The sequence below is a fragment of the Ptychodera flava genome, chromosome 9 (genome assembly GCF_041260155.1).
Source record: "Ptychodera flava strain L36383 chromosome 9, AS_Pfla_20210202, whole genome shotgun sequence".
Lineage (NCBI taxonomy): Eukaryota > Metazoa > Hemichordata > Enteropneusta > Ptychoderidae > Ptychodera > Ptychodera flava.
In genome coordinates this window covers 23098669-23170757 of record NC_091936.1, presented here as the reverse complement: position 1 = coordinate 23170757, position 72089 = coordinate 23098669, and the positions used below count along the sequence as shown (strand labels likewise).

General features: G+C 37.8%; 3 protein-coding genes across 3 annotated transcripts; 2 read left to right on the top strand and 1 right to left on the bottom strand.

Moving 5' to 3' along the window:
- Positions 1-39540: 39540 nt before the first annotated feature.
- Positions 39541-45004, top strand: LOC139139632 (uncharacterized). Its single transcript, XM_070708504.1, has 2 exons — positions 39541-39823; positions 42629-45004. Exon 2 carries the CDS (start codon positions 42648-42650, stop codon positions 43602-43604), a length of 957 nt encoding a protein of 318 aa, XP_070564605.1. The 5' UTR covers positions 39541-39823; positions 42629-42647; the 3' UTR covers positions 43605-45004.
- An 11576-nt stretch (positions 45005-56580) lies between these two features.
- On the bottom strand, positions 56581-64660 carry LOC139140387 (E3 ubiquitin-protein ligase ZSWIM2-like). Its single transcript, XM_070709602.1, has 9 exons — positions 64511-64660; positions 63605-63966; positions 62587-62829; positions 62161-62245; positions 60967-61094; positions 60040-60208; positions 59211-59563; positions 57891-58500; positions 56581-57426 (listed from the first exon to the last, which is right to left on the bottom strand). The coding sequence occupies exons 1-9, from the start codon at positions 64658-64660 to the stop codon at positions 57205-57207; spliced, it is 2322 nt and encodes a 773-aa protein (XP_070565703.1). The 3' UTR covers positions 56581-57204.
- A 430-nt stretch (positions 64661-65090) lies between these two features.
- LOC139140389 (protein FAM221A-like) lies at positions 65091-71806 on the top strand. Its single transcript, XM_070709605.1, has 6 exons — positions 65091-65702; positions 66040-66213; positions 67049-67239; positions 68046-68252; positions 68996-69210; positions 69873-71806. The coding sequence occupies exons 1-6, from the start codon at positions 65623-65625 to the stop codon at positions 69945-69947; spliced, it is 942 nt and encodes a 313-aa protein (XP_070565706.1). The 5' UTR covers positions 65091-65622; the 3' UTR covers positions 69948-71806.
- The last annotated feature ends 283 nt before the right edge of the window (positions 71807-72089 follow it).

The following is a 72089-nucleotide window of genomic DNA, read 5'->3' as shown; positions in this document are numbered from 1 at the left end:
TCCAAGTCATGATTTTCTAAGTCCTTTACAATATTACTTTCAAACACAGTGTCAACTATCTTGGATTGAACATTGAGTAGCTCTTTAAAATAATTAAACCACTCAAGTGAACAAATTTTCTTACTGTTACAGGAAAATGCTTTGCCAGTCTTGATTTGCTTGATAACACTCCAAAATTTACAACAATCATTTGCACTATCTGATAAAAGATTTCTCTGCTTCACTTTATACTCTTTACTTTTTGTTTTACACATTTCTGAAACTGATTACGACACTCTATGTAATTTTGTAAATCATCAACACAATTTGACATACGAAATTTATTAAGTGAATCAAATTTCCTTCTCCTACTATTATGGCATTCACTGTCCCACCAAGGTTTTGCTGTGTCCAATTCGGTTTTACCACGTAAAACGTTTACTTTCATACAAGTTCCGGCTCTCAGTAAGAGCGCATTCAAAATATTTAACGACCGTTCAATGTCTCCATGTTGGATGGCAAACTGAAAATTATTGTAACTCTGTAGAGAAACGTTGTCCCGTAAAGAATCTGTAAATACTGCTGAAAGGTCAGGTTTCCATCTGTATTTCTCCCATGAATGTAGCTCAGTTGAATTATCGTTATGCGTATTGTCATTAGCACCAACACCTTCAAAACTCATTGAACAATGGATAGCAAAATGATCTGACGCATCATTGCTGTCGACAGTAAAATCACAGATGTATTCAAATAAAGAGCTACTGACAATTATGTAATCGACAACACTTGCCCCATTATTTGTACAACAAGTGTAATTCCCATCAATATCACCCCGGAAACGACCATTTAAAAAATGTACATGCAGTTTACAACAAAATTCAACTAAAGAACGGCCAAAATTATTCACTATACAGTCTCTCGAAAACCTATTTCTGGAAAAATCATCAATTTCGTAATCAAGATTTAGTAACATGTTTTCCTCATGAGATTCGACAAAGTAGTCTGCAAGATTCCCGGTTCTAGAATTGAAATCACCCATAAAAATAAGTCTGAATCTGGAAACCTTGACTTAACTTCAACAACATAGTTTTCTAAACGAGTGATACCATTTAATTCGTCGCTATAAGTGGACGCACCTTCAGGTGGTATATATACACTTGCAAGAATAACATCATTGGGTGTGTTGAACGCTTCTTTTCTAATCAAGAGAAATAAAACATCTTCAAATTACCAGTAATTCTTTTTACAAAACGATCAAGTTCATTCAAAACGAATACACAAATGCCACCAGAGTAGCGGCCACTCTTTCGGAATCTTTGTCTTATAACAGAATAACACTTATGAGTTGGCAACCATTTCAAAAATTCATCAGTTGCCCTAGCCCAAGTTTCACAAATACTTACAATGAAAATGTTGAAAAATACTTCTTCAAAGAATAATCATGAATATGAGATTTTAACCCTCTTGCATTCCAAGCTATGATAGAGTGAGAAATTCGGTTAACATTACAATATGGTTTCTCTCTCTGAACATGTTGAATTCTCTGGGCTTGGCCACGCCCCTATAGACATACCAAATCGTTTTTGTCGTCATTATATTTGTATTTTTTCCCATCAATCACTAATTTATCATAGCTTAAATATGACAACTTGTTTTCTTTTCTTGCTTCTATCATGAATGGTATCAGTTTTTTTCGCGATCGTCGAACTGCGGGTGGAAAATCTTCCATAACGCTAAGACCAGACTCTTTCGTCAGCTCTTGTCGCGCTCTTTGTAAAATTTTCATTCGGGTCTTAAATGAAAGAAACTTGACGATGACCGGTCGGGGATCACCTGCCTTGGGTCGGAAGTCTAGACGATGTGCCCTCTCTATCTGTATTTCTCGCTTAATCTCTTCTTCTGGTATTTTAGCTTGGAAATCAAAACTTCGCGTACCGCCTCCTCGCAGTCCTCCCACGTTTCGTTACGTTGTTCTGTAATTCCTCTGAATATTAGGTTGTTTCTGCAGCTCTGCGAACGAAGTCCAACAGCTTCTCGTTCCAACCCTTCTATTCGTTCTGTCAGCTTTTTATTTTTCTCGAATAAGTTCATCCTGTGTTCTCTGTATGTTTTTCAACTGTTTTAGTCACGTTTTTCATTTCATTCTTCAACTCTTTCATATCTGCTTGAATAGCTTTCAGTATTGGTAAAACCAATTCTACGCCTTCTTCATGTTCTTCAGATTCAGGATCAACCAAATCACCTCTGCTTGTCAATGTCATTTGTCTTGTTTGTCTTGTAATGGACCCGGGTTCAGTTCTACATCCGCCGGCAAGTTGTAACAGACAAGGGACGTGCGGCATTGCCACGGAGTCCGCATTCCTGACGTTGAATATTAGCAGTGGCGAGGTGCAACGTGTACAGATTACGTAATTAGTCTTCCATCCAAATATCATGGCTTCTTCGAAAATGTCATTCAATTTTCTGCCGTTTTCTACTATCCTATCTTTTTCAACTATTATCTTACCGTTAGTTTGTAGCCAATTATGGTAGTTATCCACACCGTGTAAAACAAAGTTTGCTCCGGCAGTGACCACACCAATCACAAGAGCACAGCAAATAAGTCTGTACAACAGGTTGTTGAGCGACGACCACACTGTAAACGGCGTGTACTGGTCGAGTGTTACAACTTTCCAACTTTTTGGCTGAATAAATCTGCCTATTTGAGCTCTCCATACAACTACACTCACCGACATGACGGCAACAAACTCGATGGAACTTGATTTTCGGAAATAAAAGGGTCTTTAGAGGTATTTTGACGGAATAATTCTATCCACGGGAAGAGCGACGCAAAACCTATATATATATAATATATATAATATATTATATATATATATATATAATATAATATATATAATATATAATATTATATATATTATATATATATATATATATATATATATATATATTCACCTTTCTATTGGGCTTTCCAATCATCGTGTAGGCCTACTGTAGTGTAGTGCAGTGTACCGTAAGCATACGCAGCATTCGAAAAGAAATCTGCTGAACAGATATCTACAAATATGAAAACCAACAATGACCACCAGAGTAGTAGAGTAAGCGTGGGACAACTGGGATGAAGTAAGAATTTACCCCCATTTATTCATTTATCTACATGAAGCGAAGGAAAAATTAACCATCCATGTAACTAAAGTATAACCCTGACCTATATACGAACTCACGCATGCGCAACAGGGGTTTGGCGCAGCAGTGCATTGTCCTGAACTAAGCAGGGAAATTCCCTTCTGAGTCACACAACATGTTTAAACATGTACGGGAAATTCCGTGTGAGTCATCACCATCAAACTAGCCTATATAAAGGAGCCCCGTTGTCAGTCCGGCCGGTCGCGGAGTCTAGCTGATGTTGAACACGAAGTTCCTATCGGTGCGAACTTGTTCACCCGATAGATAAAATTTTAGTAATTTCCTCTGAACTTAAAATATGACGAAAGACCATTACTTCAAACAAAATGAGTCGTTCAGATGAATGGTACTGATATCTAAAGTGTTCACTCTTTTATCTCTACGTACAAATGTAGTTCCTAAGTCGTTCTCTATTCTATTCCCACCAACAAAACATTCAATACTCATTTCCCCTCCCCGATCTTTATCAATACTTATGATAATATCACAAGTTGTTCTGTTATCTGTTTTCATAGCGTAATATCCAACCAAATCGTCAAATTCATCTCCAGTAGCTAACTTTACACATCTAATGAGAACTGTACCATGTTGAAGTATTTTCATATTATCAGTCATCTGTTGATTTACTGTCTGTAAAGTGAGAACAGCTGCCTCATCACCGACACTTTTAGACCCAGTTTCTTTAAAGTTGTGTCCCAAAATAATCTAACTGGAACTCCGCTAGCTGTATACGAGCAATAATTCTCCCCCTCATTTATCCACCTTCTTAGTGTATTATCTGCCTTCATTATTGTATTAAGAGGACTAATTTTAAGGTGAATCGGTATACCAAGAAGTGCAATGTATGGATTCGTAGGAGTAAGCCAACTACGAAAATCTAACAATTTATATTTGTTAACATTGCTATCGAAATAAAAATAACATTGGAGTTCCCGGTGGTTCAGCAACACCACCTGCAATTTCACTACCCAATATATCTAAGATGTTACGCGGCACATTATAAGGCATGAATTTCTGACTAGCCGAATCCCATGTCAGAGCAAAAGGAGTAGAATCATTCGAAGCCTTTGTGGCGTCAATTACAGTTTCATCAATGTCTTTAAGTTCGGAAAATTCTACAGCATGTTCGTGGGGTGGCGCCGCGGCATTGGCTAAAACGAAATATTTTTCGCGGTCTTTATAACGAAGGACGTAATCCTTATTATGATTAGCAGCCATCTTAGTATTATTGTTACTTTAACATCACTCAGATCTTCAAGCTCAAGATTTTGCATACGAATTGTACCTAGACCGAAGCCACTTGGATCAGACATACTCCGTAGGGACCTATATACAGTGAAAATTAAAATAATACCTTGTAATATACACAACCATGGCTTCAGCAATAGGAATGACAGTTCTCGGTGCTGTATTAAATGCAACGGCATTCACAGGAGGAAATATTATCGGACAAAAGCTTTCGGGAATGGTGACGCTCTTATTGAAGAGAAGGTCCGACATGATAAGCATTAGAAAAATTTGAACATGATCGCAACGTCTGGTCAGAAAAAAGATTACTACAGGCTGATTGGGAAAGAGAAAATCAAGCAAAGGACGCACATGCTGCAGCTGAGTTAAGAGATACAGATGCAGAAATCCTTGAAGAAGCAGCGGCGCAAGCCAACTATGCATCAGGTCGTTCCGAAGGCGAAGCAGTTCAATTCTCAGATTATTATCAACCCAGTCCTGAGCAAAAGAAATATGAAATGATATATGCTGGAGGATTAGTCGTGGGATGGTTTATCTTCCGATAGGGTACACCGGCCCCGCTTCGGGACTACAATAATTCAATACAAAAGCTAATTGGCCAGTTATTGAAATCGATCATGTTCCCATCCTGATCTGTTATCCAGATACGCATTGAATTCATGTAATCTCCCCCTTTTCTCAATGGCATAGAAATTGCTCCGTTTTTAAATCGTAAGTAACCTTTTCACTTATTTCTCTCGTATCCCGGATGGGAAGTATTTGTAAACAGTTCGATACTTCCCCTGTATGTATCCTCCGGAGGCACCCGAACCAAATGAAACATAATTTCCAGTAACATCGACTACATCTGAATGAACTATATATTTAGTGACTGTTAAGAAATCCACTTTCTTCGGACTCAATAGTACTTTTTATAACTGGGTTGTCCTCAGGTTTATCTGAAAAACCGACGACGTTGGCGAAGCTACCTGTAGCATGAAATAGACTTTAATATCTTTAGCCAAAGTTAGATAAACATGGTTTGTCGGCAGATGTTTTTCAAAATTAATTTTTTGCTTCAACCCGATTGCTTTGTTTAACGTATCGATATTGTAGTTACCTGGACGTATTGATTTAGTCTTCTTCGGTTGGTCACCTTCTTGATATTTTATTACATTATTCGTCGATGTTATGTTATGCCATGAATTATATAGTCCGCACTCTAGCAGTCTTATCTTCGTAAACTGTGTCGTGTCAATACAAGGGTAAAAATTAACAGTAACAGGTTCACCTGTTTGGCTTTCAATCCAATGATCATCGATTGTTGTACTGTATGTATATATTACTAAGTATAAATGTTCGATGAATATTATTATTATTCCGAAGGTGCCCATTACGAAGTATAAGTTCTGCAGGAATAATATTTTTCTGTTCAAGGAGATCTTTGGTCGCAACCGCAGCAGCAGTCGCACCGCCTAATTTTGCCAATCGAGTCAAATTTGGTCGACTTGGATCGCCAACCTCTATTTTCAGAAATTTGCTGGAGATCATAAGATATCCCATCGCAAGTCCTGCGATTACAATACCATCGTACATTGTGTTTACAACTGTTTTAATATCCATGATTGCTGACTAGTATATAAATAAAAAATAAAAATAAAAATATGGGGAGTTAATCCATCTCATACAATGTAGAGGAGCTGGGTCCTCCCTCCCCCTCCCCCTCCCCTCCCGTCGGAACTGTTCTGGAGGGAGCCGCTACTGGCTCTGTTTTTTCCGCTTTCTTATTTTGGGGAGGCCGATCTGGACTCGATCGATTAACGGGACAAATATGCCGAGCACGCCCCCAATATAGCCCTAATGCAGTCAATGAAACTCCCACAATTCCTAAAACAAGATAACATTTATTATACCAGCGTGAATTATTATCACACTGTTCTTTCATTGTAGGCGGTAGGTCTGCTACCGCATCGCTCCCCCCCCCCCTCCCCCCCTCCATTGCTTTTAGTTTCTTCTCCCTGTTTTGCCTGTTCCATTCCGCTAGTCGCCTGCCCGCAGCAACTCTCCCTGGATGCTTCGTCGGTAACGTCATTTTCTCTATGTTGCGCTGTGTCGGAGGTGCCGGTGTTGGTGTTAGGATCGTCCCTGGTAAGGTCGTCCCTGGCGGAGCCGTTTGCTGAGTCGTTGAAGTTGAATCCATTTATTTCAGGTACTATATTAAACCCGATTTTTTTAAAATTTAAATGTTTACCCGTAATTAAACCGGTGGAAATTAGAGCAATCAGGGGCCCCCATGTGTACCCTATCCGTCCTGATAATCGTTTTATTTCACTGTTTAGAATAAAATCCTTTTAAGATCAGTGGCATAGTTATCTCGATCATCGATTGGAACTACCTGACTGATTGCACGGGCTCCTAGATCTATGAAACTTTGAGTGATGGTATCACTTATAAGAGAACTGTATTTCGCTTCGTACATTTTGAAGGCTTTAACCACCGTTTCATCTTTCCATTTTTCTACGTCAGCAACTGAAATCTCCTTACCAAAAATAACTTACTTTGACCACTTGCGATGACACAGAGTATTTTTTCACGTTTTGTCTCTATTATGGATTGATTATTGTCCGAAGGCGCCGAAGCCCCTTCCGTTCCGATAGGGACCGTTCCGGTAGGGCGCTGTCATATTTGCCGCTGCCGATGACTTTATTAAATTCTCCATTGTTTGCAGTATGTTATCTATTCTTAGTAAAAATAAAAAAAATTCGTTTAAACCTGAATCCGAAATAAAGTATTACATAGTCTGGAATGTTAGTACCCCTAACGTTCCGACAGGGATTCCGGGAAAATTCTCCTCCATTTAAATCTATATGTATATAGAAACACGAATAATGAGTACAGACTTATTCCCAGTTGCTTTTCAATTGAATAAGACGAGCGTACCGACAGTACAGCATGCTGATATTCCTTCCAAACCGGACGGGGAATAAAACCTATTCTCATGGACTTAGAAATATATGTAACGCCGACAGATAAATTTACTTTTCATCCACGGATTGTGTTCAAAGATAACGTAATCACTCATCGATCAGCTAAAGAAAGTAATGTCTGGCTGGGCAGCCAAAGATGAAATACTGGGACCAGCACTGAATTTCGCTGTATGGTGTAGCACTACTGGTTGTGGTATATCATTCGCCCATCTCTTTGGTTAAGGGAATTTTCCGCCCCAAATACGATCATTCTGCCGTTTCCATGTATATTTACAATACGTCGTATCCTTCACGAAATGGGCGTTGCACTTCCAGACGATACCCCCACCTTCAAAGCGGCGACAATCCGTACAATCTCGTCCAATATGAACTTCTATGTACAGAATTTGGAAATATAAGTCCAACGAAGTCCGACTTTCGTTATCGAAAAGGTCAAATAAAGGTCTTGGTTATGGATATGAATATTACACTAATCGTGGGCCCGTTGACAGCCAAAAGCGATATACAACGGTCGGGACTTTTTCCTCTCCGCCGACGGAGGCGTTTTCTATACACATACCATTTTTGGAAAGAAAAAACATGTACTGCCCGACAAGACAGACCACACTATTATTTCTTCCGAAATGATGGATCGGAGGACAATACAATAGTTTCATTCCTCTGAAGGGAGACTCGGGACTAACAAAGGCCGTCTCGCCCGCCTCAATGAAAGCCTTGAAGCCTACGTATATTGCATACTTGGCGCACAAGCAAATATTCGTAGTACCATAGTGGGTGATACTGGCAGTGCACAGCAAGTCCGAAAAGAATTCGGTGTTCTCCTCGAAGATGAAATTCGTAATACCGACAAAGTAATTATTATAGGCGATATCAAGACACAATAATGAATACTGGTGTCAAACTTGATATGGCAGTCTCACCAAATTTACTTCTCTTACCGTCTGAGATGGTCATTCTTTCGGGCCCGCAATCTCGGGTTATAATAATGAATTGCAATATGCAACTGAATCTATGTCCTTCGGGGTGAATGGTGATATAAACACGGAAGTTCGAGAAAGTGCTGTACACGAGATGGAAGGAGGGGGGGATCCTGTGAAGTGGCAAGACGAGCCCGGAGGACCACCACCACCTCACAATGACACGACTCGGATCGGTCCCTCCCCTCCCCTCCCCGGAACGGGCAGCATCTGACCAGCGTAGACCCTATTCACGAATATGGTAAAATTGGTTTGTTATCTTTAGCAATATTCATTACTATTGTAGGTACTGGAATAAAGTCACTAACTATATAGTTCATTCAGATGCTGTCGATGGACTGGGTTTCATCTAACTCGAACCAGTAACTTAAAAGAACTAGAAGAGATTCATTAATTTACAGTATATAGATCCAGAGGAAATGTCAATATACGTAACCCCACCATTCAACATGATTATAACTGGACCGACATATTCTGGCAAAACAGAATTTATGTTGGACCTCCTCACCGGTCCGTACTTAAGGAAATTCGAATATGTGATATTCATTTGCCCAACATTCATGAATAATAAAGCGTATAATAGAAGATTCATTTTCACCGATGATAATGTGTTTATATTTCCAGTCGGACTCGATGCAGTGGATGATACACTAACCTACGTGCATAAAGAATGGGCCGGCACGAACACTTTAATAATCCTCGACGACTGCGCCTCGTCCAAGATATGAAGAAGCGCAGTAACGTTTTAGTCCAACTTGGTTTCAGCGCAAGACATGACGGATTATCTGTCTGGGTTCTGACTCAACAATATACTAGTATTAGTAAACCATTTAGGGAAAACATACAGATGTTAGTACTATTTTACACACCGAACAAGATAGACAACAAAACTATTATAAAAGAATATGGAATGGAGGTGTCAGAACAGGAAGCCGTGGGCCTAATCAAGCAATTGAAAGTAGGCCATTCAGTAAACTAGTATTTCGTTTACGGAATCCGTACGACATAAATTATTCGTATAATATAGCAATTATGGAAGCTGAAGCCGAAGGCACCCCGAAGGTACTCTTAGAGAATTATATTACAACCCGAAAACTGGTTTTGGAGGTGTACAAAATTGTATGACGCAGCACGGGCCAGCGGACTCCACGTCACTAAGAAAGAGGTGCAGGAGTGGTTAAAAACTCAGCTAACTTATAATCTACATAAACCGGTACCTCGTACTCGTGGTGCCTTCCGGAGGGGGAGGCGCGTTTTTGTAACATCGATAGACTCACAGTGGCAGGCTGACCTCGTGGAATTCCCTCCCCCGTTCGCAAAAGAGAATCGTAACATTCGATACATGCTAACAGTAATCGATGTACTCAGTAAATACGCATGGGCCAGGCCGATACAGTCAAAAACGGCTGATGATACGTTACAGGCGCTACAAGACGTGATTAAGAAATCCGGGAGAAGGCCCGACAAACTTCAGACAGATGAGGGGCGGGAATTTACGAACCGAAAAATGCAGGGGTGGCTCCAGGAGGTGGGAATTCATTGGTTTCACACCTACAGTGACAAAAAAGCTAGCGTCGTTGAACGTTTTAATCGAACCTCAAGACGATGATGTGGAAATACTTACATACAGACAGACACGTGAATGGCTTTCTATTCTACCCCACCTTCTTGAGAATTACAATAACACCGTACACGGAAGTATCAAAATGAAACCCAGGGACGTAACAGAGGAGAACGATTGGCAGGCATTTTATACACTATTCGGTCCTGAGTTGGCATCCGGGGAGCCAACCCTGAATTCAAGCCGGGAGAACGGGTTCGAATTACAAAATACAAGACCACTTTCAAGAAAGGATATTTACCAAATTGGACAGAGGAGATTTTCGTAGTTTCAAAAGTTGTGTACGCAGCTGGCTTGGGAACACCACCAGTTTACAAAATAAAAGATCTGAATGGAGAGGAAATACTCGGCACTTTCTATTCTGATGAACTTCAGAGCGCCCGTGGGAGCCGAGAGCTGTACAGAGTAGAACGAATTTTGAAGACGAAAAAAATTAGAGGAAAGAAATATTATCTGATAAAATGGAAAGGTTATCCAGAAAGTTTCAATAGTTGGGAGCCGGAGGAAAATGTTATTAGAACTTCGTAAGTTCCTGTGCTGGTACTACGTAAGTACTTCGTAAGTTCCTGTCCATGGTACTTGTCAAGTACTACGTAAGTACTAACGTAAGTATTTACGAAAGTTATTCATATAAGTACCATGGAAAAAGTCTTAATTTCTTGAAAGCCGAAAGTGTCAGTTTACCACCCCACTTCCACCCCCCACCTGGCCAAGTATTTATCATGTACTGTCGTAAGTAATGTTCACTTACTGCATCTTTTTCGGCCGTATGTGGATGAGGTGGTACCCCCTCGGTTCCTGAACATATTAAGTTTGCAAGATCTTCAAAACGACTTCTCATGTTGCCATAGTCCGTTCTTTCGAGTCCCCCTTGTTCAGCTTTATCGATAAGTTCTGGTTGAAGTATAATGTACACAACTGACATAAGCCATAGACAAGTAACTTCAAAGTCCGGTGTTACAGAACCGTAGGGTTTCATAATGTCAAGTGCTCGTAGGTCAAACGAAGCATTATAAGCACACACAGATTCACAAGCGTTAAGAAGTTTGTGTAGGTTCTTTAGTGAGACTCGAGGTTGTTCTAGTTGTTCTTGACCAGGTGGGAAGTACGCTTTTTCAAGTTCCTCCTCCTTGAAACCGTCTATTAAAAATCCCTGGCTGCCGCCGCTCCATGCAATTCCAAAGTCAAAAGCTCGTGGATATTCTACTGGTCCGACTGTCTCGGTATCAATTGTTGGATTAAGTATATTCTTGAGAACGAGGGGGGTAAGAGCGTTCCGAATTACCAAACATGGAAGTCTGTAGTCGTGGCAAATTTCTAAGAAAGTCTGTTTGAACTTGTTGTGAATCTCTTCTAGTTCTTCTAAGGCGGCTATTTCGTACGACCTGGCTCGAGTCAACACATTCCGCCTGCAATAATCCCAAGGCATATCTTTGAATATGATAATGAAACTGGGTAAATGGTCAATGCTCTAGAAACAATCTTTTTTCTTCCCACTCCGTGGAAACGCCCCGGATTCGAGAAAAAGTCAGATGTTGAATTATGGAAGAGTCACAAATAATGTATTGTTCTGAAGGGAGGGGGGAGGTTTCCTCCCCTCCTCCTCCCAGCCTGACATTGTAAACTAAGCGTATGTTCTATAAACGTTCTGAAAATCGCAATCGAAACGTGGCGCCCATTATAAAAGTCGGCAATGTTGCTGGAAAAACTAGTGTCAAATTCTGGTACGTGATACGGATCCAAATTTACTGCATCGTAACTCTTACCACTTCCAGTTGGTCCATTTATGAATATGTATGACATTTTTGGGATACTATATCATAGAAATTTTTTTAAATTTTTTTTTATTAAGATATATACGATAAGACAATGACAATCCTTTCTATTTCAGATGCAATAAAAATACTTGAAACCGGAGAAAACATCAAAATTGATGATGGAGGCAAATTAGTATTGGTGAATATGTAGATCCTTTCATATACGTAGACAGTGAGCTAGAAGTAGTTTTCAACATCGGACCTAAATATGGTTCTAAAGATCCAGCTACATGTGATGGGGTGTGTGTCCGTTGGCAACCGAGTCTTCAAAAGTTTACTGATTTAATAATATTCCGTACCCTAGGTGAAAGTTTCGATGCATCTACTGCTAAAAGTTATGCTCTAAGCCTGGCCGCTCACTCCAAGAATACTACCGGATTTTACAATCCATCTAAAGTGTATCAGAAGCGAGGGAGCGGGGCGCAGCCAGTGGCGTATTTTAAATTTCAGTTTAAAAGAGGGAGAGGGAGAGGGGCTCACGATTTCGCTACATGTATTGATATGGTTCAAGAAATTGACTGCGGTTTTAAAACAGTGAGTCCGTTACTACCAGTCCGAGAAAATCCTGCTATTGTACCTCGTAATATCAGGAAAGGTAGTAAGATAGAATTCTTAGCATTTAAACCGCGCTTAAATAAACGTGCTCTTTCTTTCACTGTTGAGAGATTAATATTTTGTGCTGCGCCTAATAAACCAGAAATTCAAGATGTGGAAGAAACTAGTCGACTTAGAAAGATTAGGTGAGATATATAAACAAATAAATGCTGACAAAAATATTATAGTGGATTTTGATGACCTATCATAGAATAATTATTTTTTCATTTTAAAAATTTTTAGGATAGTATATATCATAAAGATGGCCAGTTTACATACAGCATTCAAGGGAGCAGTTTTACAAAAAAAATTTCCTGAAGTCAAGCGAGTCAAGGATATCGGGGAGCTGGTGGATATTGAAGGTATGGTTAAAGGGGCCCGAAAGATGTACTCTGTTTATACGAAATGGAAGTCAAATTATCGGATCCGAAAACTGGTAATACACAAAATCGTACATTGCCTGTTAAATTAAAAGATACATACACAAAAGATGTAAGAGGATCGGGATCGGATGTGGGCAACAATTAATAGATCGCTACGATCGTATGCTTGATACAATTGAAAATGTTGAGGGTTCTGTCTCGTTCTCGAGGAGATACTTAATTTTGAAGTAATTCTAGTAGAAGTTTTACTCGGGGCTGGCGCAGTCCAACTTCCCGGATGGTTAAAAATAAGCATTGTGTTAGCGATCTGGTGCTACCTTCGGGCAGCGAGAACTGTTTTCAATACGCCATCGTAGCAAGTTTAAAGTTGGCCGACCCCGAGTTTCGTGAAAAGAAATGTGGTCAGGTAAGGAGAAAATGGAATACGTACGCCCCATTTATGGCTGACTACTGTTGGGAAGGTATTCCCTTCCCACGCCCGCCGATCTGACTGTATTCAGGCGCTTCGAGCAGCAAAATCCAGGCATCAAACTTCAAGTATTTCAGATCTACGAAAATGATCCCGCTCCCCCGTCCGACATAACTGTGTTATATAGTGCCCCTGGCGGAGCCGAAGGTGAAGCCGATAGGAATCAAATAGCAAATATCTTACTGATAGTTGGCGAAGACGGCGGCCGTTCTCACTTCGTACCAATTACTGCGGAAAATCGCCTTCGTAATTCTCGTACTAATCGAAAGAATGAGCGCAGACGGAAGTGTATTTGTCCGGTTTGTAAAAGAGGTTTTAAGTCAACAGAAGAATTAGAAAAACATCAGGTATACTGTGGAACAGACACTGCCCAGCCAGATTTTCCTAAGGAAGTGTGTCAATTTGAAGGACATCGGAAGAAGGTTCCTTCTCCCTACGTCGTCTATGCAGATACTGAGGCAATTATTGAGAAGGGGACCGGCCGACACATTCCAATTTGTCTTTCGTATGTTATGGTGGAACGGGGCCCGGGCCGACCCACTGTTATGGTAAAAGAACATTCACAGGTCTCTCCTGTGTTACAGACTTTCTAAAGGATATGAAAGAACGGGCCGAGTATTATTCTAAATCGTATTATTGGAAATAATACCGATGAGGGATCCTTCTAATTACCGGCGCGACGGATGTGATCCAGTCTGTATTGCATGTGGAGAGCCGGCAGGATACCGAGTAGTGAAGGAGGAGGCGACCTTCTATTGCGAAGGATGCCGGCCGTCGAGAACCATTCCTATCTACTTTCACAACCTCAAGGGATACGATGGTTCTTTTATTTTGAAAGAATTACATGAAATCGACGACGGAGGGGGACCAGAGCCTAAAATTATAGCTAAGACGAGCAATGGAGGAATTATGGGTCTCTCGAAAACATTTATTTTTCACGCCTCAATTGTTGTTGCCGGAGGGAAGAGGGAGATAAAGAAACGTTTCTTTTCTATAAAGTTTATGGACAGTGCTCAGTTGATGATGGGGTCATTGGCGAAGTTGGCAAAAACTGTGCCGAGGACACGGATGGACGGCAGTACCACTTACGTACCCGGACATTCAAAGGGCGAAAGGTTTCTTCCCGTACGAATATTTAGACTCGGTTGACAGATTAGAAGAGGGTGAGCTCCCGGAGAGGGAGGAATTTTATAGCGAATTGACGGAAGAGGGGATTTCGGAGTCTGATTACGAACATGCATTAAGAGTATGGGACGAAGTTGGATGTAAGACGATTCGTGATTATATGGAATTCTATTGTGAGACTGACGTTCTACTTCTTGCAAATATATTTGAAAATTTTCGTGACACATGTTTAGAAGCATATAAGTTAGATCCGGCCCATTACATGTCAGCGCCTGGCTTGACATGGGATGCTATGTTACTTTACACGGGTAATAAATTTGGGCTCATTCAAGATGCTGAGCAGATGACTTTCGTACAACGGGGAATACGAGGAGGTATCAGCCAGTGTAATATTCATTATTTACAGACAAATCATCCGGCTTACGCTGGCCCCGCCGGCGGGAATTACGATCCGGAGAAACCGGTGACCGAAATAAAATATCTCGATGCAAACAATCTCTACGGCTGGGCAATGAGTCAGGCAATGCCTACGGGCGGACTTCATTGGATGACGATGGAAGAGTGGGAGGAATGGGAAGAAGGGGGAGCCGGCGGAGCGGGGGGCCGAGCTGGCGGAGCGTGGGGACCTGGTTCCACCTTTCCACCAAGTTTTCTAGAAGTAGACTTAGAATACCCAGCCGAATTACATGAAGAACACAGCGATTTGCCATTAGCACCGCATCACTATGAATTTCCGAGGCAGGGCGGTCGACTGATTACAAGTGTGATGGATAGAGAGTCCTATGTCTTACACTACAAGTTGCTGGAATTCTATCTTCGGATGGGAATGAGATTGAAAAAGATTTATCGGGTGCTTGCTTTCGATGAAGCTCCATGTCTCGCGAAATATATCGACTTTAACACTAAAATGAGGGCAAACGGGAAGACAGATTTTGAAAAGAATTTCTATAAGCTGATGAATAATGCAATGTTCGGTAAGACAATAGAAGATGTTCGAAAGTACAGAGACTTTAAATTTGTTTCGGACTGGAACGGCACGGATAGTGGACGTAAAAAGATTCAGAAGTATAATCCAAAGATGAAACATATAACTTTCATAACTTCCGAAGAGGATGGCGATTCCTGCGACAGTGCCCTACTGGAACTGAAAACGGATGAGCATAGATATGTAAAACCAGTTTTCATCGGCGCCGCAGTACTGGAACTTTCTAAGCTGCTTATGTATGAGACGCATTACAATTACTTTCGGGTCAAGTTCCCTGGAATACGATTAGCCTACATGGATACTGACAGTTTTGTTTACAGTGTGCCCCTCCCGGACCCGGACGTAACTTTCAATGATATAGTCCGAGAAGATGTGGAAAAGAATGGTGAGAAGTCTATATATGATACTAGTGGGATGAGCTCCGCAATAGCCCCCGATTTTCCGAAGATTAATAAAAAGGTGATAGGTAAATTTAAAGATGAGTTGAATGGTGAACCTATTCTTGATTTTGTCGGCATACGCTCGAAAGTGTATGCTTTTCGAACTCCAACTTCGGAGACGAAAAAAATAAAGGGGTGAAAGATGTTTGTGTTAGAAAACATTTAAACTTTGAAGATTATAAAGATCTATTTGAAACTGGGAAGAAGCCGGAGCCGGCACAGTTTGTACAGTTTGTACGGAAAAAGGCTGGAGAAATCCGTAGTGAAAAGCGTAGTAAAATCATGATGGCGCCAAATGATATCAAACGTGTGCAGCTATACAATCCAGACACGGGCGAATGGCTGGCAGAAACATGGCCGATAGGACGGACGACGGGTCATGGTTAATATTGTAAAGACATTAATCTACTATTTTCAATAGAGACCAGGGCATCACTGATAACATAAATGTGGGCAAATATATTGACATCGTGAGTGTCATCGCCAACCTTAATTGAGGTGTCTTTCTTCAGAATTTCAAGTTGAATTCCGTCCTTTGTGTTCATTACTTTTAAACCATTTCCATGAAACTCAATATCTTTAAAACTACGCAGATCGATAAACAGACAGAATTTATTCTTCAAATAATCGCCTCATCTATATCAATTTCACACCAATCTTTATCTTCAGCAAAATACCGTCGCACCTCTCGCCAAAATTGTCTTGGTATCATCTTCTGAGCGTACACTTTATTTGCAATGCCTTCGATTGATACAGACACAGATTCAATGGATGGGTTAAAGAAAAGTTCACTGTTCAGTTCTGTCTGATTCTGATTTTTAGTGAAGAGTATAGCGATACTCTAATGCTACGTCGTGGTACATTTATATTTTCATTGATAACCGTGTCCGATTCTTTGAATGGGATTGTTCTAAAATAATGTATATGCTCGTAAAGGTAACTTTTTCCACCGTTGTAATAACCAGCAGTTGACCTCGCGAGATCGAGGTCAGAAATTGTCTCGTATTCCATTTGAATGTTTTTTAATTTATAATTGGCTGTAACAACCTGATTACTGACAAGTAATTGGGAGGCAGGTGCAAGCGTAATTTCCCATTCGATATGACTCCCTAACGCTTTGGATATGCAACTCCATGGTCTGTCACGAGGGGTGAGTGAGACGAATAGCATATTTTGTTTTATATGTGTCGAAAAGTAACTTATCGCCCACGACGTTTTGATCTCCATCGGTCGAACCGCTTCTCAATTTTCTTAGATTTTCGTTCTGAATTCCGTACAGTGTCATGTTAGTTCTCTCCTTTTATGTTTGAAGAGATCGCGATAACATTCAATAAGGTTATATTTATTCAAATCGAAAAGTGTCTGACCCTCAAATGTGAGTTTCATACGCTCCACCAATTTTTTGCAACATTTTGTACTACTCGGTTATATTCATCTCCCGTTACTTCGAGATCAAAAACCAGGTCGAAAGTATCTGGAACTAAGAGTACTCCGCTTTCTAACTTTGGACATCGTATGATAAGTGTCTGGCCGGATCTGCCTCACTTGGATTATGAGCAATCACTGATGAGTTCTTTCTGACTTCGTTCCATTCGGTATTCGGTTGGTGAAAGTCGGTGATAATGTTCTATCGTACCCCATTTTCGTGTAATGTATATAGTAGAAGAAAAAAAGAAAATAAATCACATCTTTACATAAATATTTCCGTCTGACTGAAAGATAAATCGATTGCCTGTGTCGCGAATCAATCGAAGGACCCAATATTCTTGTAAATGTTGGACTTCCATTTCATCATTGTCAATCTCCTGAAAGACGTTTATGAATTCTAGTCGCTTAAAGAAGTTAGTCTTTTGACATTCCTTCACGAAAGCTAATATGTTATGATACAGATTATCATCCTTTAGTCGGACACCTGGATTTGCTCGAAGTATATGTCGATTTACCCGCCGGAGTTTGCACCATTCCAATTCGACAGAGAAACCAAACAGGTCTTTATTTTTAGAAAGAAACTTTGCAATATTCTTTTCACCAAACATGTTGATGCCGTAGGGAGTGTCATATATTAATACATAATTTTATTTATAATGACTAATGTTAATCCAGTTAAAAATATCCATAGCTGTTCTCCAACAAATCCAACCACCGATCCTGCTGTTTTTAATAGAAAACTGACGAGGGAGCCGATTAAACCTGGTATTGCAGCAGCACTTTTTGCGGCCAAGGTTTTTAACCATTCGCCAAATTGCTTTACAATTTCTTTCGCTTTTGTATATACTTTGGGCGGACCTGAACCAGACCCGCCAGTTCCTGCTCCTCCTCCCCCTGCTCCCCCTCCTCCTCTAGTCACAGCCAGGGCAATTGTTGATATTGTCATTCCAAGGGCAGTCAGTATTGCAGCTATTGTAATACCATTTCGTTTAAATAACTCTGTCAGCTTCAGTCTCAGTGATAATTCTGGATCAGAAATTACATCACGAAGAGACCTAGTCGTAGCCAGACTTTCACGTGCCTCACTGATCTTACCATGTTCGTATTCAATTCGATTGTCAACTTTAGCTTCTCTTGTTATGAGTTCAGCTAGTAGTTTCTTGGCTTTTTCTTTTCCTTGGGTGTGATCTTCAGGAATTTCCTTTAACTGTTTTTCAACTTCTCTTTTCTCTAGCCTTATTTTAACTTTTTCGTTGTTAAGCTCACCAAGACGCATATTCGCAATCTTTAATTCATCATTAATAGCTCTATATTCTGGGTTTAGATTGTTCCATTGTTCGATTTTATTTTCAAAAGCTTGTATTTTATCTGCATTACCAGAAGCATCTTGCCGTAACTCTGTCAGTTTATCTTTGTATATACCCATGTCTTCTGGCGTCATCTTCTCAGCCGGTATTTTATCGTTTTTCACACGACTCACATATTCAGGCTCTGCGCTTTCGACTCCACTCCATCCGTATACTTTATTTATAAATTCAGGTCCTCCTTTCCTCCCCCTTAATGTGGATTTCTCTAAAAATCTACTTCCTTTATCCATTGTAACTCTGATTTCTTTATAATACAGTTCACCACCTTCAATATTAGCATTTAAAATCAATTCAGTTCGTGCATCCGGATTAGTAATCTTATATTTGTTTAAGAGTCGTTCAGCCTCTTGCTTTGTAAGTTCTACTCTATGTCTAGTCGAAGGATCCACCTGCGGGCTATCGCGTGAGCCAGCCTGGGAAGTAACGGCTTCTGCAAAGGTATCATCATCATAGGAAAAAGTTGTTTCAGCAGTAGCATCATCATCATCATTTACATTTGTATCATTGATATCCTGGAGTGGTATATCTTCTCCTCCTTCTGCCATATTGTCTTTCTATATTACTACAATTATTTTTATCATCCATTACATATACAGTAAAAAAAATGCACATCTCAGTTGTTGAAAGCGTTGAACAATGGCCGACTATATCGAAAGAACTAGCGCTGCATATCGTCGCAGTTATAAATTAATGGGTCGAATTGATATGGCTCTTAATATTACTAAGGGAATTCTTGTAAGCTCTGCTGTAATAGCAGCAATTCCAACAGTTCCGGTACTGTTAGCCTTAACTCCTATACCTGGTGTTGTTATTGATGTAATACAAGGGAAAACGGGAGTATCAAAAAGAAGAGAGAAGTATAAACATTATTACGTTCAATATAAACAGCTGCTTACACAAATACAAGAAAAAGGTGCAACCCTTCGGAACGAGGAGGCTCCGGGGTCAGAACTTATTCAGGACATATTTCATCAGGCGCTAGAAATTCAAAAACAAGAAGGATTTAGTCCACCTCTGGAGCGATATCTACGATATTATGGATTGAATGGATATGAAAGTTAGTTCGCACCGATAGGAACTTCATGTTCAACATCAGCTAGACTACGCGACCGGCCGGACTGACAACGGGGCTCCTTTATATAGGCTAGTTGATGGTGATGACTCACACGGATTTCCCGTACATGTTTATACATGTTGTGTGACTCAGAAGGAATTTCCCTGCTTAGTTCAGGACAATGCACTGCTGCGCCAAACCCTGTTGCGCATGCGTGAGTTCGTATATAGGTCAGGGTTATACTTTAGTTACATGGATGGTTAATTTTTCCTTCGCTTCATGTAGATAAATGAATAAAATGGGTGTAAAATTCTTACTTCATCCCAGTTGTCCACGCTTACTCTACTACTCACCAGGAAATGTGTCCATGCTTGATTACTGTCAAATGTCCCTAATTACAAATATAGCATTCGGCAGTTTCACCTCTATCTGTATATACATAAACAGATAGACACAGGCGTTTAAACTGTCGCGACGGGAAGCAGGCCTGTTTTCTCCTCCGGTATACAGGCTTCGCGTAGCGACAGTTTCAGCGCCTGTGTCTATCTGTGAAAATATACAGATAGAGGTGAAACTGCCGAATGCTATATTTGTAATTAGGAACATTTGACAGTAATCAAGCTTGGAGAAATTTCCTGGTGGTCATTGTTAAGTTCTTTATTGGTTTTCATATTCGTGGATATCTGTTCGGTAGATTTCATTTTCGAATGCTGCGTACGCTTACGGTACACTGCACTACACTACATGTACAGTACACGATGATTGGCAAAGCCGATAGAATTAGAAAGGGTGAACGTTCGCGTCTGACGTCAACACAAAATTGGTCGGTCTTCGCTCTACGGGCAATCACATACACGATCCCTCAGACAGGAGACACTACAAAAGTTTTTGTGATCAGTTTATTGATTTCCATTTTCACAGATCACGGTTCGAGCGCCTGAATAACTATACCACTCCGGTCGGGAGTCGCCATATTGATTTAAGAAAGCGTGCGCAAAGGACTGTGGGATCGGCTGAAAATAATTCGAGCAAACACATATAATTAATTCGAGCAAACACATATAATTAATTCGAGCGAATACATACAATTAATTCGCTCAAACATAATTAATTCGAGCGAACACACATAATTACTTCGACCGAACACAAAATTAATTCAAGACACTAGTAAAAATTAATTCTAGCACACATTAAATTAATTGCTGCACTTGAAAACATTTTGAATCCAAAATCAATTGAAGGAATTAATATATTAAATCTAGACTACATAAAATTAATTCCGGCACATATAAAACATATAAATAATTTGAAATGTGAGCAAAATTAATTCTAGACTACATGAAATTAATTACAGCAAAGATGAGCAGAAATAATTAATTTGAACACATAAAATTAATTCGGCATGACTACACAAAATTAATTAAAGCATATGAAAATTAATTATAAGAAACATACAATTAATTCGAGGTGCTAGTAAATTAATTCCAGTCTACATAAAATTAATTCTAACATACTAAAATTAATAAAACATAATTTTGACCAGAACGGGCCCCCATACATAAAAGGTTTACATTCAATTTAGTAGCAAAGTGTTTAAAAAGAAGGTTAACTGTTCTCTTGAAGATAAAATATTGAATCATAAAACTGCTTGATATAGTTTATTAATTTGGGAATATTTTCTGTGAGTCTGTCGGTTGTTTTTCAGCCAAAATCCTAGTTGACTTAAATGTGTATCATTTGGAAGATTTAGTTAGTGGGAATGTTATTAGACTTTCATACACTCAAAGACTTACAAAAATATACGTCAGCTCCATTTTTATCAACCAAAATAACTTTTTTTATCTTTTATTAAAATATATCCTTCAAAAACAAAACATTTGCATTATCATCAAGTTCATATTCAAATAGCAAGTTAATTACATTTATAATAGGACTGTATGAATTTCATTGGATATTTGTACATTTCAGAGTAAAGACTGTATTTTTCTAGAGGGTTCCAAATGTTAAATTAAAGTACAGGTAACCATGGCTAGCTGTTGTGATGTAACTGTCTTGTTAGCAGAAACTAATAAAATTTGTACTGCTAGTACTTCACAACAATCTACAGCTGAACTTGGCATATATATCATCACAGTTCAAACATTTATAACTCATGACAGCATCTCTTTTGTTTTCCAGAACAACTTGTTTGAGAGAAAAAAAAAACAGATGAGCAAGACACAAACCAGTTGGGATATCTCACGTGGATGAGGCGGCAAGGGGGTGACAGTTTTAATTGACACTGGATGTTTGACATTACAACAAGCTCAATGGGAAGTTTAATTTGTTGACTAGACTTGGAAAAAGTTGGAAAAATTTGAGGTCAGAGGATAGATTCACCATCGGAACAGCTACATGTAGTATGGCCCAGTGTTGCTAACTTTCAGCACATGCATTTTACATGTAAGAAGATACAGTCCTTGACTTGTCATATTAATTTATTATTTTGGATACATGATGAATCAGTGTTGTTTTTGTTCTCTCATTTATGCTATACTAGTGGTTGAAGACCCTGGGTTATCGGCACAGATAGTTTTAGGCATTAAAAACTTGTAAAATATGAAAACTTTGGAATAAAATCACATTTGTGTGTAACACATTAATCAAGTATGTCCTCAGTCTTTTATTTTTTTGTTGTTGTCAAACACAGATTCTAGCATTTTGTATTATAGCTCCAGTGTTGTCCTTATATTTAAAAGTAGCCGGGTAAATTAAGAAAGTAGACGGGTGGACTGCGAGGGAGCGAAGCGACCGAGCGGCGAGTGAGCGTAGCGAACGAGGGGGGAGAGCGCGAGAGGGGGGTGTCCCCCCTCTCGCAAGGCGAAAAATGAAATTTTGGAGTGGAAATGGTGTTCTCTGGTGGCATCTGAGGTGACATTTAGCTGAGACTGAAACAGTACTTTTGTTGTGTGTCTTAGACGTGGCTCACATACAAAAAAACAAACAAACATGATTTTTGTTTTGTTTGTATTATTTATGACACACTTATGGTTTTATTTGCAGTGAAGATGTAACATTTAATCTTAAATCACCCGCTGTCTGCTCATTTCATTGCTCATTTCCCATTCTTCATTACCACATAGTAGTTTCCCCAAAACCATCAAACTCATTCTATTCTAATCAAAACAAATTCGCTTTTGTTAAGAAAAACATCGGTAAGATAATTCACTGTTACAGTGTTCGCATTTACGAAAAAAAAATGCGTATATAGAAAACTCATAACAAATTGAATGAAGAAATGCGTAGAGTCGATCAATGCGTAATAATATTACGCATTGGATTGAGTCTCTGCCGCGCGTGAGCCGTGACGATGATGCGCTGGTCGGCAACGGTCGGCAACACACATGCCTGTGACCGTGGATTCTAGTACGTAAAAATAATCAATGAAAAAAAATACCCATTCAAATAAACAGTTGCTTCTAAAAAAATCAGTTCTAGCTCATTTTTTTTAAAATCTAGAAAATGCGTCGGTATTGCTCTGAGAATAACTTGACTTGTTGAGAAGATCATACTCGTAGTGACCGTGACGTTGGCAGCCAGCGCGGCGGCGGAAAACTAGCTGCAGTCTCATGAACTTCGAATCGTCGATCAAAATCACATCTTTTCGGCGCTTTTTTCTCACAAATTCAGCGAAATTTAAGTTTTTCATTCATAAACTAAATATATTTTTGGAATTAAGTATACCTTTCGAACGGGCTTTCTTCGGGAAAAAATATTCCATCGGCAAGGTGCCAGTGGTCGACGCCACATTTCTTTTTGACGCCATCGCTAAAAATCATGACCTAAGATGACCTTCATACTAATCAAACCAATTACACTGCTCGTAACAAAGACAACACCATAGGTGCGTCCATCAGCCAATCACACTATTTAACAAATAAAAGATCGGGCTCAAAAAGCCACAAACGGGTATTTAGAAACTGTTTTATGTTTGTGCAGTTCCATGCGGGGAAAGGGGTCGCGAAACTGCTAATCGTACGTGTGCCGTCTAACAGCTGGCAGTGCAATCCCGAAATTACAGGTCTATAAAAATAATCTAATGACGTTAAAAGTAGCCGGGAAAAATGCAAAACAGCCGGGTTATTTACCCGGCACCCGGCTTCTAAGGACAACACTGTAGCTCACAACCTAATACCAGTGAAAGCATGCTGAGGAGAATGCAAGAGGCCTCGTCATGAAAGTCAACAAAAGTAAATGTGTTTGTACTCATTGTGCATACCAGTAATAATTTGATCAGTGAGGTGTAACTCTGATAAACATAAGTTATTGGTAACCCCTGCCTGCACTATAATATTAAATCCAATCAACAGAGGGTCATATTCTCTGATTGACTTCTAGGGTAAGCCAGTTGCATAATGTTCATGGTTGATTATCCAGTGCCAGGTTGGGAGCAATAGTGCAAAATGCTAAACTCGGATAATGTCAAGAAATCCAAATATGATACGCGACTTGGTACATATAGGATGAAATGAAAGTAATGTCCAAAATATGACTTTCCCTTCAATTCACCAGCACTCTCCCACTTTAAAAATACCACAAACTAATATTATTTCATGGACAAGATTTATTTTTCACTTATTTATTCAAATATATTTACTGCTTGCAAAGTAAATGAAATCATGTTATTGAAATTAAATAAAATGAAATAAACAGACACAATAATAATATAGAAGTGTATGAAACAGCAATTGTAGACCTTTTCTTGAAATAACATCTCCATAAAAATGCCAATGCTGCAGAATGATACAAAACAAGATCATGTTGGCTTTTACTCTACACAGCTACAGAAAAGCTAAAAGATTCCTTTCTTGCCTATTAGTCTGCTTTTCTATCTATAGAATAACAGATGCGTCTACATGCCCTATTGAGTGAAAAACTTGTAGGACAATCTACAAAACTGTCTTTTGTGACATAATTTAGAGATGAGATTGTGTTTACTGGAATGTTAGAATCCCTTCACTTTCATCAGTACCATTCACTTCATCAGCTGTTACAGTTTCATTGTTATTGTTGTCATCTGGGACTTGAGTGACATTCTCATTGCCATGATCTTCATCTGACAAGTTTACCCATCCGCGCAGCAAGGTATCCAGAGTTGCATGCTGTTGTAAATGAAGGAAAAGTTTAGGAGTGTTTAAACCACAGAACTATGATCATTTTTCACAGTTTGTAGAAAGGTTTAATTGGTGTATAAAAGTATAAGCACATCCTTTGTACATAATTTGAATGGTCTTCAGAGTTGTTGGAACAGGCAAGTGCAGTGGAGCTAAATAAAATACTTCCTAGCAACATTAAGGAACGTCTCTGCCATTCTCTTGCCTTACAATTCTTAAAAAAAACCCTATCATGGTTGTACAACTTAACAAACATATATAAGATGAAGGACACATCGAAAATAAAATTCACATTTTAGATTTGTAAACTACATTTCAAGATATGTATCTTAGATGCTAGGCAAGGTAATTTAACATATGGAGGACACAATCTACTTATGACCCCCAGAAATACTCGTAAATATGCACATGCATTGCTTCAGTCTCTTGTACACAGTTACAGCACAGGGTACACAGGCTTGTTGTTTATTTGTGTCTGTTTGTTTGTGTGTATGTTTGTGTTTGTTTATTTGTTATTTTTAATAAAATAACAGCGAAAAGCTGTTTTGTTAATATTTGTCAATAAAGAGCAGTTTATTTGTTTATTTGTTTATTTATTTATTTATTTATTTATTTGTTTGTTTGTTTGTTTGTTTGTTTGTTGATACGTATTTCCGATGGTTAGGGTTAGGGTTAGGCTTAAGTTAGGGTTAGGGTTAGGGTTAGGGTTAGGCTTATTTACTCCCTCTATATATTGAGACGGAGTATATAGAGGGAGTGAATAAGCCTAACCCTAACCCTAACCCTAACTTAAGCCTTACCCTAACCCTAACCCTAACCCTAACTTAAGCCTAACCCTAACCATCGGAAATACGTATCAACAAACAAACAAACAAACAAACAAACAAATAAATAAACAAAAAAATAAACAAATAAACTGCTCTTTATTGATAAATATTAACAAAACAGCTTTTCGCTGTTATTTTATTAAAAATAACAAATAAACAAACACAAACATAAACACAAACAAACAGACACAAATAAACAACAAGCCCGTGTACCCTGTGGCAAGACCGCATGCAATGAAAGTCATGAGCAAGCTTTGGTGTCAACGGGTCCAGTCTTTGAATTTTCAATGAACGCTGACTTAATTTTTCAGGTCAATAAGCTAAAAGTTACTTGTCCGTGGCGACCAACCTCTCTGTTTTTGAATTTTCCCATTCTAAAATGACTGTCAAGAAGCATATTGGAGCGAGTTTGACATCGAGAAATTCATCTTTCAAGACACATAGAAAACCACCGACACCTTAGGCTGTTGGTTTAAATTCTATTTAGTCTGCGCATGAGCATTAAAAAGACCACCTAGGTTATTAGAAAAACATAGCATACTGGTATAGTGCAATGGTAATCCAAACTTCATAGGGCTTGTGTATGATGTCAGCGCAGTAAAAACATGACAAAGAAATACATTATTTTTCAGAAGCTTTACATTCCTTTATAGCTACAGATTTTTTTCTTTCTGTATATATAAGTTAAAACTTTTAACTGCAAAAATACTTTGAAGGTACAATCAAAATGGCTGTTATTATTTGTACATTAAGACCTAAGAAAGTAAACATACAAACATATGAACTGTTAGAATTTTTTCTATGAATATGAAAGCCCCACTAGCTGTAAATCTTGAAATTTGTTGACCTAAAAAGGCTTCCTATTTTTTCTGGTTTTCTTTAAATTCTACCCATTAACAGGATATAGTCTTTTGCAGCTTTACAAAACATTCTTTAGTGAAAAATTGGACAAGTAAATTTACATTTTAACCATTATTTTGATTTCCCACCATACTACAAAGAAAACAAAACATTTTTGTCCCAGTTGAAAACATTCAACACTATGCATTACATTGGACTACTCTGTTGTTTCCGTGAATATTCAAATGCATATATGCACGGTGTACACTGTTTTTGCTATATTTGCATTGGGTGCCATTTTACGTTTGGGGACACATTATTTTTCTTGTTCAAAATTGCACATGCAGTCTCACTGGGCAGTTAACAATACTTGTATTCCAACCCCTCAAAGAGCACATTTCCAAAATCTTGTTTTAGTTCAGAAGTAAAATCACATAAAGAATGCTAAATGATACAGCTAGTGGGGCTTTGATAATTAATTTAATATAAATGAGCCATCCAGCACTCTTAGAAGTGTGAGGAGAACCCTATGAGAATGTCTGACATTTTCTCATGATAACATGATAATTTTCAAAATAAAGTGTGTGAAATGAAAAACCAATGTTTTAGCTTTTTTCAAACACGTAAATTATACTGGGCAAGTGGTTTTCCTATTCGGGCAAGTGAACCATCCTCCAACTTGCCCGAAGGGCAAGTGGATAAAAAAATAAGTGTCTTTCCCTGCATGTTGATGCGAATAAAACATCTAAATAATACTCTGAATGTTGTACAATGTATATGATATACACATACCGTACTGTACAGTCAGGAGGGCTGCTCGGTGACAGATGGCCGGGCAGACATGCCAGAAGCATAACATAAAAAGTGAAATTTACCGCCCAATCAGTGACCCATGGCCATGTCACTGAGCATGCCCATTTACTGTGACATTGAGATCAAATTTGCATGATCAGAAGAAGCTACTTCCCTACTCGGCAAGGGTGTCAGTCACAGCTTGTGGGTAATTTGTTTGGCATCTGGTGGTAATTTATTGTATTCACATTTAACATTGTAAATTAATATTTTCGAATAGATTCCTTTGTCAGTAATCAAACAGCATTAATAAATTAAACATCATCAACACCGAATCAACTCATTTTTTGACTAAAAGCAACGAAGAGTTTTCGTTTAATGAACAACTAACAGGCTATATTTCTGCATTACATGCATTAAGAAATATCTAGATAATAATATGATGGTGCTGGTGATGATGTAGCTGTGGAAACGCAGCTATCTGTTGGCAGGGTAGCGTGAATTGCTATACGGGTCAAAGGTCAACCCCGCCACGGATAGCTGTGGGCTACCGGCGAAAGTGGGTCCATTACGCCGACACCACTTGTATCGGAACTTTGAACGACAAAATAAACCAAAGTGAGTGTAATTCAATAAAATGACCTATACCTGCCTGAACTCTGATTATTGCTCATTCCCTAACTCCTTTTGTGAACAAAATCTCTGGCTTGTTTCACCACAGGGTACACAGGCTTGTTGTTTATTTGTGTCTGTTTGTTTGTGTGTATGTTTGTGTTTGTTTCTTTGTTATTTTTAATAAAATAACAGCGAAAAGCTGTTTTGTTAATATTTATCAATAAAGAGCAGTTTATTTGTTTATTTTTTTTGTTTATTTATTTGTTTGTTTGTTTGTTTGTTTGTTGATACGTATTTCCGATGGTTAGGGTTAGGCTAAAGTTAGGGTTAGGGTTAGGGTTAGGGTAAGGCTTAAGTTAGGGTTAGGGTTAGGCTTAGGCTTATTCACTCCCTCTATATACTCAGTCTCAATATATAGAGGGAGTGAATAAGCCTAACCCTAACCCTAACCCTAACCCTAACTTAAGCCTAACCCTAACCCTAACCATCGGAAATACGTATCAACAAACAAACAAACAAAAAAAACAAATAAATAAATAAAGAAATAAACAAACAAATAAACAAATAAACTGCTCTTTATTGACAAATATTCACAAAACAGCTTTTCGCTGTTATTTTATTAAAAATGACAAATAAACAAACACAAACATACACACAAACAAACAGACACAAATAAACAACAAGCCTGTGTACCCTGTGGTTTCACAGTCGTTTGGTGGGCTACACTCAGTGTGACCATGGAGGTAGTGGTGTGACAGAGTAGTGAATTTCGCCCAAAGTCGTTTCGTATTATGTCCAACAATACGAAATCTTATTACCATACCTTTCGAAACTTTATTGTGGTTAGGGACCGTCTCAGATTGTCGCAGAATTTCAAGAAACGAAATTTCTTCGTTTAGATCAAAACCCCCTCCCCCTCCCCTAAACGAAACTTCAAAAGTGCGAAATGTTCATGTCTGCCTGAGAGTACAATGTTGCATTCAAAGTTTGCTATAGCTACTAAAGACGTAGCCCTGCGTACGATGCTGTGTGTTCCGCTACAGCTAATCGCCCCGCTCACCACAGCCCTGCAAAGACCCGTACGTAGGGTCGGTGACTTCAAATCCATTTTGGGACTTGACGTAAAAAGCCAAATTACTGCCGAAATTCAGCGTTCTTGGGCCCAAGTCGTATCCCTGCCTACCTCAGCTACTCGATCGCTTCCAAAAATGCCAGTCTTTTATTCACTTCTCGTAAATAACCGTCGATGTCGGCAACTCTCTCGCTTGCCCTGCGTACGATGCTGTCTTTACAAGTGTGCAATTTTTAGCACCTCCAAACATCGACTTCTCATTCAATTCACTCTTGAATTTTAAACATAATCAATAATTTTGGAACATAGTTTTAACAAATAATCCTGAACTTAAATTATAAGTTAAATATTGTTAAGAAACTGATAAAATTGAAAAAGCCTTTAGCAAAAAATGTCTGAGTGAACAAATCAAGGGGAATTGTGGGTAGCCTCACTTACAGTGATACGGTTCAGGCGATTACCAATATACGGATATCCCTCACTTGTTATAGGAAACCCTGTCCAGTTCTGGCCGTTCCAGTATGCATTGACTGTTTGATTGCGTTGTCGCAGACACTTGCTTTGATTCCTTACAGCGAATTTGGGCTTCGGTTATATCAGTCTGTTCACATGGTGGTTTCCTCACCAGGTAGACATATAGCTAGAGTCACTCCGGCGAGAAACTTCGACATAGGGGCCCAGGCGTGTTCAATCATATTAAAACGACTATGACCAGGTGCATAACAAGTGAGAATAAAGACATCTAGTGGTTAGAGCAGACGCATATAAATACTAGCACATTTTAAAAAATGATGCTTTCTGTCTTTGAATAATTTGATGAATGAGAGGTTTAGGATACAATGTAACTATCGGTAAATTGTATTTAGGGAACGAACGAGATGGAAACAGTTACAAAGTTATTGGCACGAGTGTGTATTTTTTTCTTTAATTTAAAATAAACACACGAAAACTTGTGATCACAAAATAAAAGTGCGAAAGTGAAGTTCACTATTTGAATGGAGGTCAAACCCCTCCCCCCCTAAACGAATGAATTTCGCTTTTTGAACTTCTGCAACAATCTTAGACGGTCCCTTATCCCTAAACTCAGTTGACACGACCGGGAGTGGTATTTTGGGGTCAAAGTTGCCAAAGTTTTGACCCCATGTTGAGGGAGTAATAATCGGACTGCAATCCCAGAAATCGGACGTCGTGTTTGGAATGTGATTAGGAGCTAAGTATTGATAATTTGAAACTTTAAACCACCGATTTTCAATTTCGATGTGTTTAGAAAACTGTATATAAGAATATTTCATGGTAAATTAGTTAGTTTAATCCATGGACGACTCAACTATATTTCGACGTGTATAGCGCTAGATATCGGACATGGGCTGCCTCTGTCAGTGTTGTCCATTTAAAAATAGCCGGGTAATTTAAGAAAGTAGACGGGTGGAGACTACAAGGGAGCGAAGCGACCGATCGGCGAGTGAGCGTAGCGAACAAGGGGGGGGGGAGAGCGCGAGAGGGGGTGTCCCCCCTCTCGCAAGGCGAAAAATGAAATTTTGGAGTGGAAATGGTGTTCTCTGGTGGCATCTGAGGTGACATTTAGCTGAGACTGAAACAGTACTTTTGTTGTGTGTCTTGGACGTGGTTCACATACAACAAAACAAACAAACATGATTTTGTTTTGTTTTTGTATTATTTATGACAAACTTATGGTTTTATTTGCAGTGAAGATTTAACATTTAATCTTAAATCACCTGCAGTCCGCTCATTTCATTGCTCATTTCCCATTCTTCATTAGGCCTACCACATATAGTTTCTGAAACTTATGACACAAAGTGAGTGATTGACAGAAATGTTGCAACAAATTACTAATAAATGCCAACCGTGCACGATCAAAACAGCCGGGTTATTTACCCGGCACCCGGCTTCTAAGGACAACACTGCTCTGTGTGTGTTGCTTTCGGCACCTTGTATCGTACGGTGGGGCTAACTTCGCTAAGTTTGTTCAGTGAGTAGGCCTATTACTTATAATTGTTTCCATTGCATATTTTGTTTGTATTAGAATCGCACAGGCATTATTTAATAAAAATAGCGAGTATATTTCATCATATGGAATTATTTACCTGTCAAGTTTTTACGCGGTAAGTCATTATACTACGTTTACACAATTATGCTAAATATAATTTTCGGATCGATCTATTGATCCCGTAGTCGATATGCCCGCCACTGCAACCTAATGTCTATGCATATTGTTCATTACATAGCAGAAGCTCAAACTACTTTTACTTCAACACAAAATCGCTTAGTGTGTTTAGGATAGACTGCATGCACATACACATGCATTGCCTCTGAACATGGAGCTACCAATGCTTTCAAGCACTGCAAGAACTCTCTTATACACTGTCAGCAGACAAGCGAATGTAGATTTGCTGTGTCAGAGTGACAATTGGTGGGAACCTGCTTATTGAATGTACTTGGAGGATACCATTGTGTGGCCGGCAATCCAGTTCTGTAGCATTGTATTTTCACTTTTTGCCAGAGTGCCAACATTTTAGGCACACCTATAGCCATTTGTGAGGACCTGTATCGTCAGTGTGCCGAATTTTACACCTGACCTTTGAAGTGAGTTGTATTTATATTATACTATTGAGAGCCTTTTAAGCAATGAAATTATTAGTAATGGATTATTAGTAATGAATATTCATGAGGATGAGATATACACCAAGAGGCACATTTGAACCACATTTCACTTCGCTGAATCTGCGTCGAAAGCAAAAGCTTCTGTACACTCGTCTATGGGGCGAATAGTCCAAGAGCTGAATAGCCCACCAAACGACTGTGGCTTGTTTACGCATTTCGGCTGGTTTTCCAAGGAGTGCTCAAGATTTTCACTCCAGCAGCGAACTTTGACTTCTGACGTCGCGCCTTCGAATGTGAGTCCTTATTAGCTATCCGTGGCGGGGTTGACCTTTGACCCACGTAGCAACTCAGGCTACCCCGCCAACAGATAGCTACGTTTCCACAGCTAGTGATGATGATGATAATGAAAATTATATTGTGAGAAATTTGACATTTTTTATGTAACACTTTCATTGCTAAAATGTCATGTAAATCATTTATTTAAAAATAAGCAATAGATCTTATTATTGTACTTGGGCCTCAGCCCAAGTACATTTGTTTTCATTCCGTGGGAAAAAACTGTAAGGTATAACCATTTCTGGCTGAGACCAGGGAGGGCAAAATGTCTTGGCTTCATCTTTCTTGGCATAATAAATGGCGTAATGATGTTAACTGAATGGAAGTGCTGCTCTCAGCCAGTCTTGAATAAGTGAGATGTGAATATTAATGCTTCTCTATCTGAGTTTTTGTCACAAAATCTTCTGAATATAATCAAAATGTGCATCGAAATGCAACAATTAATGCACCCTCCGTTTCCTAGGCGATGGCACGACCCTTGCTACACCTACTGGACGAGCCAAAGTAGGAGGGGTAATTTCAGTTTGGTCGAACAAGAGGGCTCGAGACCAGAATTTAACATTTAAACTTGAAACATGTTTAATCGCTGACAAGATGTGGACTAGTGTTAATCAAAGTAAAATTGTGAAAAGGAGAGGTTTTATATCCCGGACACGATGAAAAACATTACGACTGGAAACTGTACCCCCAGTTGAGAATAGTAATGCCCACAGCGATGGAGAACACTTATCCTTGAGCTGAGAAAACCAGACCATCATTTCGAAATAGAGCTGCAGATTCGAGAAGCTCGTTCAAAATAGCTAGGTACACCCCAAAGGGGTGGTTTCGAGTTTTGAGGGCAAATTTCACCTCCTTCATTTAGAAATCGTACGTTTGTTTTTTCAGGAGAACACACCATTTGACACAAAATTTGCATGTAAAGGGGTCGCCAGTAAGCACGTGGTCAAATCTGACATAAGAAACAATATGAAATGTTGGGTAAAGCCAGTCCAAAATAAAATAATTTGAACTTTTGTGTTACATAATTTATACCACTGCAGTAACATTACCTTTTTTTGACAACATCACACAATGTAATACGTTTTGAAACTGAATACTCCGACGTATTCTGTGTCTCCTTTGCTAAAAAATACGGTATGCCAATTACCATGTAAGGAGATGTGACGTCAAGACAGATTTGTAGTGCGTTTGGTCCTGGATGGTGCACGAAGTTTTGTCAAGGTAGCTTGTGTATTTATTTCCTAAATGGGAGAATTAGGGTCGATCTAAACGAAGGCCGAAGAATGTTATGATACTCTAAGCAAGCTGAACTCTAACGCGAATGGTTGGATAATTTGGATCTCGTCTCATTAAGATTATTTGGCGGTCAGTATTGAATTTCAACTGCGTCACAAGTTTGCGAAATGAGTATTCCGTCGAACGGTCAACGAACGATATTTTAGAAATCTGGAGACATGGCACATCGCATTTTTATTTTAGTATTTTATATTTTACAAAAGATTTAAGAAGCAATGATTTTGTCGAAAATTCTGAAAAAAATATAGGAAGATTTGATCGCGAACACATTTTCACTTGGGGTCAACTAGCCCTGCGTACGATGCTGTGTGTTCCGCTACAGCTAATCGCCCCGCTCACCACAGCCCTGCAAAGACCCGTACGTACGTAGGGTCGGTGACTTCAAATCCATTTTGGGACTTGACGTAAAAAGCCAAATTACTGCCGAAATTCAGCGTTCTTGGGCCCAAGTCGTATCCCAGCCTACCTCAGCTACTCGATCGCTTCCAAAATGACAGTCTTTTATTCACTTCTCGTAAATAACCGTCGATGTCGGCAACTCTCTCGCTAGGGACCGTGGTTAGCTGTAGCACATAGCATCGTACGCAGGGCTAGGGGTCAACATGGGGTCGCAGCCATGTTGCCTCAAAACTTATTTCTGTCTGCACTCAAAACTCAAAAATGTCGGATATGAACCTAAAAATCGATGTAATTTTGTCAAACTTCGGCAAAATGTCACCCTATAGACAAAATTTCATCTAGGTAAGGTAAATTTACTGAAATTTGATCGACAAATAATCCTGAGCTTGAACGTGACAGCTCGCCTTCTCCGGGAAGTCAAGCATGCAGCTGCCTTGCTGCGAAATCGAGACCTGCCACTCCTTGACGTGTTCTGCTGGGAGTGGGGCCTACCACTCAGTGACCAAGCTACCCGAGTGGCAGAGGCTACGGATTCGCAGCAACTAGCTGCCCACACACAATTGCCCATATGGCCAGGTTTATGAGATTGTTTTCAAGCGACGGCGACAGACCGTACGGGGATCTGGATATGAACCTACCGCCGGTGTAGCTGTAATAACTGTTGCGTTGTTTTTAGTGCCCAAGGACGAAGTCCTGGGGGAGTTATAGGTTTGGTCATGTCAGTCCGTCCGTCCGTCCGTCCGTTCACGCAGATATCTCAGACATGCCCTGGTCAATTTCTTTCAAACTTTGCACAAGAATAGTACCCAACCCCATACAGATGCACGTCGATTTGTTTCACAATGCGATCGAATTTGGCCGTGTTAGAGGACTTTTTAGTTTAAACCTCCATAGACTCCCATGTATAAGGCAGTTCTCCATAGATTCCCATGTATAAGGCCAAGAAAAATAAAAATTTAGTTTCTCATCGTATTCATATTGCCTAAAGGATGCAGTGACACAGTTTTTTGTCCCCACGGATAAAGTCCAGGGGGCTTATAGATTGGGTCATATCCGTCCGTGAGTCCATCGGTTCACGCAGATATCTCAGACATTTTGACAAAATATCATGTGACCTTGGTGACCTTTGACCTCAAATATACATTATTGTCCATAACTCAGTAACCACAAGTGCTAAACCTTTCATATTTGGTATGATGGGACACCTTATGACACCACATATTGTACCTCATTAATTATGCACATATCTAATTTTGAGCGAGCCAATAGAGCTAGAGGTCTGATTTTTGGTATATAGGAATAACTTAGCAATACAATTATTTGACAAAATGTCACGTGACCTCAATGACCTTTGACCTCAAATATATATATTTGTCCACAACTCAGTAACCACAAGTGCTACACCCTTCATATTTGGTATGATGGGACACCTTATGACACCACATATTATACCTCATTAATTATGCGCATATCTAATTCTGAGCAAGCCAATAGAGCTGGATGTCCGATTTTTGGTATATAGGGATAACTATAGGGTAGAAATTTTTTGACAAAATGTCATGTGACCTCGATGACCTTTTACCTTAAATATACGTTTATGCCAATGAATAAGTGACCACAAGTGCTATGTTCTTTATATTAAGTAGGATGGGAGACCTTATGCCAACACACGCTTCACCTCATTAATTATGCACATATCTAATTCTGGGCAAGCGAATAGAGCTAGAAGTCTGATTTTTGGCATATAGGGATTAATTAGCAATACAATGTTTTTTTCAAAATGTCACGTGACCTTGCACTTGGCAAAATGCTTGATATACAACAATATATATACACAAATACTGATTCTGTACATGTGTTAAATACATTAAGTATAATACAGTACGTATGCTAATAAAATGCAAAACTACAGTGTACACTTAGTGTGCAAAGATCTGCATTACGTATACTCATGATCTTCATAGAAATACGATACGCATATCAACGTATTGGAATGTTCCATATACAAAAATATATACGCTGCATATGCAATTAGTATTGTGTTCCATATACGTCAATATACATAAATATGCTAAACGCATATCAAGCATTTTGTCCAGTGTTGATGACCTTTGACCTTGATTATACATATATATGCATAACTCAGTAACCACAAGTTACCCTTCAATTTTGATAAGATATTAGACCCTAATATGTCACATCTTGTACCTCATTTATTATGCACATATGTATTTCTTGGCTGGCCAATACAGTAGAGGTCTGATCTTTTTTCCCGATTTAGAACCAGAACTTAGACATGCCTGATGTTTCAAATTGGGAACAACAACACAGACCTACGTGCCCATAGATCTCAACATGTACATTCAGTGATACTTCTTAATGACCACATTTCCCTGCCCCATCAAGACTAACTCCTATTACAAGGGGACTATGTCATTGTCAGTGAATCGTTTTACAACAGCTTGCATGCATGCATGCAATCACTTCAGAATCTGCGTCTGGATACACCAAATTAGTGCTAACTCGGCCATTTTCTTGACAGTATATTAATCGGTAATCCTGCAGTGTTAAACAAAGCAAGTCTACCAATTGTAAAAATGCAGTGTCTGTTGTGGTGACATTTTGCTAATTGTAATAAAAATAACCTTAAAAGCCAATTATGTTGTGTTTTCAGTTCCTCTCATTGTTCATATAGAATGGCAAATTAACCATGTTTCACTGACAATTTCCATTCAAACAACTATTCAACTTGTATGATAATGAATATTTTGCAGTTACCTCTCAGGGCCCTCTATTTCATTCATTCATTCATTCATTCATTCTTTATTTGTCATGTAATAGTTACATGAAATTTTGTGTACATTGGCAGAAGACAAAAAGAAAAAATATAATGTATAAAGACTAAATGTACTTATAATAATACATATAGTCCTTATAATAATACCTATACATACATGTACACAGACATGCATCAGGTTACAACTGATTCAATAGACTGATTGACCTTGGTACAAAGCTATGCTTAAATCTATTTGTACGAGAACGTGGAACCCTAAGGCGACGACCACTTGGAAGGTATTCGTATTCTGTATGGAGTGGATGATTCGGATCTTTCAATATTTTCTTTGCCATCTTAATAACTTTATCTTTGTATACCTCTGAGTTCTGCGCCAGTTCATCCGGTTGTCATCAAGCAGCTTTTACATATTTTGTTGGTCGATTGAGGTCTTCTTTGAGATGATTTGATAGCAGATCGTAGAAAGCGGTGCTAGCATAGTTAATAATAGATGATATTGTTGAGTTGAAAAAAAGAGCAATTACACTTGAACTTACATTTAACTTTCTCATCGATCTTACATAATACATTCGTTTGTTTACCTTTTTCAGTTGATTTTCTACATGTTGTGAGAATGACAGTTTACAGTCGATCATACAGCCTAAGTATGGATATGCTGACACTCTTTCTACCTTCATATTATTTATCACAACTGACTGTTTTTCATTTTGTTTCCTTCTAAAGTCCAGAACAAGCTCTTTCGTCTTTGACACATTAAGATCTAAATAGTTGTCATTACACAGGTGTTAACAAAGTCAATACACTCAAAATATTCCTGATCGTCATCGCTCGAAATAAACCCCACAACCCCTGTGTCATCTGCATACTTCTCAATCATTGCCCCATCAGTGTCCCAAGCTAGATCATTTGTATACAAAACAAAAAAACAGGTGACAACACACAGCCCTGAGGTGCTCCTGTATTAATTGGAATTGTACTTGATGTTTCAAAGCTGGTGCGAACATACTGAGACCTACCAGTCAGATAATCTAAAATCCAAAGTTGTAAACGGTTAGGAACATTGAAAACATTCAATTTGTTTAGCATTAGGTGGGGTTGAATCGTATTGAATGCTGACGAATAGTCAATGAACAAGACTCTAACTGTATTTGACGATTTAGCATCTAAATGCTTAATTGCACGATGGACTAGTGTGCAGATTGCATCGTCAGTCGAGCGGCCAAATATGTACGCAAATTGCAAAGGATCGAAATGGTTCTGTATATGTGGCATAAGCAATTCTAAACCAACACGTTCTAAACATTTGGAGATAATAGACGTTAAAGTGACAGGACGGAAATCATTGTCTACCCGTGGTAGTTGTTTTTTTGGGACTGGTATTATCTCTCCGACTTTCCACGGTGAAGGAAAATACCTGTAGATAAGGACAACTCAAACACATGATGAAGGATATAAAGTAGACTATCTTTGCAGTGTTTAAGGAGCCTACCACTGATTTTGTCCGGACCAGGTGCTTTATTCTCTCTGATTCTACTTAAAGCTTTACGAACAAGGCTCTCAGAGAGCGTGAAGTCGTCCTGCAAAGAACTTTGTAAACTTCCTCTTATGTTTCGGTGTCATGACTAAATCTACACGATCAAAACGAGCATAGAATCTATTCAGACGGTCTGCCGCACCTGGTTCGGACAAGATAACCTGATTTTTACGTTTCTTGGCTCTAATAAAATCCTGTAATGTTGAGTTTGCTTCCCAATGCCAGAACAATTCACTTAGGGACGCACCATTAGACTTTGTGAGGGGGTGGTCACGATCGGATTCTGAAATCTCCACCAAAATATAGTTAAACAAACACCATGTTATTTGTGCACATACTAATATTTATTAGACATCTACCATCGAGAACAAAAGAAATTGCTGTAATTTGAATATTTAAGGAGTTTAAGCAATTTCCACTATAAATAAAGAACCCCTGCCTCAAACTCCACAAAAGTTGCTAGACATATTTTGCCGTTGTCATGCCATTGCTTCGTTTAATAACCAGTTAATCAAATGCCTAATTGACAGGAGGAAATTCAAGACCATATTTGAATAGTAGTATATATTGTCCTCAAAATTACTCTATCACGGCCCAAGTACTCATTGCCTTCAGCAATACTGCCTTGTTGTTATTATTATTATTATTATTATTATTATTATTATTATTATTATCAGAAAAACATATATTCACGGTGAATAGCACATTGGTAAGCTAGTATCATTTGAACAAATTTTGCACCAGGTGATATTTTAATGAGATATATTTCATGGATTGTCTTTGTATTCTTACTTGCATCCAAACACCAGTGGTCCCTTAGGAAAAAACGACTCTTGAGGTCTTTATCACAGTAAGTTTATACAGATTGAGGAGAAATGTAAAATGTTGTAAACTAAGCTGTCTTATAATATTATGGTCTGGCTCACGAATTTCGCCCAACAGCTTGAAAAAGTTCAACTTATACACGCTAACTACCCTTAGCTCATTTAGTATAAGAACGTAGTACCCTACCCTCATTCTTGTACAATTAATTGCCCTTGTGAGAGTCTCAATTACATACATATACAAAATTACTTTGACATTATTTAATGTCAAAGTATGTACTTTTGTTACATTTGTATTGTGATCAGATTGTCACTGACCATCTTCGTTTGTATTTATCTTTCATTGAATTGAACGATGAGGCTGAGGCCTTGTACTGCAATAAAGAACTACAACTGAAAAAAATACCAAATTAACACAAAATGACTCGGAGCTAAAAGAACATTTAGATATCGAAATATTTAAAAAAGGGTCTACTTTCTCAATCTTTCACTCGTGTTGTCAATTAAGTCAAAAACAAGAGAATTTTTAACTAATATAAGATTAAAATATTAATCAGATAATAGAGCAAATGCGCCTTCAACCAAAAGTGTGCTACCCAAAACATTTTTGCAGCACTCTGCGCATCATATAATTGTGTATTTGCTGTTTATAATTGTGCAGTGTTACGAAGAAAATTATTTGTTATCTTCTACAAGTTTCAAATGTACGATCGCCCATGGTGGTAGTTACCACTTCAATGACGTTTACAGTACTTTTTGACTGTAACCCTTGACCTGCATGCTCACTTCAGCGATCCAAAGTTCAGCTCCACCGTGTGTGCATTAAAGGGGATGTCTGGACGACTGGAAAAAGTCACTAATTCCACGTTGATCTGCTTTTGCTGATCCTTACATAATTTACTCAACGCTCAGTAAAGCTTCTAACACCAGTTTAAGGTCCTTGGAATGACTGGATGCTGTGGCTGACTTAATTTCCAATAGCTATTTTTGGAACTGTGAGACAGATCTGAAGCATTTTAGGTCATTTGAAGAAATCAATCCAGATCCTTGACCGTAGGTATTAAGGCTCGTCAAATCAAGGTAGGATAAATTTTGTATACGAAACTTGATTCTGAATCCATGTCAACCTAAAATTGCCACATGGTTATGAGTTTGCAAGTTTCTTAGTGTAGCTCTTCAATAACCTCGAGTTTTACCTAAGGGATGGACCATTAGATCTTGGGAGGGGGTGGTCAAAAACAGGAAAAAAAATTCAGAGCAGAAAGTTAGGGAAAAAAATCTTCAAACTAATTTGCAAAAAAAAAAATAAGAATACAAATGTGTAAAAAAAATCTGCAAAAGTCTTTAAAATCTTGATTTTTTTTAGATTTTACGGACAGGAAGCAGCTTTTTGTATTTTAAGTACATCCTCCAGGCACATTTTTAATTTTATTGTATACATTAGAGTGACTGTATCCCTTATACTGGAAGTTGTGATCATCTTATCTTTTCAGGACTTTTGTATTCTTATCATTGAAAATTATAAAAGCTACACATCTTCGCCCTCTTGTAAAAAATCCTACGGACGGAAACTCATTGCCAACATTGTCTTTTTTCTGATTTGTCTCATTTATATGAATCATCTGTTCAGAATAGTTTACAGAACCAGGAGTGATGGATGGACTGTCATTGGTTGTGCAAAAATCAGTTTCTGATTCAACCACTTCTTCATTTCCTTCTGTTTCAGTATTAGGCAGTACTGTTGGACATTCAGTACGCAAGATGATCTGCAACATTTCGCGAAATCTATCAGCAATATAAATCACTAGGCCATATGTATGTTGGGGTTACAGCACACGATCTTATTTACGCTAGTGATATGGATGTACATTGTATCCTCAGACGGCGTCGAACTAAAAAAATTATAAATCTGAAAATTTACTCAGAAAAAAAAATTAGCACAGCTTTTCTCATTTGAGAAAAATTTTTTTAGAAATTTACGATTGTAAAAAACAAATTACACAATTTCATTGTGACCATCCCCTCCCAAGATTTTTTTAATGGTCCATCCCTAAGTAATATTTCCGGGTTGTAAAACTGCAACAAGTGACAGCTTTATTACTGTTTAACGGTAAGCATTGTGAATAAACAGTTTGGTTTATCTAGAGTCTGGTAGTCCTTGCAATCTGATCCACAAATCTTACCACCTCTGCTTTGCGCTTGTACTCACTTGCACTATATAGTGATGCAATCGGCTAGATACCCCAACTCCAAGGAAAGACCCCATTGCTCTGTTTTGCACATTATCAATGTTGTTAATCAATTTTTTGTGCCAAACGGCTGAAACGTAGTCAAGGATTGGAACAACCAACGAATCAAAACGTTTCTTGTACATTTGGTATGATATTCCGTACAATTTATATCTCATCCATCATTTTGCTTTCGACGCAGATTCAGCGAGGTGAAATATGGTTCAAATATGCCTCTTGGTGTATATCTCATCCTCATGAATATTCATTACTAATAATCAATTACTAGTAATTTCACTGCTTGCTAAGGCTTTCAGTAATATAATATAAATACAACTCACTTCAAAGGTCAGGTGTAAAATTCGGCACGCTGACGATACAGGTCCTCACAAATGGCTATAGGTGCCCCTAAAATGTTGGCACCCTGGCCCGAAGTGAAAATACAATGCCACAAAATTGGACTGCCGGGCACACAATAGTATCCTCCAAGTACATTCAATAAGCAGGTTTCCACCAATTGTCACTCTGACACAGCAAATCTACATTTGCTACCAAGTCGACATTACCAGGTATCCGCAATTGGCACTCATGATAAATTTCAAATACAGGTGCCCACAAATTGGCACTCTTACACAGTAAATGTTTATTTGCCTCGAACTGTAGGTATTATCACTTACCATGTCACAATAAGTGAGGCTACCCATAATTCCCCTTGATTTGTACACTCAGACTTTTTTGCTAAAGGCTTTTTCAATTTTATCAGTTTCTTAACAATTTTAAAACTTACAATTTAAGTTCAGGATTATTTGTTAAAACTATGTTCCAAAATTATTTATTATGTTAAAATCCAAGAGTAAATTGAATGAGAAGTCGCTGTTTGGAGGTGCTGAAAATTGCACACTTGTCAAGATAAAGTTATCAGCAAATAAAATGGTCTCATCATACCACCTGTCAGACATGCAAATTTCCTTTGTTACGAACATTAAAAAAAATCAATACCCTTTCTTTTGCCAACACAGATGCAACTTATTCCCTTAGTTTCCTTGAAAATATTGTGTATGGCTGTCAAAAATCTATGTCGACAAAATTACAAAATTGCTATCTCGTCCGCGGAAAAGGGGTTGATCTTCTCATTATTCACCGTGAGAAATCAGAAAATTAAGATTATCAGAACTATGTTGCCAGAATTTTGAAATATGGACCGAGTTGTTCTGTGTACAGAAGAAATTTGCTTCAGTTCAGTGAGTGATCTCCGTGTGTACAGATCATGGAGCATTGTGGGTAGCCTCACTTACTGTGCATGTGCCCCAACTCTTCATCTTTTGTTGTAGGTTCATTCTGCTGAATAAATTTGGAAAATCGTTTCTCCACCTGTTCTATCAGAGCCTAAGGATCAGTAAATGATACACCCTCATTTACAATTTCCACGTTTTTACGTTTGAATGACAAAAATATCTCGTTAAAGTCTTTCCAGAAATTTGTCCCCTCGGTGTGCTCATCCAGCAATTTCTGTTGTTAATCTTGGCATCTATGTCTGCACGTGTATATTTGTCCGTTTCGCAAAAGCGGATGCAAATTGCCTGATGTTCGAATTTTTCAAGTTTCTAGAGATAGCTCAGCTTGCAAAATAATTTTGTATGGCTTATTTTATTTACAGAAATCGTATTTTCAGCATCATGAGCAACAGTACAACACCTATAGATGTACGGATGATTGACACACTGGAGGACATTTCATACGGGCTGTATTTCCACAGCCGTGCTCATTTTTTCAGCGCTGATTACCATGAACAATTGGACAGTCTACTGACATACATCTACTCTTTTTGTACAGCAGTGGGCACTGCCTGTGGTGGGGCAGGTGTGTTGATCCCTATCATTCGAAATGAATCCAGAAAGTATACCCTTATGCAGGTATGCTTTGCTTTTGTCATGCTGATCTTTATTTTGGGAAGCACAACCATCAAAGAATTACAAGGTACACAACATAGTCCAGCTAAAAAGACACGCCTCCATTATGAGGCAGCTTTAGAAATGAGACAACTGAGCAATAAAGCTAATCTTTGGATCATGAAAAGACATTTCGAAAACGTGACTAATAAGATGATGATTGAGAAGTATGAGGAAATTGTTGCCGGCCGCTCCAATATTGCGAAGAAGATCATGAGCGAAGACTGGACTTTCCCCTGTGTTCATGCTACGCTACCAACAAGAATTATTGAAAAGAAAAAGCGCCTCAAAAGAGACATCAAAGAAAATATTAATCCTTGCTGGTCTTCAACATGGCAGATTCTATTCTCAACTCTGTACTTGCTGTTCTTTGGTTTCCTATTGGCTATTGTTGTGCCATTTTTAGTTTATCTCTCCATCAAAGTGGCCATATACCTTTTTCAAAAACTGGCTGCTGATCTTGACAGCTCTGCCAAATTGGTTGATAGCAAAGCGAATGGAACACAGTCTGCTGATCTCCAAGAAGACAAAGCAGTCACTGAGAAAGTTCAGAGTGAAGCAGATCCCAGTTCTGTCATTACGGGAACAACAACAGTGACGGAAGAAAAAAGACAAGGCAAGTCGACAACAGCTGATGATATTGATAAATCTAGAAAAACACGTGGAAGGAAAGCAAAGCTGTAGCTGCATGGGTGGTAGCCTTCGAATGATCAATCGTTAAATACACCACACATTGCAATGTACGTGACATTATAGCCCTGCAAGAGAATCATTTTTCAAAGTGGAGCAATGGCAGAATAATCAATATTTTATTGAACAAGCTACTTTTTTACTTCCTTGATTCAATGAAAGTCCCATCAAATCGGTATGTGTATATATATTTTTGATCTATCAAACTATTTGAAAAAATACATGAAATAAGAATGAGAAAGAGCAGAACCTTTGCTAGCTGCAATAATTGTAGCCTTGGTGGGCTCGGCCGTGTAGGTTGGGCTTCTGTCGTGCGACTTGCGCGATGCCCAACCAAGGGTAACGTGCAAGCCGCACGACAGACGCCCAAGCCGCAAGGCCAAGCCCTCCATGGCTACAATTATTGCAGCTAGACCTCTGCTTACATCGAGGTATGTTTAATTATCAACAGTCAGAGCGAACAATTTTATATATCAACGGTTACTTCACACTCAATTGAAGTGATAATAGTCTCAAACTGTAAAACAATGGCTGTTGGAGACAAGAAAATGCGTACTATTCATGGAAAGTTTATCTTATTGGTAAGCAATTATTATGCACAATTTCACAACTTTATAGCATAGCTCATAATAGCCTTCAATGTGACATACATTGCTCAAACAAATGCAACAGAGCACGTCGACTTTTAGCCTGTTTTAGTGAATGCAAAAAGTTTCAGTAACTTAATGACTTCAGATATTCCGCCATGTTCATCTTAGTAAATATTGTTCTGGAATAAAGAAAATATCCACTTTACATTACAACATTTTTCATCAAAATGTATTCTCACACATATGTTCAAAGTCTTGATGTCATTTTAATTCTCGTAGATCTTTCTGCTAACTTTTGACAAAGGCTACGTTGTAGGTTTAAAATTGATGGCACTGTATTAGAATGGATCTTTAAATGCTAAATAACTTTCAATGATTTTATATCATTGTATCTTGAATGCACATAACAAGTTTCATGAACTTTGATCAAGCTTAGCAAGATATATATCCCGAATTATGAAAGTTTATTAAATATGCAAATTAGTAGTGAGCTGATTTAAAAATGTTAAATGACTTTTAATAATGTCATATCACAGTATCTTTAATGTACTTAAAGTTTCATCGACTTTTATTGACTCAATTCAGACATACATATATAATTAAGGTGGAGCTCCATGTTGTCAACAGACTTTTTGTCAAAGCAATATTTCTTATGAAAGATAACAAGGAAACCCCCTCATACTATATATTTTCTTCAAAAAGCAGAGACTATAAAGTCTAGTGTGCATTAGTTTACTCGAACATGAAGTTGGTGTATATTTGGGGTAAAAAACTCAATGTTGGTATTAATAATAAAAATTAATTTAAGTCTATCGTAGCAACTATCGTTTCCCTACCCAAGCTATCCTGCACGGTGTCAAAGCTATCGTTTTCATTCAAAAGCTACACTTTCTTAGGTACCCCTGAGCTTTGGTAAAGTTCTTGAAGTTAAATATGCCTACTTTGGCATGTTCATTAAAAATGCAGATTTTCAAATTGCAATTTGCTGACATGAAAATGCAAAATGTCTTTCACTTTTACGATATCTTTGTCTCATCAATATCTATAGTAAGTTTCACAAACTTTGGTAGAGTCCTTGCAATCTTGTGTTCGTTAAATACGCAGAATAGTAACAGCTGAGCTAAAAATGCTAAATGACTTTAAATAATGTTCTATCAAAGTATAGCAAGTTTTGTCGAGAAAATTCAGATATATATATATCTATATATATAATATATATTATATAAATAATTAGGAAAGTTTGTTAAGTATTCAAAGTAGTAATTAGCTGAATTTAAAATGCTGGTGCTAATGGTTTCTCCAGTGTACATAGCAGGAAAGCTACTAAGTAAGCTGATTGGTAGTTAGTATATTTTATGAACTTTTCTGAAATTTTTTCTGAAATTTGTGTTTTATAGATTGATGATAAAGTTATATAATAGCAATGAAAAACATTTTGCATTTTTCGCATCAGCTTAATTATAATTTGCATATTTAATGAGCTTCTTTCAATATATAAACAGGTAATGTTCATCTGAAGTTTCCGCGGTTTCTGTCCTAATTAAGAAAATACTTAAGTTTCCTCATATTATCATTGCATTAATGGCAGTGTCGATAGAAGATGATGTGGCTTATTAACCAGCAGGTTTTGCTGTTGCCGTCAAAAATGCAGAACTTGATTCTCAGCCATTATTTTTTGTTGAATAGACATATCTCCAAAAGCTACCTGAGAGAGATGCTGCCTTTATTGCCGTTGTGACAGTCTGGTCATGTTATGTCAGTCGTTGAAACCAGCTTTGCTTCAGAGGTTAATTTGAATGTGGCTCAATCCTGTGGTTATTGTGGTTAGTATAGTCCCTTAATTGTTGCACGGGATCATGAGGGGATATTCGCCATTATACAAGAGTGTCAATCAATGTTATTAATAACTTAATGATTATGAATATTGTTGATAAAAAAATTTTACATTTCTTTCATCATTGTATACTTGGAAAGGTATTCAATTGCACCCGCATCCTGAATTAAGATCATTTTAATACGCAAAATTCATGAAGTTGTTGTAGAGACGTTCAGAAATAGTCTACGGTGATAGCTGTTGCATTGCAAAATAATGCATGCGGTTACAATACTCGGCAGCCTCTCTATTAAAACAGTAAATAATGTAATGGGAAGGGGCCAACTGTAAGCATCACAGCAGTGCACATGCCTTCAAGTAATTCACGTTTTTCTTCACTGCTGCTTCTTGCTTTTCAAACTTTGTACCACACTAGGGCCGATAGGTCAAGCGTCGAGAAGAACCATTGGCTACGCTTGTGACCTCTGAGAGAGGAGATACACTCGACCCGGTCTTTTGAAAACCTACCTTATGAAAAGAAAGATTGGTCCACCCCTCACCGAGGTCATACCAGCGTGATCGGCTCATTTTAAATCTATTGATCAGAACTGAAAATGCAAATCAGATATGTACCCTACAGACCGTGTCGGGGATGAAAATAGTTTGAATGCTCAATGATGCTTCATTTCTCAATGGCCCAGGCTCTGCATGTCGCTCAGTCGAGGGTATACAACAAGGCTGATTCAGTGCTAGACCTATTAAAAGTACATTTCTGTGTACACACAGAAAAGATTACAAAAATGGTCCAGTAAAATCAATATTCCATGATAAATCACAACTGAAACAAATCCTGAATTCCTATATCCTTAGGAAAAGTAATGAGACAAGGGTAATCAGGACTAGTACAGTATAGCTTCTGGATTTCTTCTTTCATTTTTGTATATTAGATTTTGAAAATTTTTGAGCTGATTTGTGCAACTCCATTTGGACAAAACATGTTAATTCCATTGCAGTCCATTAGACTATTGACACCAGGATGTAAATAGGTCAACTAAGGGAGGGGTGCTGTGTTTCTCCATTGTAACTACAGGCACTTATGCATGGCAGACAGGCCCTGTGACCTAGAAAAGAAGGGTCACAGGGATTGTCTGCCATCTTCATACCACAAGCGACTGTGAATACCTAGCTGTGATCAAGGTCCAGTTTCTGGTGGAAACACTGCATGTTGACAAGATTTTTTGCACATGCTCAGTATGTTCATGCCATTAATACTGTACTGATATTCATGTCTCTTCAGCGTGCCATGACAACCACCTGTACTGCCTGTAATATTTTTGTGTCAACCATGGTACCAGTGGCAATAACACATACCAGTACAGTCTGAGTACACCACATTACATTTGGGTTAAATTTTACTGGAACTGAAGTTCTTGGATAGTTATCTCATATACCTTGAGCTGAAGTATAAACTTGTCAACAGGTAACTGTAACTAGCAAACTAACCAGCGGATGCTAGTCTGTATATAATTCAAACCGCCGTTGAAAAAGTGGGGCCTTTTTGTTGATAAAATGAAACGACTGCTGTGTATCGATCCACATTTATTGATCATGCTAGCATCAATGCTGCCATTACTTGTACAAGTTTTACTCACCCAAAACTTTAGTTTCAAAATCTATGCAGTTGTTCCATAATTGTTTTCCGGAATATCACCATACTAATATGCTAAGATTGCTCGTGATAATTACATGTCTACATAAGTATATTTGTTAGTGTCATTTCACATATAAAAAGCAAATCATTGTGTCCTGATGTTTGAATTTTTCGAGGCATAGGTATAGGTATCTTGAATCTGAAAAGTTTGTGTGAATTTGTTCACAGAACTCGTTTGGTTTTTCGCATCATGGACAACAGTACAGTACCAACAGATGTTCAGACAATTGTTGATAAACTGGATGAAGTTTCATACGAGTTGCTCTTCCACAGCCATGCTCACTATGTCAGTGCCGATTACTACGAACAATTAGACAGCATACTCACTTACATCTACTCTTTCTGTATAGCAGTGAGCACTGCCTGTGGTGGGGCAGGTGTGGTGGTCCCTATCATTCGAAATACATCTGGAAAGCATACCCTTATGCAGGTGTGCTTTGCTTTTGTCACTCTTCTCTTTATTTTGGGAAGCACAGCCATCAAAGAATTACAGGACACACATCATAGTCCAGCTAAAAAGACAAGCCTCCATAACGAGGCAGCTTTGGAAATGAAACAATTGGGCAGACAAGCCGCTATATGGATCATGAAAAGAGATAACACCAATGTGACTGACAATATGATGTTCAATAAATATGAGGAAATAGTTGCTGCCCACTTCAATATTGAGAAGAAGATCAAGAGCGAAGACTGGACTTTCCCCTACGTTCATCATACACAAGCACCAAGAATGATTGAAAAGGCAAGGAAACTCAAAAAATACATACCAGAAAAAAATAATCCTTTCTTTTTTGTCAAAGTAATGATTTGCTCTTCTGTCACAGCAATGATTTTTTTGGCAGCAATAAGTTTCCTGTTCTTTGTTACCCTGCTGTGTGGCATTGTGATTTATTTAGTTTACCTATTCATGAAACTTACAAAATACCTTTTTCATGACATTGCTGAGGATCCTCACATTAAAAAGGGCATGGAAACAGTAGCAGAGGATGAAATAGATGGACCGCAACCCAATCCCCAAGAAAACACGGCAGACCCTGAGAATACAAGAGAAGGAGAATCCAACAACAGTGACCACTGAAAACTGACATGAATACCCAAAGCGATTTATTAATCTAGGAATCCTGAGGAAAGAAAGCTAAACTATGTATGTTAATGCTCAAACCTACAAGGTAGGGAACCTTAGCATGACAAGTTCATAAATTCATCAAGTATTATACTCTGACATTGTAGCTGCAAGAGAATCATTTCTTACTCCTAAACGACAGCTAAAAATCAATTTTTTTTTATTAACAATGTACTTTTAATTTCTTTGATGCATTTAACGTCCCTTGAAATCAATACATACATGGTTTTATTTTTCTTATGCAAACTATTTACAAAAGTTTTACATAACTTATGCAAAGTGTACTAGATTTTATGGAGCATACTTTAACTCCTTATCGCAACCAAAATTTGCCACGACCCTATTGTATGCAACAGCAAATTAGACCTCTTCACTGAAAAATAGGGGTGAAAAGGTTAACATGCTCATCATTTAAGATCATCACTGCTTATAAAGAAAAACGATTATCCTTGATTTCATTTATAAAACCCTCTATTCTTTATAGTACAAGCGAGAGGATCTAGAATAGTACTTGGACGCCTTACAATCTCTCTGAAGATGAATGATATATCACAATATAGTGTTAGTTATATATCAAAACTTTTACTATATGTAATTTTAACATGAGTTTCATTTCATTTCAGTGTTTTAAGATAAAAATATATTGATTATTTTTAAGGTTCCAGTGCTCTGACCAATAATTTGTATTTCACAATTTTGTCTGTTGGTATGTATTGTTTGTGTTTGTGCTTTAATAACTTCATATGACATACTGACAGACTGGAGAAGAAAAGACTAGAAGGACTCTAACAAAGTTTATGAAACTTACTGTGGATATTGATGACACAATGACATCGTATGAGTGTCAGGCATTTTGCATTTTTATGTCAGCTTATTGATATCGCACTTTTTAACAATATAGCACATAAGCTGATGAAAATTACTAAGTCAGCTGATCGGTAGTTTGTATATTTTATAAATTTGCAGAAATTGTGTTTTGTAAAATTTTGATAAATCTTTACAATAATATTGAAAACCATTTTGGAGTTTTCGCATCAGCTAGTGTATAATTGCATATTTGATGAGCTCCTTCACAGGAAAGGTTCAAAAGAAATCTACACATTTTCTCCTAATTAAGAAAATATCAAAGTTTCCTCATGTTATCATCATATGTAGTTGTGTATCTTTGTATATGGATACTAATGTGTCATGGGCTATAATGTGGATCCTTGATGATGTCCTGAGGGTTTCCCTGAAAAAAAAGGCCGAGGTATCAGTGGTGACAATGGTACGCAATTTAAGGCTTAATTGACGAATAGCTATTGATTCCCATACGTCAATGGCAGTGTTGACAGAAGATGATGTAGCTAATTAGCCAGCAGATATATCTTCGTTTCAATTAGGCTGCATTCACAAACACCTGGGGGGGGGGGGAGATTCCCAAAAGTTGTCGGTTTTTTCAAATACCCCCTATTAGCTTTTCCTGTTGCCATCAATGCAGAGCTATATTAATTCTCTACTATTACTTTCTGTTGAATAGACATATCTCCAGAAGCTACGTGAGAGACATTCGATGCTGCCTTCATTGCAGTTTTGACAGTCTGATCATGTAATGTCAGTCGTTGAAACCAGCTTTGCTTCAGAGGGTAATTTGAATTTGGCTCAAATCACGTGATTATTGTGGGTAGTATGGTCCCTTAGTTGCTGCGTGGGATCATAAGGCGTTATTAGCCATAACAAAAGTATCAAAAATGTTCTTAACAAATTAATGACTATGAATATTATTGATACAAATTTTATACTTCTGTCTTTTTTGTAATCTTGTAAAGTACCCAAGTGCATTTGGATACTGAATGACGATCAGTATGTATGCCAAAACCCATGAAGTTATTACTGTTATTACTAAATTCATGATTATTAATATTGTCGATAAAAATAATGTTACTGTCATTATTGTATAATTGCAAAAGTACCCAACTGAGCTGCACTCAAATCCTTGAAGATGATTTGTTTTATGCAAAATTCATGCACTTGTAGTACAGACCTTCAGAAATACTGTAAAACACGTCTTTTAAACAAACATCTTTTAGCTAATTTACCCAGGTGTTTAAATTTGCTAATTTAAGATGCTGCTAATCTACACTTTTCCCATATTTACTTTGGTCAAGATGTCTTTTGAGATAAATTACAAACCCGATGATTGCAATGAAAATCCAAAATCGCTAAAAAGCATCCAGCTAAGGATGCATTCACAAACACCTCTGGAGGGGGGTGTGGGCGGGAGTGAATCAATATTAGCGATGATATCCACACAATTTTTACCTGCCACTTCAAGCAAAGAACGTTTACATGAATTACCACTCATTAGAGATATAACTTGTTTTTTACGGAAAAAATGTTAATAGTTTGCCCAATAGACTCCCATGTATTATGATGTTTTTGGACAAAGCGCCATATTGGCCACATTTCGCCTTCCTTTAAGGTTCCAAGACAAGAAATTTGACCTTTTTAATCTAACAATTCTCTAACGGTTAATAAGCTCAGAACCCCTGTAAAGTATACATTTTCTGAGAGCCTAGATATACGGGAACATTTTGGTAACCACAGTGTCTCCATTGTTTACATAACTATCACGTGACACGGTAATTTGCATAACCTTTCAAAAAACGGTTTTCCCTATGTTTTGTCTCAATACTTCAAAATATCTGACTCAAACTTGCTGGAATGCAAGCTGTCACAACGCTCTTCCAAAGTGTGTCTCAGATTTTTTATATCTTGCTTAGTTTTTTTGGAGCACAATTTTAAAGAAATCAACTATGCTTAAATTCACTGCTCTGGAAGTTTTTCTGGCATAAAAACTGTTGTAGAAGGTTTAAAAAAATTCTGAGACACACTTTTGAAGACCCTTCAGAAAGCTTGCACTCACACAAATTTCAGCCATATATCTCAAAGCATTGAAACAAAACATAGGGAAAACCGATTTTTGAAAGGTTATGCAAATTACCTGTCACGTGATAGTTATGTAAACAATGGTGACACTATGGTAACCAAACTGTTTCCCTATATCTAGGCTTTCCGAAAATATACACTTTACGGGGGTTCTGAGCTAATTAAACACTAGAGAATTGTTTGTTTAAAATGGTCAATTTCTTGTCTTGGAACCTTAAGGGGGGACTTCAAAATTATAGCATGTCAGAAAGGCGGGACTTAAACACATTGTAAGTTTGTTTAGGGGGTATTTGAAAAAACCGACAACTTTTGGAGAATCCCCCCCAAGAGGTGTTTGTGAATGCAGCCTAATTGAAAGTGTTTTACAGTAGTCTGCATGCAGATATATAGCTGTAGGATATATTGCACAGTTTAAGGCATACTGCGTTGAGATTGGCGGTCGTTAAACAGTGAATAACGTAATAGGCAGGGGGCCAAGCATCCAAGCAGTGCACAGACCTTCAAGTAACTCGTGTTTCTTTACTGCAGCTTCTGAATTTCCAAATTTCTACCACACTGGGCGCAGGTTGATAGGTCAATCATCGAGTGGAACAATGGCTGCACTTCTGACCAAGGAGATGAACTTGACCCAGTCTGTTAAAAAACCTACCTAATAATATACATAGATATGGTCCACCTGCACCCCTCACTGAGGTAATGCAAGTCTGTATTATGTACCCTACAAACTGTGATGGGGTTGAAAATGTCTTGAATTCTCAATGATGCATCATTTCTCAATTTCCCAGGCTTTACATGTCACATGACCGAGGGTAAAGGTCGATTCAATGCGAGACATATTACAAGTAAATTTCTGTACACCGAAAAAATTACAAAAATACCGTGAAGGACAGTGTGCTCACATTCGGTTTGAATTGGTCCATTCAAGAAATATTTAAACCAGAAAAACAAGAATGACAAAAGCAAATAAGGTCTGCAACTGAGGTACTGGAGGTCATCTTTAGCAACATGCATATCAACTTCTATAGCATTAGGACAAGCAGATCCTACATACATAAGCAAATGTCAACAAAAAAATTAGCCAGAGAAGGCTTGACAAAAAGAAAAGGTTGGAAAAGTGGGGAAAAAATAAAGAGTGGGAAAAAATGTACAAGGGATCTGGTAAAAAGTAATGCTACCTCATCAATGTTCTAGACCCTACCCCCTCCTGAATATAAAATGTTTCATCCCTTTGTTGATCATGTTTACATAAGGCCAGATGGCAGGAAATATATTTACAACCTTGGGAATTTTTTAATTAATGCTATGAGTGCTATCATTCATGTCATTTGAATGTAAACAGCACTTAAATTAGTTACTGATAGTGAAATGCCTTCCACTGTGGGGGTGATTACGACATCTGGAATTGTCCTGAATCCAAATTTCTCATCAGTTCTTGTGTGTCTTACATGGAAATGTTGCAAAAATTGATCCACAATGAAAACCTTTACCTCAGCTTTGTTTTCTGGATCAAATTTTACTACAAATCGATACCAAATATGACAAAATTATGTTCACAGCCTTCGAGACTGTCTCACAACATATCTTGGGTTGGTGTAGGTCATTTAAGGTCACAAACTGAGAAAATTACCTAAAATATAAAAATTTGGGGGCTTCCCAACACTTTGAGCAGAAAATTTATCTAATAACATCCCTTGGGACTTTTGTACCAAATTACGAAGCTATCAGACAAGTAATTTGAGAACAAGTTTTCTTGACCAAAAATGACAAAAATTGCCCCAAAACAGTAATTTTATCCAATTTTGTCGTAATTTCAACAAATTAGAAGGGTAACACCCTGCAAACATCCAACCCAAATTTGAGAGAAACTGGGCTGGCGGTTTCAGAGAAGAATTATTTTTACTTTAGGGAAAATAACCAAAAAATTCAGCAAAAATACAAAATTCAAGATATCTTCATAATATACATAAAAGGTCTACCTAAGGTACTTGCATACTAATTTTCAAAGCAATCAAACCATCGGTTCTTGAGTTATTGATTTTTGACCATTTTCACATTTTTAAGCTCATTTGCATAATTTGGGCACTACAAACTTCATTTGAACAAAAGCCCATCTACAGCCCAGGATGCATCCACAGACCACATACCACGCTAAAAAGAGCAGCGATTTGTGAGTTTTTGAAGTTGACGGACATACTCTACGTACGTACATACATACATACATACATACATACATACATACATACATACATACATACGCCACTGACTTCAGCTTATATGATAATCTCACATTGGTATAACCAAATGTGAGCTAAAAATGGTCCAACAAATCGACAAATCACAATTGGAACAAATCCTAAATGCCTATATCCTTAGGAAAAGTAACTGGATAAATATATCCTTATCAAAATGAGATATGACAAGTATACTACAGCTTCTGGATTTATTCTTTTATTTTTAAATATTAAATTTTCATAGTTTTGAGCTCATTTGTGCAATTTCATTTGGACAAAACATGTTAATTCCATTGCAGCCCTTTAGATTATTGACAACCAGGTGTCGATAGGTCAACTAAATGGGGAGGGGGGACGCATGGGTGGTTGTGGGATAGATTTATAATTAAAGGCACTCATGCAAGTCAGACAGGCCCTGTAAGCCAGAAAAGAACGGTCATAGGGGCTGTGTGCAATTCATACCACAAGTGACTGTAATTATATACCTGGGATCAAGGTCCAGTCTTGATGGAAACACTGCATGTTGACAAGATTTTTTGCACATGCTCAGTGTGTACATGCCCATTAACACTGTACTGATATGCATGTCTCTTCAGTGTGCCATATATGAGAGCTGCCCTTTTGTGTCAGCCATATTGTACCAATGGTAACACATGCCAGTACAGCTGAATACATGTAATACATTCTGGTTAAATTTTACCGGAACTAAAGGTCTTGGATAGTTATCTCGGATGCCTTGAGCTGAAGCACAAACTTGTCAACAGGTAACTGTAACTAGCAAACTAACCGGCGGATGCTAGTCTGTATATAATTCAAACCACTGTTGAAAATAGTGGAGCCTATCTGTCGAAAAATGAAACGACTGCTGTGTGTTGATGGGGACATATTAATCTATCAATGCTAGCATATGGTGCCATTATATTTATAGTTGTACAAGTTTTATTCACCCCTACCCATGTAGACACTAAAGCTTTGGTTGCAAGAAAAGAGAGAAAGATCAATGCAGTTAAATTGTTCCATAATTGTTTGCCGGAGAACCCGGCAGGAGTATCACTATTGTACGTAATATGCTATGATTGCTCTTACATATGTATCCATTGGTATATTTGTATGTGTCCTTTAACATATAAAAAGCAAATCATTAGGTCCTTATGTTTGAATTTTTAAAGGCATAGGTAGGTACCTTGTATCTGAAAAGTTTGTGTGATTGTTTTGTTCACAGAAATCATTTGGTTTTTCGCATCATGAACAACAGTACAGTGCCAATAGATATTCAGACAATTGTTGATAAACTGGATGAAATTTCATTTGAGCTGCTCTTCCACAGCCGTGCTCATTATGTCAGTGCCGATTACTACGAACAATTAGACAGTGCACTCACTTACATCTACTCATTCTGTATAGCAGTGAGCACTGCCTGTGGTGGTGCAGGTGTGGTGGTCCCTATCATTCGAAATGAATCTGGAAAGCATACCCTTATGCAGGTGTGCTTTGCCTTTGTCACTCTTCTCTTTATTTTGGGAAGCACAAGCATCAAAGAATTACAGGACACACAGCATAGTCCAGCTAAAAAGACAAGCCTCCATAACGAGGCAGCTTTGGAAATGAAACAGCTGGGCAAACAAGCTGCTATATGGACCATGAAAAGAGATAACACAAATGTGACTGACAATATGATGTTTGAGAAGTATGAGGAAATAGTTGCCAACCACTCCAATATTGAGAAGAAGATCAAGAGTGAAGACTGGACTTTCCCCTGCGTTCATCATACACAGGCCCCAAGTATGATTGAAAAGGCAAAGCGACTCAAAAAATACATACCAGAGAAAACTTGGCCTTGCTGTTCTGTCAAAGCAATGGTTTTTTATGCAGCAATAAGTTGGCTAAGCTTTGTTACCCTGCTGTGTGTCATTGTTATTGTTTTAGTTTTCCTATTCATTGTTATTATAAAATGGCTTTATAATAACTTGCTGGAAACAGTAGCAGATGATGAAACAGATGGAACGCAACACACTCCCAAAGACAACACAGCAGACACTGAGAAGGAGGGTTCCACCTCAGTCATTCCTGAAGCAACAACAGCGACAAATGAAAAGTGACATGAATACCCACCTACAATTGATTAATCTAGGAAAACCAGTGGAAAGAAAGCAAAACTGTATATGTACTGAAACCTACAAGGCAGGGAGTCTTAGGATGACCACTTCATAAATTCATCACCATTGTAACGTGACGTTGTAGCTGCAAGAGAATTATTTCTATGTGAAACAACAGCTAAAAATCTAATTTATTAACAATTTACTTTTAATTTCTTTGATGCAATTAATGTCCCTTGAAATCAATATGTACACATTTTCATTTTTCCTTGATAAAAACTTATCACAATTACATAAAATTACACCTATCAAAAGGTAGTAGATCTTTGCTTACATCCAGGTAAGTTTAATTGTGAACAGTCTGTTAACACACTTTGATATATGCACTGGTCACTTCAAACATAATTGAGGTGGTAATAACTGAATGATCCAAACTGCAAAACAATGCTACAGGGAAGAAAACAATGTACAATCCATGGAAGGATTGACTTTGCAATTTTATTTGTAAGAAAACACAGAATTTTGCAACTTTTTATGTATAGATGGGTGATAGGTATAGCCTTCAATGTGACATACATGGGTCATAGAAATGTAATTGAGTTCACAAAGTTTTAACTTGTATTTTACACCAGCTATGCTCCTAAGCATGAAGCTGAACATCTCAGTAAAGCCCTGTTTTGGAAACTTAGGAAATGTCAAGTTTGTATGAATGTAATTTTGACAATATTTTTCACCAAATCTAAAATTGTACAGAGAATATTAAAATTTATGCTTACACATATGTTCAAGGTGGTATCTAAAATATAACACAATGCTAATGGACGGATTGTTTATGTTTCATAATATGTGAATTTCATTGGAATCCACAAATTTTGGAACAACTGTGTAAGATTGCATGTGTTGAGTGTTCCTAGCATTACCAACCGTTTTCATTGGTATCGTTTGAAAAGATATCACATGTAAAATTGCAGCAAACTAAAAATTCTTTGGCACACATAGGGATATAGCAAACTTTCACTAAGATAATTGACACTGCACTTTCAAATTTAGGATATTTTCACAGTTCCCTTGGTACTTCAGTTTCTTTGTGGAAATATCGGGTCTACCCCACTTGATCTTGTAGTGTGAGTGTGGCAAGCGCACTCCCAGAAAGTATGATATCACTGGTCTCTGCATCCCTTAAAGATGATGTTGATGTTCCTCTCTGACTTGCCTCTCTGGAAGGTTTTTTGGATTTTCTCTTGCTCTTGTTATTGGCATTGGCTCTGTTGTGTTCCAGCACTACCCCTGCACCTCCAGTGCCAAGGAATAATCCTTCAAGAAACTGAAATTGACAAACAGAGTTTTTTTGAAAAAAATGGATGATGTATCTTTAATTTTACTAATTTCATCATAAAAGTGGATAAACTAAACAGTGGTCTTCTGAACTCACGAAATAGTTATATTTTTGAAGGTGACAATATTAGGAAAAAGATTAACAATTAAATGTGAAATTCCTACTGACTTCAGTGTCATTTTTTTAAATATCATATCCAAATAACCTCCCCAATTTTTGACTCAAAGTTTTTGTACATAACATTTTATACCATTGTTGTTTCACTCTTACTTTACAAATCCAGGTGTCCACATAAGTAACTAACTTAATTTAAGTATATTTAAAAGAATCATTTACAAATCACATTCTTTGAGATCAGGACAAGGATGAGTCTCTGGAGGGTATGATTTAGAGACAACTTGACTCTGTTGAATATAAGATCACTGACTATCTTGTCTGTGCATAAGCCATACCTCAAGCCTTGCAGCAGAGCTCGGTCTTTCCAGAGACCCTAGTCTCCCACTTGCACTTCTCCTTCTCACTTGTGCCTGTGTTCTATTCCTGAAACGCCCCCTTTCCCTGTTTTCTTCAGGACCTCCACCACGGTTTAACCTGTGTTCGTGTACTCCATTGGGCAGTGGTGGTCTCTGTTCAACTGGACTTGGGACACCACTGCTCTGACGCAAACCCTGTATGGGTGTCATGATTTCCTCCCTGGGGAGAGGAATTGACGGGGCGGTGTCATTTCTATCCCCAGCAGGTGGGGCAACATGTGCTGGGTGGTAGAAACGACCTCTTGATTGAGGTACCCTGTCTATCCCCCTCTCAGAAACTCTGAGAATGTCATCAATCAAGGGTGCAATGTCCACTGTATGGGGCATAGGAATGGAAGGTGGTACTGGAATTCTGTCATTGGACTGTGTTGCAGATACTGCATCGGTTTGTCTAGAGTTTATATTTGTGGCTCTTTCTCTTGACTGTGGTGGGGTAGCTGTGTCTCTGAGATTCCTTGGTGGTGTTTGGTTTCTTCTCCTAAGGCCTATCATTGATGGACTGCTGTTACTTCTTACTTGTTCCTGAGAGCTGTTGAAAGAAAAGAAGTCAAATCACTGGATTAGCAGTCTTTAGAATGTCAAACCTCTCAGTTAACCTTTACTTAAAATCCTACTTTATGGTGAGGTCAAACAGAAAGTACACTAGTTTACATGACCAATATACATTACTTATTCAGATACTAAAAAGGTTTCATGGCGCATATTCACCCCTTCGACACTAAAATTTGCCATGACCCCATTATATGAGACAGCACATTGGACCTCTTCACTGAAAAATAGGGGTGAAAAGGTTAACATGCTCATCATTTAAGATCATCACTGCTTAGAAACACAATCTTTATCCTAGCTTCAATGTTTTTTCTTTTTATGAATCCCTCTATTTTTTTTATACTACAAGCAAGAGGATCTAGAATGGTACATCGATGCTTTACAAGCTCTTTGAAGATGAATGTACAACATTACTGTGTTAGATATATATCAAAGCTTTTTTAGTGTTAGATATATATCAGAACTTTTACTGTCATTTTAACATGGGGTTTCTTTGCATTTCAGTGTTTTTCAGATAAAATTATATTAATTGGTTTTAAGGTCACAGTGGTTAGACCATAATTTTTATTTTACATTTTTGTCTGTAACTATTGTTTGCAGTGTATCGTTTGTGCCATGGCTACTCTATTGTTTTTTCTTAATTTATATGACAGAATGAAATAAAGTTTATGGAGAAATGACTGTTGTTACCTTGGAGCCTGTCTTGTGCCATAACCTGACCCTGTCAATGTAAATGTAGATTCTAAACTTTCACTGTCACTGGCTGGTTCAGATCTTACTACCCCTCCCCTAATCTGTCCACCACCAAGGAGACTCCCCCTCCTTCTTGCGATCCCAATTCCAGGGATTTCCAGCTGTAGGCCATTGTTGCTTTGTTCCTGCTGCCTGGTTGATGGTGCAGCATTGGCAGCTTGCTGGCGCTGTGCTCTGAGTGCCCTGGCATTCTCCACAGCAGCCCTGATGGCGCTGTACATGTTGGTACCATCCACCGGGCATGTGCCGCATTGATGCAAAAGCCACTGACTGATGCAGCTGCTGTGAAACTGTGAAACCAAACACAATAGGTACTTAATAATTTGATGGCCATGTTGTTCAATGGTTCGTTCTTGTTAGATTTTAATTACTCACAAACGATTTGAAGACCCTTACCTATGCTATGCTCAATTTCAATAAACAAAAACCATTAAAATTGTTCTGATAAACAGACTGAAATGGCTCATCAATGAATGCTGATGATTAATGGAATTTTCAAAACCTGTCTTTAGTGCATACCTCAACTGTATTCCCGATCAGTGACATTTAGTCTGCTATATCACTTTGCTGTAAGCCACAAATGATGTTAACATCTTGTCTAGCTGTTAGCTGATACAAGAATACAATGAAACAAAACTTCAGGGACCATTTCTGTGTTTCCAGCTGCTTATTAAAAGAAATAATTCACCCCAACCGGTAGCAAAAAAGCATTACAATACTTACAAATGATGTTTTCTTGGTAATGTGGATATGAACTATGGCTCACCTCATGTCTGCATGGAAGTCTTTTGACAATCTGACCAGCATTGTAAACTCTCAGACAGATTCTACACTGTGCACCAGGAGAGAGTAACAGGCTACCCTGTCTCACCGTCTGGGTCGGTAGTGCATGCACCAAGTGTTCTGGAAGTGTCGTATCACCAGCAGGTTGCTGCCTGAAAGGTATCAAAACATTTTGATAAAAGTTGTAATATTCAGCATAGAAATATTTTTGTGCTCTGAGTCCTGGCTATTGCAACTTTATCATGATGACTAAGAAAACAAACTATAAATGGACAGAAGGCAGAGTCAGTCTCTCTCTCTCTCTCTCTCTCTCTCTCTCTCTCTCTCTCTCTCTCTCTCTCTCTGTATATATACATATATATAGTGTCAGAATATTTGGGGGATGTAGTTCATCAGAATACTTTCCTGTGAAATAATGACTACAGCTGATTACGTCCTCATATATTTACTTGTGATTTGGTGAAGTTTCATTGAAAGTTTTTGCACAGGTTTCTTTATAATAGAAGATGCACCTCACCATTATTCAATGGATCTGCCTGTCTTACATTTCTTCTTAATCTTTTGAGCGCCAAAGTAAATTTTTGTCGCCTTCACAAAATTTACCCCGGTCAATTTTTTCCTAATTTTTGCGAAACTTTTTGATAAAAGTTGTAGCCTATGAAATGTGATGTCCATTTGGTCCAAATTATCAAAATAATTACAGAAAAAATCATAAAAATTGACAAAATATTGCTCCAAAATTTTGGTGGGAAAAATTACAGCACTCAGAGGGTCAAATAAGAAATGAAATCTATTCTACAGAAATTTGTACTCTCTCAGTCAGGGGTTTTACCATGTGTTTTGCAACACAGTCTCAAGCACAGTAATATGGTGTCTCATTTTTACAAGATGGACATTACAAAGTTCTTACCTGTCAAGCTGCAGTAATAATTCATAATCCTCTGCTGAGATCTCTCTGTTTTGTATATCATTTGTAACTGCTTCTGGTAGCCTGGTGCCAGGGCCTCGTTCTGCTGGCCTCCATCGCTGTGTTGGTTTCTGAATGAAGATAAAACATCAAAATTTGATGATTTTTTGTGTCATACAAACTTTGTTATCTAAACCACAAGCACAGTTACTACACTTTGCTCTTCTATGATGAAAATTTCTTCAAGTATATATTATGAAATTAACAGTTGCATCTTCATATTTTCATTTAGCTGACTTGTTTGGTTTCAACAATCCTTTCAAAAGACTTAAAAAATACAAGTCAAACATACAGGTAATTAAACACAGAGGATTCACTTTTCACATGGTTTGAAAACCCCATAGTTTTCTATCAATACATTTCAATGCTTTGTCAATTCAACAACATGTAGCTAGACCCACTTGAATGATACTTGGGACAGAAAAGCCACTTTTTTGTCTTCATGCTAGTATGCCCTCTGAGCTAAGTAAGTGAAGTCAAGAACTCAATAGAACTACGGTAAAAACAAATCCATGTGCATTAAACATACATAAAAATATGTCAGTTAATCCTCTGCATATGTGTATTTCTATGTATTTGTTTATAACCTTATAACCTCTGCAGCCTCCATTTTCTGCAGTAGACTGTGATAACCAAAATGATACATTTATTTCAGAGTTGGCTTACTGACGCGCTACCCGCTTCGCTTTATCATGCAAGAAAAATTTACATATTACATTTACTGTTAAGCTGGCATAAACCTGATGCAGTAAATTTCCAGAAATTCCAAAGTTCCTCAAAGAGTTCAGCGATGGCATCATTACATAAAAACACTGCAACCCATGCACTACCATTATATGGAAAGAATATGGTGAAAAGTTTAAGACAACAGAAAATACTCCATCACTGATCATCAAAACTTTCATCTCAATGGGTTAGACATTGAATTCAAATAAAACCATGGTAAAACAAAGCCACGTGGACCAATGCACACAAAAATATGTGTATTTCTATACTCATTTGTTCATGTGGGTTTGTTTGTATTGGCATCATGTGATCTCTTTTGCATACTGAATCTGCAGAACATTGTATATGTGTGTCCTTTTTATTCCAGAATAGAACCATTCAGGTGATAGTTGGTAAAAAATTGGCTCTTACCTGTCGGAAAAGGAAAGAATGTTCCATGTGTGTGTTGGTGGCAAAGCATCCTTGACAGAGACAGTAATCAACACAGTTTGTACACCTGGATGAATGACAGCACAACAAATGCAAATTTTGATCACATTTGGCATTACAACAGTTAAAACTTTCTATGTTTTAAAGGCCGGGAGTGTGGTTGGTTATCATTTCAAGCATGAACCATTGAGAATTGACTGTTCAACAGAAAAATACTGTCTACTCATAAAGCTACGAACCTTTGGCAAATTCCTTCCATTCCTTTGACATGATAAAAATCAAAGTAAAAACAACTGCTGAGAACACACATAAACTATCAAAAATACAGTGGAGAAAGAATGACATGGTAGACAAGTGCATACAAAATATTGTCTATCCCACTGAGACAAGGAGTAGATGAAAGCTTACCTGTAACACTTGCCCTGTATTGGAGACATCTGACAGCGTTTACATACTGACCCTAGATGTAAGTCAAGCCTCTCTGCTCTAGTTTTTCTGACTGATGAGTTCCTGTACTCTTGTTCTAAAGCCTGTATTGGCCCAAAGTTTTCTCTGCACAGTGGGCACAGAATGGTAGGTTCACCAGATGACTTTTGATGATCTGCCCATATCTTCATACACTTGATGTGAATACTTTTAGCGCATCCGTACCTAATTTGATTGACAAAAACAGAAGCTTTGATATGTCTGAATATTTCACCCTTTCAATATTATTTTCCTGTCTTTAGGTCCAAACGTTGAATTGGAAATATTTTGAAAGGAGCAATTGATATACCCTAGAATGACAGATCCACATTTACCGGTATGTATAACCTTCTGTCTGATATACATGAATAGTCATATGATGAGTAAGTGACTCTGTGTGTTCACTTCCAGCCAGACACTATACATATTAATTGTCTCACTATTTTCTTATTCAAACTTTTCTCATCGATGGAGGAGGATAGAGCCTGGAGAATTCCTCTCCTTCCCTGCCTTTCCTATGTTATCTACATGGAAAAGAAACTACTGGTAACACCCTAATGACTGTGTGCAATGCCATTTCTAAATCACGTTTTTAGACAGGGATTTTGTTTAGCACAGTTCTTAGAAAATATTAGAACAAACAGCTGTATCATGAGTATTAACACAATCTCATAACTTTGTGTTAGGCCTCTTTTTCATATGCAAAATATGTTTCAGAGAATGTATGCCCACTTTTCTGAGCAGGGTAATGGGATCAAAACGATGTATGTTTTTGCACATAAAGAGTGGGAATGCCACAGCTAAAGATGCTATGTGTTCAAACACATCTTCACACCCTATTCCTTTGCCTGTTGACTTCTCTCTAGAGCAAATATGCAGCATATTGATGTTGGATAAACAAAAACAGGATATAAGTTTCTAACATTTACACATGTTCTTGGTTCAGATCACACATACTAACCGGCAGTAGGTAACTGGTTCATGTTTTTCCAACAGTTCATCCTGGCAAATGGGACAGGTATCATCCTCTGTAATAGGTCTCTGCTCTAACTCTGCCTTGCCATCTGGACCAACTCGTGGAGCATTCTTCTCAGCACCTTTAGCAACATTAAATCCCTGACCTCGCCTCCTCGGATCCTCTTTCTGTGTTATGCCCCGGAGAATTTCGTTGATCTCCCTTTCAACGAGTCCCTTCTGGAATGATACTGGGTTCTGTCTGGGCACCCGGAATTTTTTCATGATGACCCAGCATATATGTTGACAGATGTCCTTGTCTTTCTTGAATGTCTGACAGGTGCAACTATGTGGGTCACCCAGAAATACCTATTGTGAGAATAAAAAACATACGCACAGACATCAATGAGAGGTCATGTAAGTAACCAGCATGTATGTTTAATATTAAAATGCCACTAAGATTGTTCTTTTTTCACTATTTTTTTGTAATCTTTTTTATCCCGTGGGTTTTGTTACGATATTGAATATCATTGAAGTTGAATCAATTTTGATGAACTTGCAGAATTACAAACTATCTTGAGATTTCTTTGATTTGATGAATCATTTGTCCAGTGTCTATTAAAAGTGTAAATTTGTTGTTTTGTTGTTGTTTAAAACATGAATTTCTCAATTTTGTTTTTAGATTTTGTGGCACAGTGGGCACACACGAGATGATCAACAAGCTTAAAAATCCGGTGAAAAAGGACCAAGTTTTAATATTTTTTACTTTTCCATCTGATATGATTGTAGGTTTAAACTTTGTTGTACAAGAAACGAAATAAAATAACTTTATTATCGAATAATTTAAAGTGCAAGAGTAAAGATTAGTGGATTTTTACAATGTTTAACATTTAACCAATGGTGACCTTTGTACCTTATGTGTTTTCCTTTCACCATCCTCTTGGAGGAGAAATCCAGTGGGACCAATACCTCTTAATATGTACATGGTAGCTCTCTCTGCCTGGTCCTGTCGCCAGCTCACAGTGTCTGTGGTTGTTCTCCTCCATGGTACACTGCGAGACATCTTCACTTTTCAAAGTTTCAAACACTGGTTTGCAGAGGCTCGACAAGGCGGCGCACGGGTCATGGATGTATTTGGCAGGTTCGTATATTCTGCGTTAACTCATGATAGAAACGTTGGTGGAAAATTAGTCAAATGTTTAACTTGTGTAAGGTTCCCTGCGACTCGATCGGTGGAAGCAAAGTTTGCAGATTGCGATGGCAACGGGCAACTGTGCATGGAGATGATCGAATGAGCGTCCTTAGTTTCAGGATTGCAAAATCAGTTATGACGGCCTGTCATCGGCATTTTCGCTTCTTCTATATCACTTTAACTTGGCACGGGCTATCGGACGGATCTGAAATTCAGATAGGGTGAATTTCGGAAATGGACGGATTAAAATCGTACGGGGGAACTTGATCACCGACTACTTGTACCTGTCACACTGCTCCTCCATTTTGAAAATGTTTATCTGCCTCGTTTTGAAATGGTATCACCATGTACCTCGTTCTCGACATTATTCATAAAACAAAACTACTTAAAAAGATAACCGATATTATAACATCTTAGATAATTTAGGAATTATTTCAAAATACATTTAATTAAATGTAAAGCAGTTTCTATGGTTTAGATATTCGTCATGCACAAAATTTACATAAATTTATAAATTTGAAATAATTGTGACGAAAGAGGCTGAGAGCAAATTCCTTCTCCAAGGCCGCCATTTTCGACGCTTGTGTGGTTGCCAGTGGTGTAATACTGTCAGTCAGTGAGCACAGACGACGTTGGTGTCAACTTGACAGTTGGCAGTCCCATCGCCAACAGCAGTCTCTAGTTACTCGTCATGTACATAAACTTAGTCTGACTGAGGTAGTCGTCCATCAACGCCCACATATCTATTTGTCGATATTATAGTGTCAAAGTTACGATACACGTATACACTTTAGTTTACAGACTTGGACAAGGACGTTGAAGAGCAAAAGACCATGGCAGACGATCGGCGGTATCATATGAAATTTGGACCCGATGCCGCTGCTCATGTTGATGCATACTTTGAATACAGAAAGTGAGTCAATAATAATTCGATTCGTACACCAACTGTTTACTTGCAAATGTGTGTATGACTCAAAGTCAAACTCTCTGATATTTGGCTTGTTATTGTTAATTTATCATCATCACGAATAAGTTGACGTACTTGCTAGTCCTTCTTGTTCCAAGTGCAGGAGATTGTAATATACGTGGGATACATCCAAAGTATTCTACAAGGGTAACAATTTGCATACTAAGAGAATCTACCAATTAAATGTTGGTTCTTTCACTTTGTCAACCATCCCCCAAGATTTATATTGCCCATTTAATTTCTATTATTCAAGTTTCAACAACTTTTGATACTATCATTTCAGAATTGTTGGTGAAGATGACGACGGTAAATTGTTCACACCAGAGGAGTATGAAAACTACAAGAAGACAGTGGTTACAAAGAGAATGAAAAACAGGCTGTTTGTCAGTTGGACATCACCCTCTGGGATGGACTGTAAAATGATTGGACCAGAGACACCTTGCTTTTGTACTCACAGGTGTATATTGAATTATCATGGATTTCTTATCTTTTTAGGTTTTCCAACTTAGGCATATATTTGTACCGTTGTTAAAATAATTGCAAGGTTTACTGTAATTACTTCTCTGTTTATTCCATATGTTACATGGCAATGACAATACATAGTAATGTTTCGTATAAAGAAATGCAGAGTAATATATCTTTTAGCCATGAATATGCGGCCAGTGCTGTGGCATATAGATTACACCAAGGGTCATCGTCACATTGACCCTTGACCTGAGTGCGATTGATACGCCACTGCACCGGCTTCATATTCACAGCTACAGATTTTCTTGTTATGTCTAATGATGTCTCATATTGTCACTTCGGTAAATTTAAGCAATCACTTAAGAAATCACAAATTAGGAAAACATCTTCATCAGTACATTGAAAGTGGGAGATTTTGTTCAAAAGAGGGCTTTCTCAAACTATCTGTTGTATACTGTTTTTATATATTATTTTGTGAACTCAATAAGTTAGCCAGTCAAAGATATTTGTAGTTAGGTAAATGGTGACGAGCTCATGTGATAAATCAACCCGTAAAACACTTTTGAAAAAACTCAAGAATGATAAGTAGGTACAAAAGTAGTAATATCACAAACAAGGTTTTTCACACATTATCACTCATGTAGATACCTTTTGTGTCTGTTAAGAAATATAAGACTTTTAAGAAAAGATTCACTTTTCTACTTGAAGCAACAGGCTGGATTATTACATTTCAAATTAAACCTTTGTATCTTTTATTTAGATGTCAAAATTGTGCAGTGGAAATGACTGAAAACAATGACCATTTTGCTTCTGTATTTCTGCTTCAGGTACAAACAGCACAAGACTGACTTTGATGAACTGCCTTCTGAACGGCCAATCATGGTGCCTTGCAGGGTCAAAGGTTGCAAGTGCAAGAGCTACCATTATGTTCCACTGAATGGAAGTCAACCAATACGATGTAGATGTAAACATTTTGCAGATGACCATTCTGAAATACGACCATACAAGTGCAAAAAAGGTACATAATTTGCAATATTTGCAGAAGGCAGACAAAGGCCATATCAAATAATACAGTCAAATCTGTGTATAGTGGTCACACATGGGACCAAGAAAAAGGGACCACTATATGGAGGTTGCCTTTCTGTGTAGAGTTGGGATGGTGTGGCATTACTTTCAGTGTAGGCAGTATGCCAAATAATGACTTTCAGGGAAAAGGGAAGTAAAAATTAATGAAATAAAATGTCATAAATCTCTTGATAATCACGACACATGCATGCAATTCCTGAAACAATGATGATGCAGACATAAAATCTGTCAAAATAGCTTCTTTTTCACTTTTAGTCTTGGCAATTTTCGACAGAAGGCAATTAGAGGAAGTCTTTTCTACACAGTTTTTGTACCAATTCAGAGCAATTACATGTAGCCACAGTGGAACCCTCCACATTAGAGGACTTAAATGTGTAAAATGTTATGGGACCCCTACGAGGTGACCGCTGTGCTCTGTAATGGTTACCACTAATACAGTTTTGACTGTACCTGTAAACTTCTGTAAATTTTTCGATACATGTAGTCTTTCTTGCTATTTCTCAGATATTACACCCGAGTGTTTGTGCATGAAAGCATTATTTTCTGTAAAATACCAAAGTGGCTCCGCTGTTAATGAGTGAAACAGCATGTCACAGTTGCAGTTTCCAACAAACAGATTGGGCTACATCATGGGCTGCGCCCTCTATTTTCAAATATACATTGCCTTTGTTTTTATCCATGAACCTGAGAGAAACTCCTCCTCCAAAATGTGTAATATACATCTACACTTAATTCCAGGATGTAACTGTGTTGGGTTTAAGAGTTCCTTCACCTGTAGCTGTGGTCAGCCAACCTTTGCCCATGAGACTTTAATTGAAACCAAGGAAGAGAGACAGGCACGAGGACATCCAGTGGGATATGATGTGCCCTATGCTGCAATGGGTGGTATCACTGGCTTCAGTTCACTGGCAGAGGGATACATGAGACTTGATAATAGTGGAATTGGTAAGAGTCAGTTATTCATTAGAAGTAGGTATATGACATCGTTTGTCAGAAAAAGCGTGGCGACTTATATTAAGAAACTTTCAGTATCTGTGTCATAATGAATGAATATTTCAATGCTTGTGACAGCATCAGTAGTTCATTTTAAGAAGCTGTCTATCAAGATAGGGCAGTGACATCTTCAGAAATCTTTGGTGTCTGTATCATAAGTAATGGCTGGACAATATTTCTTGGCTTAAGACAAGAATTTGAAAATTGTCCATTATTTGGACAATTTATGTAATGTACAAAGTTGGCCAATAGAAGACAAAATATTAATTTTTTTAATTACATGTAACAAAGCAAACAGTGCAAATATGTGTTAATGAACCTCACAATATGCATTGTCATACAGAGTTAAGAAATCCAAACGATAAAAGCTATATATGATATCAAAAAAAAATACTTTTTAAGAATACTGAAATTGTAAAATTTTCTTCTGAAATTTTTAAAAAAGATTTAAAAAAAAGATATCAAAGTGAAGTTGTTTGATTATATCTCATGATGTCACACTCCGGAATTGCAAATAATCAAATAAAAGGCCTTTGATTTATTATACCTTAAAACAATACCTTTGGTAGTACTAGAAATATTGCAAATCATCAGTATTCCTTTCTCAAGTGTAGGAAAACGTTTATGAAAGAAATGCACACTTTACCTTCATCCTCTTTACAAAACTAAAACAAAACATCCTTTGTCTACCTCAGGCACCCCTGACGATGAGTTCCTGAACCAGCCGATCGGCGCTAGTGATCATCCATTCCTGAGAATGCACGCCTCCACCATCAACCAAATTGAAGGTGGTCAGAGAAGAGGTCAAATAACGGCAGGTGAAGTTGACCAGCTCAGTGATCAGATGTCTCACCTTAAACGACCTGGTGAAAGCGACATGGATTTCTACGAGAGGAGGTACCAAGAGAGGGTATGTTTTATAGAGTGTTACATTGTAAATTTAACTTCTCTGTAGCTATACTGTTTCAGAGTTACTTGACGGCATTTACATAATCGCTTCTCTTGCCACTTCAAATTCTGTCTCCTTGGTAGCATTTACATGACCACAGTGTCAATTTGAATTTTGATACGATACTATCATCGTCTGTGACCAAGTTGATCAATTATTAAAGAATGGTCAAGACTTTGGGTAAATCTGAAATTGTTATGATGTTTGGTTGGTATAATGTATGTATGTATATATGTATGTATGTATGTATGTATGTATGTATGTATGTATGTATGTATGTATGTATGTATGTATGTATGTATGTATGTATGTATGTATGTATGTATGTATGTATGTATGTATGTGTGTCTGTGTATGTATGTGTGTCTGTGTATGCATGTATGTATGTATGTATGTATATATGTATGTAATGATAACATTAGAAGTATCACCCATTTGTCATTCACAATAACACGAAAAATGGTTGAACGGCAGAATAAACCTCAGAGAACAAAATGTAGTGTAATAATATGACATGATATTAAAAAAGAAATTACTGCAATATCAGACAATAATACCGCTCATTTCATTACATCATTTCACTACATAGATATTTCTTTTTTATCTTTTATTCTCATTCACAGCAAAAGGAACAGAGGAACCGGGTTAGGGCACCAAGGCCAGCTATAAAACAGAGTCAGAGAGCTGTAAAGAAATAACCAGCAACTCAATGAATCATGTAACAGAATATGTCAAAGTTTTACTGTAAATTAGTCAAAGAACTTGCCAATATAAACTCAAACTTAAAACACTGTACGCTTGTTTCACCAAGAATCCAGACTTTTTGTAGAACTTTAGGTTGAAAGAGTCATTTCTCACAATGGTATGTACATGTGTACCTCATTGCACACAACCTTTGGCAGAAATGACTTTAATACCTTTGCAAGTTGTGTCTTGAATATAAGAAATGCTGTTTATTGAGCACATGATATTCCAACTGTTCATAAAAATATGTAAAATTGTAAAATTTGTAAAATTTTATAGATAGATATGCAAGGAAACAACCTGATAGTCCCACTTTACACAGTTGTATAGCTTATGTCCACTGTGTAGCAAATTCATAGAACGTAATTATGACCCAACATCCAAATAGTTAACTTTGAAAAGTTTCCAGCCCAAGCAAAAGAGTACCTGCCTGATAGTTATGTCACACTCATTGTAAACTCCATATATTACTTTGCCTCAGAAAACGAAAAATTTGAAATTAATTTCCCCAGCTCATCATGAGGATAGCCTTGATATTTCACCTCAAGCAAGGCAGGAAGGCAAACATTCATTTCCTTCTTTGCTGTCTAGCTGCCACATGTAATGAGATTATTGTATTTGTGAAAGTGTAAACAAGTTTTTAAAGTATGATAGAGTTGCCATGTAGTATGTACTTTATGAGAAATGTTAAGGAAAAATGCCTGACTGTATATTTATTTGTGCACTTTTCATAAGAAAAACTTTTTATTTTACAATGTTAAGACAGAGTATTAAAGATATTTACAGTACTGTCAACAAGCAATTAAAACCTTCAATGTCATCAGTACTTACTTCATATTCAATGATATAATATACCACTGTTCTATGATAAATGCATTCCGTCCTTCTACTATTCATGAGTTTAATATGAGAATTTTTTTAATGTGAACTTTTCATTATATTTGCATATTTTCCATGGATGTAAATTCAGCAATTTCCTAAAAATGAAGGTTGATTGGTTTTAGAAAAAATGCTGCACCAAAATTATCTCATTCTGATGTGTAAGTTTAATCTTGTTTAGGATATGAATTATCTGAATGTGTTATAAGCGGATTGCTCATCATCAGCATTGTATTTTTCCTTGACCAACTCATTCTAGCTAGCCATCTTCAGAATCCAATTCACAATCTCTCCAGGTGATTCTTTTTGTCTCATGCTATGCAAAACGTCCTGCAAATGTTACACATCAACCAATATTGTGACGCTATGGTATCAAGTTTGCTCAAGAGAAACATGTCCAAAGATATGTGGTACATTTGAACTTCAGTGCAAGGCAATGATGTTGTGTCTATATAGGGGTGTAAACACCAACAACAGTGAATGCCTTGGTCCAAAAGTAAGTCAAAATGTTTATAAATTGTAAAAAAATGCACCATTGTGTATTTCTTCTTAAACTTGATGTTACAATTTGAATTTTTCTAATATCTGCCATGCATTTTCAAGCTATAGAGTTTGACAGCTGTATTTTTGCTGTAAGAGTCACACAGCCGTGTATCAATAGGTCACTTTTGAAACCTTCAGAAAGGCTGATTTTTTAGATTCCATAATGCCAAGAGGCAGTACTATCATAGGCTACTATCTGTATTCAATATATATATTTGTACATGCTGTAGTCTGAAGGATTTTGACCCGTTGTATTATATTGTAACTTACTTAGAAATAAAATTGGAGAACATTGTGCACAGACATTATTCAGTCACACTTTGTCATTTGTTTCAGTGATAAATACTTGTGATGGATAAGACTTTGAATTAAATGAATGTTTCAAAAAATAGATGCATAATTCAGTTGAAGTAGTGTTTATGGTGGTCTGTCTTTCGTACTGAATTACAAATATTATAGAAAATGAAAGCTATACCGGTAGATTTAATTAATTTTGACTTATATCTCCTTGTGCGACTTTTCTCTCAAAATTGAAATTGTTTAATAAATGATATTTAGATTAACATTGTTTTTGCTCTTCCTCCCTCCATCCCCACCCCCTCCAAATCACCATATACACAAACAATTAAACATGCCACATCACCCCTCTACCTGCATTTCAATAAAGGTCACTT

What these genes read in the sequence shown, in the direction of transcription:
- LOC139139632 (XM_070708504.1), top strand. Translation starts at nt 42,648, where the DNA reads ATGAGCAACAGTACAACACCTATAGATGTACGGATGATTGACACACTG.
- LOC139140387 (XM_070709602.1), bottom strand. Translation starts at nt 64,660, where the DNA reads ATGTCTCGCAGTGTACCATGGAGGAGAACAACCACAGACACTGTGAGC. An exon ending in ATACAGGGCAAGTGTTACAG is followed by an intron (nt 62,246 to 62,586) that starts GTAAGCTTTCAT and finishes TCATTCATCCAG; the next exon opens with GTGTACAAACTGTGTTGATT. An exon ending in GACTTCCATGCAGACATGAG is followed by an intron (nt 59,564 to 60,039) that starts GTGAGCCATAGT and finishes TTGGTTTCACAG; the next exon opens with TTTCACAGCAGCTGCATCAG.
- LOC139140389 (XM_070709605.1), top strand. Translation starts at nt 65,623, where the DNA reads ATGGCAGACGATCGGCGGTATCATATGAAATTTGGACCCGATGCCGCT. An exon ending in ACCATACAAGTGCAAAAAAG is followed by an intron (nt 67,240 to 68,045) that starts GTACATAATTTG and finishes ACTTAATTCCAG; the next exon opens with GATGTAACTGTGTTGGGTTT. An exon ending in AGAGGAGGTACCAAGAGAGG is followed by an intron (nt 69,211 to 69,872) that starts GTATGTTTTATA and finishes TCTCATTCACAG; the next exon opens with CAAAAGGAACAGAGGAACCG.